We start from the raw sequence: 71,282 nt of genomic DNA, 5'->3' as shown, positions 1-71,282 counted from the left end.
GGTACCCCATGCTAGTAACGGGTTGGACCCCCTTTTGCCTTCAGAACTGCCTCAATTCTTCGTGGCATAGATTCAACAAGGTGCTGGAAGCATTCCTCAGGGAGTTTGGTCCATATTGACATGATGGCATCACACAGTTGCCGCAGATTTGTCGGCTGCACATCCATGATGCGAATCTCCCGTTCCACCACATCCCAAAGATGCTCTATTGGGTTGAGATCTGGTGACTGTGGAGGCCATTTTAGTACAGTGAACTCATTGTCATGTTCAAGAAACCAATTTGAAATGATTAGAGCTTTGTGACATGGTGGAAGTAGCCATCAGAGGATGGGTACATGGTGGCCATAAAGGGATGGACATGGTCAGAAACAATGCTCAGGTAGGCCGTGGCATTTAAACGATGCCCAATTGGCACTAAGGGGCCTAAAGTGTGCCAGGAAAACATCCCCCACACCATTACACCACCACCACCAGCCTGCACAGTGGTAACAAGGCATGATGGTTCCATGTTCTCATTCTGTTTACGCCAAATTCTGACTCTAACATCTGAATGTCTCAACAGAAATCGAGACTCATCAGACCAGGCAACATTTTTCCAGTCTTCAACTGTTCAATTTTGGTGAGCTCTTGCAAATTGTAGCCTCTTTTTCCTATTTGTAGTGGAGATGAGTGGTACCCGGTGGAGTCTTCTGCTGTTGTAGCCCATCCGCCTCAAGGTTGTGCGTGTTGTGGCTTCACAAATGCTTTGCTGCATACCTCGGTTGTAACGAGTGGTTATTTCAGTCACTGTTGCCCTTCTATCAGCTCGAACCAGTCTGGCCATTCTCCTCTGACCTCTGGCATCAACAAGGCATTTCCGCCCACAGAACTACCGCTCACTGGATGTTTTTTCTTTTTCGGACCATTCTCTGTAAACCCTAGAGATGGTTGTGCGTGAAAATCCCAGTAGATTAGCAGTTTCTGAAATACTCAGACCAGCCCTTCTGGCACCAACAATCATGCCACGTTCAAAGTCACTCAAATCACCTTTCTTCCCCATACTGATGCTTGGTTTGAACTGCAGGAGATTGTCTTGACCATGTCTACATGCCTAAATGCACTGAGTTGCCGCCATGTGATTGGCTGCTCAGAAATTAAGTGTTAACGAGCAGTTGGACAGGTGTACCTAATAAAGTGGCCGGTGAGTGTATATTTACTCAAAGTACCCCCTGAGAATTTCAATTCAAGTCAATAATAACACTAATCATATGTTCTCTGATGTCAGTTAATGGTCTCATGACATTCAGGTAAACAAATATTTTTTTACAGTAAAACATTTTTAGTAAGTGTGTAGTGAGTTTTTTTTTTTTTTTTTAGTTTTATGATTTAATTGCTTAATAGCTTTTCATCAAGCTCATGAATCCCCTGCAGTTCCATCACGAACCCCAGTTTGGGAAACCCTGACATAATGTAATATTTAATGCACATTGTGTTGTATAACATATGGAATATATTTTCTTTCTCTTTGTATTTATACATATGTATGGTATAGATTATTCTATTCAAATCAATGTGATAAACGAGTTAGGTCAAAAGTAATCTAAAAGTAATCAAAAAGTAGTCTGATTATATTACCTTAAATGTGTAATGTAATGGATTACGTAACTAGAATTTTTGTCATGTAATTTGGAATCATTAACCAACAATTACTTTTTGGCATGAATATCAGCCTTTTAGGGTTTTTTTTAAGTTTTTTTACAATTGCAAATATATCACCTAAACAGTTTTACTCTAAACCTCACATATTTGACGAATGTATATAGGCCTACTTAATATTAAAGCTGATGTTTGCCATTAAATGTAACCTACACAACTTAATAAAAAAATGTGTTCAAAATTTTTTTTTTTTATTTTATTTTTTTTTTATTGCAAGTACATAACCTATTCAATTCTTATTCTTAACCTCACTTTTTTTTATTAATGTTAATATAATTTCCCCTATTACTGTAACATCAAAAGAATGAACTTTTTGTTAGGTTGCTGGTTAAATTAAAAGTTAACCAAGATACTACTGTACTGAAAGCAAAGAAGAATTAGAAGAAAAAAACATTAGAAAAAATGGCACTATTGCATAAAAAAACTGGTCAGGACAGCAGATGAAAATACAATGAATAAAACTATTGTTCTATGTGAGATGTTTAAAATCTCTTTACAGGGGAGTCTTCAGTTGTCTTTTCAAGGCCACAACATCTGATGAAGACCATGCAGAATCTGGAAAACATGTCTCTTTCTTTCCACCATGATGCAATACACATTTAAACGATTTCATTTCCTGTTCTCCAAAACGTTCCCAAGTCAAGCGTCATCTCAGCTCAACTCTGAACATTCCAGTCAATTGTAATTACATAACTGTTTGTTTCTATATTGGCACTAGATTTATTATTAAGTGTGTGTGTGTGTGTGTGTGTGTGTGTGTGTGTGTGTGTGTGTGTGTGTGTGTGTGTGTGTGTGTGTGTGTGTGTGTGTGTGTGTGTGTGTGTGTGTGTGTGTGTGTGTGTGTGTGTGTGTGTGTGTGTGTGTGTGTGTGTGTGCATCCATGCGTGTGTTGCAATTAAGTTGTGTGTGTGTGTGTGTGTGTGTGTGTGTGTTGTAATTAAGTTGCCTACTTTATCATTATTTATAATTCATCTTGGCCTCAACAAAAATTTCCCAAGGCATAGGCTACTAGGCATAAAAAAATATTAAAAGCAAAATACGTTAAGAGCAACTTGGACATAATGAGTCTAAAGTTTTTCTCTTCTTGTGTACAGGGCCCAGCATAGTGTAAAATCATGACACATGCATCATGCATAAAGAATGTAAACTGATCCATGTTATCTTTTTCTTGGACAAATGTCGCCCCCTGGTGTAATAATGATGACTAGGCTGAACTATATGAACTGTCAAAGTGAAATGCAGCTGGAAAGACAGTTAAGCTTTTTTTATATTAAAAGTACACGTTGTATATGTCTATTGTTTTGTCATTATAGTGCTATTCATACATTTAATTACATTAAATATATCATAAATATTATTTCCGATGTAAAGGTAATTTTGATACAGTAGCCTACATGTGACAGGTAAAGCTCAAAACAGAAAGGGACCCTTTAGACCCCCATAACTGTGTCAAAACAGTGTTTTTCTCTTAAAATACATGTTCATCTTTTTTACGAAAATGCATGTGCTAATCATGTTCACACTAACATAACAATAGATTTTTTTTTTTTTTTTTTATGTCAACGTGAACGTGATAAACACATCCATTTAAGGTTAAAATACCCACAATAGTTATGGGTGTCTAAGGGGGCTCTTTCGGTTTGTGCTTTTCTTGCCAGATGCTGAAAACATATCAAAATGTCCTTTACATCGTTAATTAAAAACATGTTCATCATGTTTGCAGCCAGTAAGACTTTCACCAGCCGAGTGGAAACGCCTTTTTCTTGCAGGGGTCATAGTGTGGTCACATTCGATGGCAGGACACTCAAATTTGTCGTACGATTTGAACGGCACGTCTCACACCAAAATGTGGCGCAAAGGGAAATGCCTCTTCTAACAATCCAAATAACCCAGCAGCCGCGAAACATGTCAATACGGCTCTGCGACATGTGATTCGCTCGAGTGTTTGTAAACATGCGTCAAAAGCATGTGATTTCTGCTGACGACATACTGCGTTCTAGACAGACAGCCAATCAGAAAACGGGGGTGTGTGAGCTGGGCGGGGCCTCGCTGAAGCGCTGTGGAACATTCTATTCGCTCGGCAACACGACGCTTTGCAATTGAAAAATGCAGTTCAAGTAATTATCATCCGTCGTTTGACATCATTGAGAGATAGAATAACTCAACGACACGTGTGTTCAGGTTAGTGGGGTATTTTATATCGAGTAAAGTTGTGAAGTACTTTACATTAGGCGTTGCGTTGTTCTAAATAATCCACCTTGAGGGAAATATGGCTGTTTTGTCTGACAGGTTGATGAACTTTTGTATCACATGTGTTTTCGATCTAACGTTAATGCAAAATAATGTATTTGTTATTTGAAAACCGTCATATATGTTGGTAAGTCAGTCTGTCCTGATTTGGTGCATTATAAGGATGTTATGTATATTGGGATGCTTTAGGAATAACGTTACCTTGACTTGTTTCCATGGAAATATTATCCTGAGTTAAATATAACTTACGGGTGATTCTTAGAAAGAAACAAATCAAGGTGGGGTTTGCAGGGAAGAGGAGGGTTCTGCTGCGACAAAGGTGTGTGTGTGCGTGTGTGTGGCCTAGCCTACTTGGCGTGGCAAAGATAGAATGTTACGCAGTTCTTATTTACAACCCAGTGTGCTTTGCCCTGACCCGACCCATGTAATATGTTTTCATCACGAACAGTCAGGAATACCATAACAGGTGAGCTCTTTTTTCTACTAACGTTAATTAAAACATATAAAGTTTCCGGACAGACATCAGTCGATTAACCAAATAGTTTGATGCTGTCCTGAGCATACAAATAACCTCAGATTTGCATGAAAGGCTTATTGCCTGATCATTTTATTATATGACTGGGTTTATGTAACCTATTGATTCTGTGGTCCTTATTTTCATTTCTTCTTGTTTGCTGTTCCGTGAGGTAAATATATTAGGTTTACCCCCACCATCAGCCTCTTATTTCTCGGCTATTGATGTTTTTAGTCAAGTGCGCACCTTTTATTTCTGATGTAAACAAAGCAAGCATGTATTTTTCCACTGCCACTGGGTGGCGCTATTTTGCGACTGACTGCACAGATTAGCTCATTTCAAACAGTTATTGTCTCGAGTGGAATTTATTTATTTATTTATTTTTAAATCTATTTATTTAAAATAAAACAATTGTTTATTTTATTACTTATTATCTTTTAATTAATATTTTTAAATAACTACATTTATATATATTTAAAATATATTTATTACACACTAAAATAGTTTTTTATTTATTTACTTTTAATTAATTTTTATCATTTTATAATTATCTAATTTGATATTTACAGCTCACGGTGAAGCACTGACTGGAAAGCATTGACTATGGATCTGGACAGGTAACGTTAACTGAAAGGTTGTAGGCTCAAACCCCACAAGAGATGATTCATGAACTTCATTATTGTGCCACTGAATAAAAGCACTTAACCTCAGGTTGATTTATGGGGACTGTCTCTGTACCTAGAGCATCAGTTAAAATGACAAATATAATCATTATTAGAGTTACTATCCAAGAGAGTAGAATAAGTATTTTGAATGCTGATTCATCAGACAAACTCAAACATGTCACAGGAATGCTTGAACTCACCATCATTTAGAATGCGTTGTACAATGTGTGTGGGTGTTTGTGTGTGTAATGCAATTAATCAATTTGTACATATTTTTGTTTTCTAGTGAATCTGGGTTGAAGAGCGACTGCAACACTTTAAAGGTATGTGTCCACATATTAGCAAACATCTTGCTTGATTTTTGTATAGATTTGCGACAAAAAAAAACAGATCTTGTCTGTCCCTTGTATTCTCTTCTTAAGTGTGGCACCATTGCATGTTTACAGTGGGAATTTGCCGTTTCATCCATCCAAGCTTAGCCAAATAAGCAGAATAAGGTTGTCCATGTCATAGTTTCCCTCCACCAAATTTAAATAATGGGAATTCACCCTCACGGTGTATTTTAACCTCACATAAACCTCCTTGATGGCATGAGAATCAGCTGCCGTGGCATTTTTGCCAAAATCATAATTTCTCTATTTTGCCACGGTTTTATTTGAGCAGACACTTTGGAAGCTATATTAAAAAGTGCATCATTCAGGGTCAACGTGTAGTCAGTCGACCAGGCTCCCGTACTGATAGAGATTAAGTCGACAGGAAGTACTATGTTAAGATGTCGCTGCTAAAATGAACACACCTGCTGCTTCCTGCTAATGATGACTTCATTAATAGCAGACAGGAAGGACGCTAGTTAGCAAGCATGCACTGTTGCTGTATATCCTGTGTGACATGGTAAGGAGACAAACATGTGATGTCATGTTGTATTGATAAAGAGATAAAGCTCTGTCTTGTATCCAATGTTTCTTTATAAAAAAGTGCCTTCATTTGATGTGGGTGGCCAATTCTGTCTAATATTAAACTACATTGTAATCCTTCATTGGTTGGACCTAGGGGTAAAATAAAGTCAGAAGGGTTCAATCCAAACCTCAGAGGTGTATTCCTATTAGACTATTAGAAGTGAGCTATTACTAAAATTAAAAGTTTGTTCAACTCAAACAAATTCCATTTGTTGTTATGTTAGTTGTCCTACACAAAGTTTTCAGTGACAAGCAATTTGTTTGTTCAGACTGAATGCAACTTGATAGTCTATTCTCAGCATAAAGGTGCGGTCACATTAGTGAAATTTTGTGGGCAAAATTCAATTGTCTATAGCGTAGCAATGTAAAAAGTACAGCAAAACCCAGCAGGTTTCCGTTGGTCAGTGTGGTGAAGTCACGTGACCCAATTGAATATGAGAGAAATCGACATGGGGAACTTTTTCACCCTTGTGACACTCAATCGACTGAATTCCTATTGGAATGACTGGATTGAGTAATGGTAAATGTGACCACACCTTAACTGATGTTGAATATACAGTTATGGAGAGTTGAATATTAACAGATTCATTTAATCTTTATTAATCAATTTGACTTCCTGTTTCTTTTTTCTTTATTATATATCTTTTTATTTAATATATTATTTTATTTATTACTTTTTTTTGTAGGTCTCAAAAGGCAAGAACAGATTACGAAAGCTATAGTTTCTGTTATAAATTCTGATAAATCTCCCATTTTTTGGTATTATTTACTGCATTAAGTGCAATGCATCTTTGCATTTATTGCTTCAAGTTATTTACAATTAGGGTTGCAAAGGGGTGGAATATTTCCAGAAACTTTTCAGAAACTTTCCATGGGAAGTTAAGATGGGCAATTTTGGAAATATTCCAGGTTGGAAACTTAAGGAGAATTTGTGGGAATTAAAGAGAATGAATTGGAAATTTGAGATAATTTATAAAAAAAAATGGTATCATATACAAATAAAAATATAAACATTTTGTTTGGTCATAAGTAGACATGCATGCAAACTAATACAAATTTATCTTAATTAATGATTTATTTGTGAGCATAACTTTAATCAATTCTTTCATTGAACAACAAAAAAGCATGAATGTTGAATAAATAAATGAGCCCTATGATACCCCCAGAAAATCAGCTGGATTTGCATTAAATCTGGTTGTTTTAACCATGATTACAGGCTAACCTGGCTAACCAGTTTATTCCTGTTAATTCCTGTTTACTCCCATATATTCCCGTTAATTCCCATTGAAAGTTTCCAACTTTGAGATTTCCCTGAATTTTGTAATCCTATCTGCAATGGTGCACATCAAATAGATAGATGTTGTGGAAGTCATACCAGCCATCAGCTTAACAGATGCCCTCATAACTGTAATGTTACATAATAGCTGTCCCGATATACCCTGACACAAATAGATTGAAACACAGCTTGGGTAAGAATGCACTGTAAATTGTGACTAGGTTTAATTTGCGTTCAGAAAAGCAGGCCAACATATAGACGAATGAACGTTTATTAACGTCTCAAACAACCAGTTGGTTCTAGTTCATTGTAGAGTCTATTTTCCAATAGGTCTGTATCTTCTTGCATACTTAGGATACCTTAATCAATACACAGTTGACATTGTTCTGGTGCCATGTTGTAATGCAGAATAGCATCATGCTTTATAGTGTAGCATTTCATACAGTGTTCATCTCTCAATCTAACATATATTCTGGAGCACAGAGAAGGATCATCATTCGCTGGTGGTGTGTCATTTACTGCAGGCCGCCAGCTGACATGCCTCACTTCCACACTTAGATTGAGATGTCAAATGTAGGAGCATGCTGGGAACTGTGGTCTGTATTAAAGTGTGTCAGTCAGGTTACTCTGAGCATGGAACTATTTTAGCCATGTCCTGTTATGTTATCATTATAGTATGTGTGCAACTGTGTGCTATTTGATCAGAGAAGCAGTTCTTCTGTCAGGTTTTTTAATAACAGATTAATTTAATATTTTTTTATCAGGATTTAGAAATGTATTAATCATTTTTGACCTCCTGTTACTTAAAGGCTTTATTTTAATTTTGATAATTAATTATTTATAACTAATAATATTAATAATAAAATATGTATTATTATTATTGCATTATTTTTACAATTAATATTTTATGCAACATATTTTAATTGAATTAAAAGCATATTTTAATTTCAGATGCGATTATCAAAGTTTACCCTCCCCTTGTCCTCAGACGTGCATCACCTCTGTTTTGAATATGGTGACATAATCCATGTTGTTCTGCTGTCTCCATAGTTACAGATCTGTAGTCATAAAACAGGAAGAAGAAGTCTATGATCATGATGTCTACTCATGATTCTACAGTTTCTCTTGTTTTCTTTTCTTTCATGTAGTCGTTTATCACACCCTACATGTCTATTTCGCTAATCTGTCCGAGTGATGGAATGGTGTTACTTTATATAAGACGTCACTAGTGATGATGTTCATAGAATCGAGATTCTTTCCGTCCCTGCCCACAGTATCTGATTTATCCGTCCCCCGACAGCCTGGATATTTTAAACAGGCCGAGCAAATAGGCCGAGATTAAAAACACGAGAAACAAAACAGCCCAGTTGTTACATAACTGAAACAGAGCTCTGCGATGTGCCTTTAAAAGCTGCAGGCTGTCAGGTGATCACAGGGGCACCGTCATCTCAGTTCACCGAGACACCAGCACGTCTCTCAGATACACAGATGAGACGCTGACGATATGGGGGGGCTGATGGGTAGAGGAACAGTTATAGGAGGACAGAGGGGAGAGGAGGACACCTGATAGACAGGAAAAGAGAGAAGCCAACTGTAATCAAAGTGCCTCTCTTGCTCTCTGTCTTTCACTTTCCCACTCGTTATGTGGATTTTTCGAGATGCTGCATTTGTGTGGTCATAACAGAGAGAGAAAAACACCCAAGAATTAAGTGCTGCGTCACAATGAGCGAGAGAGACAAACTGAGGGAGAAGGAGACGGAAGGATTGTGCGAGCGTTCGAAGCAACTATCGGTCTCTGCGATTACAATGAGCGTCTCTGTATGCGTCTATTAGCTATCTATTTATGTAGACATGTGTCTGTCTGAAAAAAACAGCAGCGATTCTGCTGTTGCAACAAGATGAAAATAGAGCGAGCAGGAGAGGGTGGAGGTCTGGTGGAGAGAGAGGGAGGGAGGGAGGGAGGGAGAGAGAGAGAGATTTTGGATTAGTTGCTACGTCACTTTTTCACGTCGAGAGGAAAACAGCAGCTAGGAGAAGAGGATTCGGACATGTGTGCTTTTCTCCTACCTGTGAGTGTATTCCAGCCCTTTCGTCTGCTCGTCCGCCTTTCACCCTCGTCTTCTCCATCTCTTTTTCTCTCCCACTCTCTCTGATTTCACATTTTAGCTCCAACATGGATGCTGAGAACGTGGTAGAGTTTCTCGAATTGTGTGCGCAGAGGTTCGGTGTGCGACAACGTTTGCTGGGCGTGTGATGGCGTCGCGAGGTGTGTACAGGGCGAAAAAAAACGGTTAACAATACAAACGCAATAACAAAACAAACGCTGCTCTCTAACGTTCCTGAGAGATACAAGAATAGTTGTAGATGTTGACTTAAATGCAGTTGTTTACCTTGTATTCAAGCCAACGCATCGGATACCACAAGCGTCAGTACCGTAATTGCAATACGCATATTTACGGTTGATACTGATACAGATATACGTTACAACATCTTTTCTGGCTCCTCGTAACAGGTAAGTGATTTATAACGGGCTATTTACTGTTAGGCTGACCTGAGACCAGTCTTTGGCTCCGTAAGACATCATAATAGGCGACTTACTTTATGTATTTTATGCCCCATATATTGGGTAAGATGATAGAAGAGCAGGTGGAAGTGGTGCTTCGGCTAAATTTGTGATCTTTTGGCAGGGAGGACCTCAATCAACAACATTTGTTTCTAGCTACGAGAAACACAAGTTGTGACGCAGTCATATTTTCAGAGCATGACTGTTTTAACCTCTGGTTCTCTCTCTCTCTGCATCTTACCTTTGATTTGGGGGTTAAATTGTGTCCTGAGGAGGGTCACGTTGATGAAAAGGATCGAAATGTCATGGGAGGGATCCAGGGAAAGAACTAGAATGAGAGAGAGAGAGAGAGAGAGAGAGAGAGAGGGAAATTGTTTACCTTGCTCTCTTGGTGACTGTGCACTGGCAGTCGTCCAGTTCACATGCGCTAGACTTCCCAATGCAGCCGCATCAGAGAGATGAGTGATAGAGCTGTGCTCCTATCAGGCTCCGGTTGTTGCTTCCGACTTTTTGAAGCTCCAAATCCCATTGGATTAGCCCTGGAAAGCAGCTGGAGAGAATAATCTGATTGGCTGGAAGGTAATGTTATCATTTGTGAGTACTCAAACAACCAGTTGGTTCTAATTCATTGTTACGTCAGAGTGTTGTTATTTTAGAGAGCTGTTACTTGGTAGAACCGCACTATGGAAAATGTGCAAAAGTGTGTTTTTTAAAGGAATTATCCACCCAAAAATTAACAATCTGTGACCCTTTATGACTGGTTTTCTTTTTTGTGGAACACAAACGGAGATATTTTGAAGAATGTCTATGTTGTTTGTCCATATAATGAAAGTCAATGGGGTCCAATGTTATTTGGACCCCAACATTCTTCAAAATATCTTTGTAACAACGTGAGGGTGAGAAAATTATTTTAATGCTGGATAAAGGAATAGTCACCCTCATGTTTTTTCAAAAACCCGTAAAAAGAAGATATTTTGGTGAATGCTAGTAACCAAACAGTTTCAGTTCCCATTCACTTCCATTGTATTGTCAAAAGCTACCAAAACTGTTTGGTTCCCAACATTCTTCAAACTATCTTCTTTTGTGTTCCACAGAAGAAAGAAATTCATACAGGTTTGGAACAACATGTAGGTGAATAAATGAAGACAGAATCTTAATTTTAGGGTGGACTAAAACGTAAAATGGGTTGCTTTTGCTTTTTTATATAAGCAATAGTTAAGATTAATTATCAGCACATTATCATGTACACAGTATGGTCTAGTTAAGCACATGCTGTTTCATTATATCGAATGATTGTATGACTAGAATTGTAATTTTTAATTATTTGACTTTCTTTTTAATCCCTCCTGATTTGTCACAGTCGATCAGTTGCCTTCTTTCTTTGCTAGTTGACCACTGAGCTTCTTGTTTAGTCAGGCAGTATCAAAACAGTGTCTTGCCATTGAAGTTTGTTTACGTGTATGCGATTTGTTCTATTAGGGAGACGGTCCTGTCCTGAAACCTGTTGCGTGTCGAGCGGCGCTGTCCCCGGGTTACGTCCGAGTGTGTGTGTGTTTGTGTGTGAGGCAGAGGCCTGCACTGCAGCTGTTAATGCTGCATTAGACGCCACAGACCGGAGCGCTGGCAAACGTTGGTGGCACCAGAGGGCCAGAGGGGACTGCATCCTCGTCTACCTCATTCTCCTATCACGTGGGAGGGGCTTATTTATGGATGAATCTCACCACATGAATTAACCCATGGGCGTCTGGGTTTAGGATCGTGTTGTGACGCAGATTGTAACTTGTGCTGTTCTTTCCTGATTTTTAGCCTTGTATTGTTGCACCCTGTGATATCGGTGTCAGTGTAGGCTATTTCTTCCAAAAACTCATCTTTACTTTTGTATATGTTATTTTTTGGTGATATTGTGATGGAAAACAAATATGTTTGTGAAGTGAATGTGAAGTGAAGTCATGCGTAAGTGAATGCGTATTACAAAAAAAAAAAAAAACCTGGTCAGTTATTCGTAATTAAGCTTTAACTTTTTAAAAAGCTGTTCTTGTCTCGATCCAATAGTTTCACTTTTAAATTGCTTCTGTTATTTTTTGCAATGACATTCATTGGTTTTAAATGCACTTTGTGTCCAAATTTTTTTTTTTTTTTTTTATGTGATAGATAGATAGATAGATAGATAGATAGATAGATAGATAGATAGATAGATAGATAGATAGATAGATAGATAGATAGATAGATAGATAGATAGATATTATTTCTTATAATATTATTTCTGCCTTATTATTTGTTTTAAATGACATTTTTCATTAATCATATATTTACTAATTTATTTCTTTTTTCATTTACCAGAAAAACAAAGCTACCCCCTTTAAGTCTTTTGTAAATATTGCACAACAGGTCGAAGGCAAACAAACAGGCAGAAGAAAGTGAGAGGGGCAACCAGATACCTCTAAACAGCAACTGTCGCCATGCTCTCCTCTCGGTCGGGAAACTCCCACGAGTTCTGTCCTATCAGCCAGATAAGGGTTACCGAGCTCCTGGGGCATGTTTCAGCTCTGCCACACGGCTCAAAGCAAACACACACTGCAGGCTTTGAGCAAACTAAAGAAGGCAGAAAAAATTTATTTTGACATCCATGAATTGCTTTACTGAATCTATCTTAATCAGTCTGTGGGAAGGGACACTTGTTTACGTTTAGGACTTAAAACGAGATTTAGAAGGAATTTGTAATAAAGTTAAGGGATGTATGTCACATGAGTGGGATGTTTATCTGCCAAACGGTTTGTCTCTGAGGACGCAGATACGTAAAGAACAAAAAACCTTGGCAAAGCGTCAGTCTACAGGGCAGTACCTGCCGCCACACCCTCGCCGAGTGCTGGCGTCAGGAATCTCCCTTCCAGATTTCTCCATTTCCTGCCCTCAATTCATTTTGAAGAGACTGCGGTGGTGGAGGCAGCAAAACACAGAGTAACAGCCTAAATGAACATCTCCTTTATAGAGAAGCTCGATCCTATATGCCACAGGTCTAGTGAGTACTTGTCGTTTGAGGTTTAAAACAAGTTTTTTACATAATTCGATATGTTTTTCAATCGATTTTAAAAGCCAAGCAAATTACATTTTGACGTGGTTGAATGCATTGATCTTTGGCCATATACTGTATGCTGACCTGCTTTTGCTCTTAAATCCTTCCTGGTTTGCCTGCGTAGGCGCTGCCTCACATTCCCAGGCTGTGTGCGTGTGCCATTGAGTGACAGATGAAACTGCTGTAAGGGCGTTCGCTAGAGCTCAACTGGTTTTGCATCAGGACCTAAAGTTTACAACCTAATACAGTTCAATTGTTCAATGTAAAAGTAAACAACAAAAATTTTTTTGTATATTATTGGACCGTACAATGAAAATGTAGGTAACACCTCACAATAAGGTTTCATTTGTTAACATTAGTTTACTACATTAGTTAACATTAACTGATAGTGAACAGTGATGCACCAAAAATTCGGCTACCTAAAATGTTCAGCTGAAACAGCTATTTTTGGTTTCAAGCCAAAAATCAGTGAACAAAACAGTTTTTACTGTGTTCGGCGTCTATTTCGTGCACACAGCGTGGATAAGCAACAGTTAAACATGTTAGCTTGTCATCACTCGGTCTGGATTGAGAATTTTAATTTCTTTTTTTTAATCAGATATGGTTTCTTAAAGGTGAACTATGCAGGTTTTTTACCTCAACCGAACAGCTTCGGAGTCATTAGAATGGTTATATTACTCTTTTCGGGTTGAATGGTGGTCGTTTCGCATCCCCCTATCGCATGTGAGCGGAAAAAAACACACTTGCAACTTTGAGCCGGCGGCCGCAGCATCAGGAAGTGTCGCGTGATATCAGGTCTCGCGATGTAACGAATTGCTTTACGGCAAAAAAGATCTGATAAAATTCTGATAAAATAAGCATCAAATAGAAATAACCCGGCGCCGTATACATGTGGTGTTCGAGGCACACATACAATACAGAATGCCGACAGTTAAACAGGGCGCGCGCAGCTCTTAAAGGGGCCACACCTTATTCCAACTCGTTACAGCTTCCATCCTACTGACCAGGTACCGGTGTACAGGGAGGGGATCCGGCCGTGAGTGCGAGCCATCTCTGCGCGAGTGCTAATTATGACAGTACAAGTACTCCAGAGCGACTCTAGGGGTCGCTGTTTGACAAAAACGGAATTCCTGCATAGTGCACCTTTAAATCTAAACTCTTGTAGTCTAAAAGCTGTTTTCTAATGATACATGAACAAAACTTCACAAAAAAATTTGTGCTTTCTTACTTTTAATATGAAGCAAAGTCTCATCATTAAAATCATTTCGATTTTATTATGAAATTCAAATAATAAATGATGTTTTGGCGTTCTTTAATACGACGTGTCAGATCACTGTAGCCGCTTAAGTTCAAGCGGCAGTGCGTATCAAGCGTACGTGAGCCGATTATCTCATCTCTTTACTACTAGTTATAGCACAAAATAAAAATGGGTGAACACCAGAAGGTATGTTGAAAGAAACATTACAGCTTACCGGAATGAATCCTGTTTCACGTAATCGCTCGATCAGTGTTCCAACCGATGAAAAACGTCAGTAAAACAGCTTGTAGACTAACAATGTCACTTAAAGTTACATTTACTTTAAGAGCATTTTTCTAAATATATGCTTATATTTTGACTTAATCGGTTAGTGATGTATACACACATATTAAATATGTTTGAATAAATTTGTCATGAAAACAAGTTATTACAGTTTATTGTTGTTTAAATTTTTATATTTCTGAAACAATTCTGTTATTAAAAAGTTTATATATAAACTGCCTTATGTGCAATTAAAAACTCAGTTTTAGCTAGTAGAGTGTTTATTATTAAATTACTTAATTGATTATTAATTTATTATTGATGGACAGTTGCATTTTTTGACGAAGTGCATCCTGACTTTTCAGTTTCGGCCCAGAATTTACATTTCAGTCTATCCCTAAACAATACTTCAAAAGCATTTATTAATCTTAGTAAATGTTAAACATTTACTAATACATTATTAAGATCATAATTTGTATCTGTTAACATGATTAATGTATGAACATTAAATTACATTAACTACATTTTTATTAACTTACATTAACAAACGCTAATACATGCTGTAAGAATATATTTTTCATTGTTAGTTCGTTATTGCAATAACCAATGTAAATTATTGAGACCTTATTGTAAAGTTTTGCCCAAATATTATACTATTTTACTTGTATACAATAAAATAATTCATTTATCATGCCACAATTAATTATAATAAAATCTAAACAAATACAATTATATGTGTATATATATATATATATATATATATATATATATATAATTATTATTATTATATGTATAACATTTTATTATTTGCATTTAGCTCACTGCCCTCAAGCCACTGTAGAGCATTGAGAGGGAGCTGTTAGTAAAATGTCTGATATCAATATTCAAGTCAGTATTCTCATTTGCTGAGAGAAGTTACAAATTGCAGGAGAAATACAATAGGTTTCACTTTGTAAAGTGGCTGTAGCTATGGAGACGGAGGCAGGGATTGATCACTTATAGGTATCAAGCTATACTGTATATACTTTCTGTATGCTTGCAATTTTCCACTTAAAGCCCACAAACACCAGGCTGTTCACAGTTCTTCATCCATGCCAAATTTGCTCAGTCAGATTGTAAATCAGCATTGTCTTGTGTTTATTCATTATTCACTGGCATTATGCCACTGCATTTGCTTGTTATAGGTGCCTTATCTAGAGCTTATGAAACCACGTTATCTTTTATCCTCCGATCAATAATTCTTCTAATTATATTGCTTAAGGTCACGTAACATTTCCTTCTGTGCATTTAATGTTTAAAGCGAGTGACCAGGTGGAAGAAGATGTGCAGGATTAAAGTAGCCTCTCTGTGCTCTTTCTGATTGTCGTTAGTAGGTTCTGCAAACTAATAATCTTGGTTATCCTCAGTGAAAGGAGTCTAGCCGTGTTGGGTTTCCTGCCAGAACTGGAGGTGTCTTGTTTTGTGGTTTGAGGTGTGAATCTGTCAGAGAGGCTTAAGTTTTGAGTTTCTGCTCTTGAATAAAAGCTCAGAATAGAGAGTAAATGGTGATTATGTGATGAAGTTTGGCTGGTTAGCAATAGCAGTTTACTCCTACATGCCGTATACTTAACTACACCGTTCCTTTGATAGTATAACTGTGTTGATGTAGATGTTTTAACAATGCTTATTTCACTGGAATAAATAGTATTAGGTTTATTATAAATAGTAGCCTATTAAAAAAAATGTATTAAATGTGATTTATATTAAAACCGCAATGGACAAATTGCGGTTGGCACAAACTATGTTGATCTTTGTTGCAAGTGAACCCATAAGGCCCTATTTTAATGATCTAAGCGCATGGTCTAAGGCCCCATCCACACTACTGCGTTTTAGTTTAGAAACGGATAATTCAAACAAATACGATCTCCGTCCACACCAGCGTTTTAGCTGCGTATTAGAATTGATCTCCGTCCACATTAAAACGACTGAAAACGCGGATCACGTGACCATTCACCAACACTGGGCATGTGCGTCCCGGTGTAAACACAACTTCATTGATAAAATTATCCCACCATGCTCTGGGTTAACCCCAAACCGACGCTCCATGTACGGTCAACGCCGCCGCTGCACACGGTAATTGTCACAGATCGCTCGAATAATAGCTTGACTCCGGCGCATGTAGGCAGTTATAGCGTTGTAAAATGCAGAATTTACTTGTACAACAGCGGCTAGCAAAGATATACGTCATGACTGATGACAGCACCCAATCATAGAGCCGAGCGTGAGCCTCTACTACGTCATCGTTTCTAAAGTCCTCCGTTTTGACCCGTCCACACTAAAACGCCCTCCGGAGAATCAAAACGAAAAACGGATCGGCAGCGTTTCTAAGGCCTTGTCCACACGGACACGGGTATTTTTATAACCGGAGTTTTTCCTACAGCGTTTTAAAAAAAAAATCCCGTCCACACATGCTCGGTCTCCGTCTACATGAAAACGCAAAAACACGCTATCAAGCCCGGTCAAGAGCATGCCACGCCAGCAGGCGGCGATATAACCCTTAACCGTAAAGCCACGTTGGCCAATCAGAAGCGCAAATCTGACGTCAAACACAGCAGATAACGGCACACACTCTGACGTCGCAAGGCAAAAACCCCGGTTTCACTGTCTACACGACAACACTATAACCGGCGTTTCTGAAAATCCTCACCCTGTCAGGGGTTTTCAAAAATGTTCGGTTTCAGTGCGTTTTCGTGTGGACGAACGGCCGAACCGCGTAAAAAAAGTCACGGTTATAAAAATACCCGTGTCCGTGTGGACAGGGCCTAAACTTCTCCGTTTTGGGTCTCCGTTTTTGCTGTTTTAGTGTGGACGGGAGGTGCAAACGTAGCAAAAGGTCTCCGTTTTTAAACGAAAACGCAGTAGTGTGGATGGGGCCTAAAGCGCAGGGCGCAAATTCACTTAGGGCGTGTCCGAATACACTTTTGCTAGTTTAACAAAGGGAAAAATGGTCGTCCCAATTCTCTTAATAAGTAATGGGTGTGTTTTGGGCATAACGTGCAATAAACCAATCAGTGTCTCATCTCCCATTCCCTTTAAAAGCCAGTTGCGCTCGCACCATGGCGGATTGCTATTTAAATGGCGGAATTTGCAAGCGGAAAAACTGAACGCTTCTCCAGAGAGGAAACGGATCAGAAGCATGCGAGCAGACCATCTACGGGACGAGCTGGATTCCACCATATCTTTATGTACACAATAATCATGTTTTACATTGTAATCCTTTTATTTTGAATATTTGGCATGTTTGTGTGCTGCTGCGTGTAATAAGCAGAGTGTACAGATGTGCACCCGCCTATTGGCTTATATTACTAATGCGCTCTTTAAATAACAAAAACAAATACTGCGCCATTGACTTTAGACTAGGTTTTTGTTGGTCAATGGCGCAGTCTGTTTCAGTTGCCTCAAAATAACAATGCGCCTGAACACACCTCGTTTTCAGACCAGCACAACTATGGGCGCACAAATGGGCGCAAATGCATTTGCTATTTAAACAACGTGGCGCAGGACATGGAAATGATAACTGCGTCAGACTGAAACTAGCAAAAAACACTTGCGCCGCACCTAGCGCCGCATTGCGCCGGGTGTATGATAGGGCCCATGGTTTTGTTAATGGTTTTTCATCGACCTAAATATTATTACATTTTATATAAATCAACCAATAACATTTTATTGTATTAAATATTATTACAATTATTTATAATGTTAATATTTTTTTTTTTATCTTTTTATGAATAACACTGATTTAATTATTAAATATTCCTTTTTTTTTTTGCTAAATAGTATTAATTTTATTTTATTATTAATGAATACTATTTTTGAAGGCTTTTAAAACCACAAAATGTACTTATATTTTGCCTTGCTGCTGCCATTCATGTAACAGCAGGATGCCACCAGCCAATCGTAAGGGTGTTATTTTCCTGCAGCTTCAGAGGGATTCGTCACATAGCATTTACAGACCAGAAAACCTTTGCGTTTTGTTGTTTTGGTTTCCAGACACATGATCCAGTGACGGCTCTATCCAAACGCTGCAACTGCCGTTTGTGCGATATTGATGGAGAAGTGGAAGAAGTTTCGTTCATGATTGATTTTTGCACTTTGGAAAAATACTACCTGTTTATTTAGCAACAAGAGGTAGAAATTAGTACAAAATATATACTGAATGTGACTTAATATTCTGTTTTCTGTCTTTTTGTCTGAAGCCCTGCCATCTGTGATGCTGTTTCAGCACCGGACGTCGAAGGAAGGCCTATGAAGGAGTCTGACCGTGTCTCCTCTTGGAAGCTGGTTTCAAGTGGTGGCTTAGAGTACTGATGAAATTAATCTAGCACCATTTGAAATCAGTGTTCTTGGGGTGGGAAATGCATCACTTTTTATCTGGAAAACTGACAACATTCATGCTTTAAACTTTGTATACCTCTTATATTAAATTTAACTTCAAGACCTATGTCCTTTACCCAAGGCTGACCGATTTCTTTTGGTGTTCAGAGTCTTTTGGGGTTTCTAGCACCATTTGAAATCGGTTACAATGAAGGACAGATGACGACGCTGGAGAAAAAAAAAAAACATCTCTATTACCGTATATTTAACAGAATGTTTCATGGTCTTGCACTGAGTACAATCATTCCAAATGAATCATCAAGATAATAACAACAGCAAACATAGTGAAATTTATTTTATAGTCTTTTGCAATTATATGCAATACACATGATAAGTAATGCTATACAATATAAACTTTACAGTGAAACACAAAAAAGTTACTTTTTTCCAGTGGTTTCAAAGTCTCACAGTCAGACAGGGGATAACTTGTTACAATACCATAAAGTACCACTAGGTGGCAAGCTTGCTTATTATTTGTGGTTAGACACATTATCATATCGAGAATGAAATTAAACTAGCATAGGAGTAGGTGATGCTTCATTTAAATCTGATTTGCACTGAGCTGTACATTTTGTGTCATGCTTTTGATATTTTTAAAACAGTTCTATTAGGGAAGTGAACTTTCTTTCAGACCAAAAAATTAAGTATCTAAAATGTATAATACTAGTCTGTTTTCATTTACAACTCACATAAAACATATCAATTTCTAAGTGGACATCCGGACACGGATCTTCTACAAGACTTCTTCCCGTCACATTTATGCTAATGTTTTATGTTTTATTATGTTTAATTATAATGATTATTGGCTATAGCTGTGGTTGTTTTATGTCTCTTTCATCCTTCTACAGTCTCTTTTTTACTCACATAATTTCATCTCAAATCAATACTTTTATGTCTTATGTTTGTTTATTTATTAGCTGTTTAAAAATAATAACTTGCTAACATTCACTATCCCTTATGATTCTTTTTTCATATTGTCTCAGAAATGGCTAAACTTTGTAAATTGATGTGTGTGTGTGTGTGTGTGTGTGTGTGTGTGTGTGTGTGTGTGTGTGTGTGTGTGTGTGTGTGTGTGTGTGTGTGTGTGTGTGTGTGTGTGTGTGTGTGTGTGTGTGTGTGTGTGTGTGTGTGTGTGTGTGTGATCTAAAGTTTTCAGTGACTAGATGAAGTGTATCTGCTGCTGGTCTGAGGAGAGTAGTCTGGCATAGCTCATTAATCAGGGCATCAATCCAAATCTCACCATTGCCTTTATAGACAAACACATTAGTGGGTTATTTTGACGAATTCACTTTATAATGGCTTTTTAGCAAACAGACAGTTTTGGTCAGAACTATTTGGGGGGGAAAAACATTCAAAGTCACAAGTGAATCAGTTTAACAACAATGTAGGCTACAGAACCAATGTGGATAAAGAAGGCGCAAAGACTACATTTATTGCTGGGTTACTACAATATCAACATGGAAATGAACTTGGAAAAAGAAAATATTAATTTACCACAGTCAATGGGACTTTGGCTACCTTCACAAGTTACACTTCTTCCATTATGATGGAGAAGCCATCTTGGGCATTTCCGGTGAACTGCTCTCACGCTGTACATCGACACCAAACCATCAATGCAATGGCGCCACCAGGGGGTGGCCAGAATAAAATTTAGTAGCATCAGTTATGCATTTCATAAATAAGTCAAAAATATTCTTTAGTAAAAGAAGACGGGGCATTATGTGTCGTGACGTGCTTTTTAAGTGCCAAATGGTTACAGTATTCTGTGACAGTAGCTTTTTGATGTGTCTTTGCCACGTTTTGACAAGCAGGGATACAAACAGCGCGCCTCCCGCTTTTTTTACGTCAGTTTGGGTGACAAAGTCATCTGAAGTCATTCCATAGCTTAATGTGAGGGACAGAAGTCTATTTACATCATTAAAGTATATGGAAACTCCTTTTCCCTTCTCTGCGGCTGTCAATCACGTTTCCATTCATACTCAAACAGCGCGCGCGCCTCTTGGATGCACGGTAAAACTCTCTCCAATATGATATATTCACATTATAATGCATGATCTGTAGATAAAAGGCTGTAGATTTGCATAAAATTACTTTATTTTGTTGGAGTTTGTTGTTGTTTTTAATCGGCTCACTACCGTGTGCTTGCTAGATCATCACACACACATCACAGGGACTATGAATCGACATCAAACGCACAATAACTGGAATATAAAACTGAAACAAAGGAACAAATCGCACTAGGATTTGTGCGCTCGACATTTCTTCGCTTTGTGACGTGAACTTTTAAATGCGCACTTTTGCAGCGCTGCACACATAGTCACCATGTTGCTTTGAGCACATCATTCTGCACCCGCGATACACGCTGTGTGCGCTCTGTTTTTCATGTTATCATCGGTTTGCGCACTGAAATATTATTAAAAGCCAATATATTTTGTTATACCTAGCCTGCTCAATATATTTAAAATAAGCATAATTTAATTGTATATTATTTCTTTGTAGTGTAGGTTATATATGCACTTCTGAATTCTTGACATTAATATATAATTATAAAATTGTGAAATGTATGATTGCCTGATTGAATTTTATAAGAGAACTAATAGTAATTTGTTTTTATTAACATATTTAGATTTTATAAAATTACTGTGCAGATTTTTTCAAGAATTACTTTTTGCTGCTGATTTATACACTCATTAAGTTTATTAAAAATTCATAGTACATTTATGTAATATTTAAAGGTGTTAACTGTAATCTTACACTGCAAAATAATACCTTAAAAAGGATTAAATTCATCACAATTATGTAAGTATCTGGAAATTTGCCGTGGGGCGAGGGCCCTTATATATATATATATATCTCATTATATATAATATATATAGTAGGGCCCTACTAATATCATTAGTAAGCTAACATTAAATATAACACAATAAACCAAAGTATATCAGTAGGAGTTTCCTTAAGTCTTTCTGATAGTTTTCTACAGGCCGGTTTACTACAACAGTAGAATAAAATTCCGAAATTATTTATAGTTTTGGTGTGCCACCCCAAAATTTTAAGTGGCCCCATTTGGCCACCCCTATGAAAAATTTCTGGAGGCGCCACTGCATCAATGGTTGACTTTTTAATGTATTTATATTTTAATGCAGTTATCACAATTAACTAAATTTGCCAATAAACTAATTTTATGGATTGCAATAAAGACGAAGCTAATTGGAACGTTGGAATAAACACTGTCTGTAAATGGACACGTGCATGCAACATTTTTCCAGCACTTCAAATGTTATTTGTGATGACCTAACATTATTTGTTCATCCTTCCGAGATTTTCACCATTTGTAAAACCGAACATTTCGAGATGTAGGAAATGCCTACACATACAATCATCTTCAATGATAGAAAACACTTTTATTTAAAAATAAAAAAGACATTTACCACTATTTACCGTAGTTTAAGACAATTGATTCAGTGCTAAACCTCTCTCCAGGGGCCTCATGTACAAAGACTTGCGTTGAATTCATACTAAAACATTGCGTACAGACAAAGCTGTAAATGTGCGTACGCACAAAAAAAAGCAGATGTATGAATCTCTGCGTACGAAGGATCCCACGCATATTCTCTTTGTACATCCCAATTAACGTAAAATTGAGCGCACATGCACTAGCACAACGCCCCACCCAGTCTCCTCCCCCAATTAAATTAATTTAAATGTGGTAATTAGTCCAATTTGGCAAAAGAAACCTGCAAGAACATGGCTAAAGCAAGCAAGAAACGAAATTTCACTGAAAATGTCTTCTATGTGAATATATAGTAGGCTACAGTGTAATTTATTCCTGTGATCAAAGCTGAATTTTCAGCATCATTTCTCCATTCTTCAGTGTCACATGATCCTTCAGAAATCATTCTATGATGATTTGATGATCAAGAAACATTTTTGAGTATTATCAGTGTTGAAAACAGGTGTGCTTCTGCTTCATATTTTCGTGGAAACCGTGATATAGTATTTTCAGGATTCTTTAATGAATAAAAATTTAATTCAAACAGATATAGAAATCTTATAATCTTTTGTAACATTATAAATGCATTTACTCTCACTTTTAAACACATTCAATCAATGTGTCCTTGCTGAATAAAAATATTACTTTCTTTTTTTATCTTTACTGACCGAATTAATGAAGTTTATTTTTTATTCCTAGTTAAGCCGTCAATTGCTAGACGGGTTGTATCATTTTGGACATGCTTTATATAGCCGTTCTTACTTAATTGCATAATATAATATTTTAATAAAACTCGTGTGACAATAGGCCTATGTCAAATAATTTATCAATTACAAATTATAAGCAATGACAGCTGGTGGTGCGATAGAACAATTCGTAGTGTAATGTTTGCCACTTCACTTCATTGCCTCTATGAGTCGCCAAAGGACAAAAATCACGACAAATATACGTGCGCCAGACGTGAAGTTTACTTGGAGGAACGCACATTCTTACATTAATTTCACTGTTAGTACATCTGGCCGTGAACGTGAAAGCTGACGTACGCCGTGTTTTTGTGCGTACGCAGTGTTGATACATGAGGCCCCTGCTCCTTACTCTTGTTCCATCTCGGGAAACCTGTGAGAACTTTAAAAAAAAATGATGATAAAGTTTTGGCAATCAAGGCTTCCATTAAGCAAGCAATATATGGGTATTTCCCAGAATTCGGGCCTATTTCTGTCCACAGGGCGTAATTCTATTAAAATCGAATTAAATCTAATACATTTGAGCACCACTATTTAGTATAAACAAAAACAAGCCTAGACTTTTTTTATGGCTGCTCTTACTAATGATTTTAACACATTTTATTGGTGTTTTGTGGTACAATATCTGTGTTTTGGTGTTGTCCGCCACCAGAGTTTTCACATGTCGTGCCATATCTCAAACATTAATCACAAATTAATAAATAAAAAAATGCATATGAATTAAATGTTACCTGAACTAATAAACTACATGCACAGATTAAGCATATATTTGCATTTTGTACTTTATTTTGCTTAATTTCTACCTGTCACATGGTTTAGCTGTCATTACCAACACACTCTGCATAAAGGCACTTTTTAACTGTTTTTTCATCAAAAGTTTATTTGGTAGCCATGGTAACCTAATAGCATAGTGGAGCACATGGATTTCAAGCTGCAAGACTGATGCCTTGATGTCCAGAAAATTAAGTAAATCTACTCTTTATTTTTTGTGTTGGGCATGTACACTTATTATTCGTCATTACCATATGTGTTGTATTTCTGTTTTTTTCAACATTTTTGGATTATTTTTATCACTTTAATAGTTAAAATGGTGTACATTACATGCAGAAAGCTAGCTACACTTGCTTAGTCATCATCTTTGCTAGCAAGGCTAGTTTTTTGACAAAAATGTCATTACCAGCACAGTCATTACCAGCACATTACAGCTTGTGCTGGTAATGACAGGTTGTGGTGGTGATGACGGCAAACTATGATGTTTAAACCAATTTATAGCTGGTGTTTTTTTTTTTTTTTGGTCTGAAGTCACTTAGGCTCTTAAATTACAATAGGTTATGATCAGTGATTTGTCATCACCGCAACAAACTGTCATTACCAGAACGGCAATGTCATCACCATCACCATCACCATACATATTTTTGCCAATAAATTATGTATACATCACAAAAACATCCTACAATTATATATATCTGACAATGTTGGACAGTCTAAATTATCACTGTATTAAAACAGTTTTGATATATGGCATTCACTTAAAATAAGCTTATATTCCAAGCCAGGGTAGATTGATGAGTCAGAAATGTAGATACTTAAATGACTATAATTCATCTTACAAGTAAAAATCAACAATCTCATTAAGTTCAAGATAAAAAAGATTCCATGTGAAACCACAAATTGTCTTCAACACTTGGAGGCCGGTTTCCCACTCCTCCCACCGTATATTCAAGCCTTCAGGCAGTGGATCATCCCATCCAATTCCTTTGTGGCACAGCTCCTGCAGAATACGCTTTCCATTCAAAGTAAAGGGAGCCATGAACCCAAGTGGGTCATATAAGGAGGCCACAACTGACAGAAGACCTCGTCGTGTTGGAGGGTGGTCTTTTACATTGAGATTGAAGCTGAAGGTATCTGTATCCATGGACCATTGAATACCGAGTACATGTCCTTCTGATGTTAATACCGGATTAAGGTCAAGTGGGACGATGTTTACTGCTCTTTCTGAGGGAGCCACACAGGTAAGAACTTCTTTGTGATTTGAATTGAACTTGTGCAGCCTTAGACCTGCACGTCGACAAAGTTCCTGTGCCTCAACAATCAGCTCCTTTGCCTCTTCAACTGCTGAAACACTGATCAATCCATCGTCCACATAGAAATTGTTTTCCACAAAATCCGATGCTACGGGAAAATCCACTTGGTATTGCCGTGCCAGATACTTTAACCCAAAATTAGCGCATCCAGGAGAGGAAGCAGCACCAAAGAGATGGACTGTCATTCTGTATTCTTATACAAACCAAGCAAGGTGGCTTTGGCCATAAACATTCCTTAGTCACCGAGCTGGAAGTTTTCATTTGGGTGCTTGTGTTCAATGCTTTAGCTCTCCTTGGAAACCTCTCCTCCGAAGGTTTCAAATTCATCAAAAGGGGGGAGGCAATAGGATTACAAGCTATTCTAGCTTCCTTTTGCATAAACCCTGTAAAATGCGTAAAGCTTGGATAATCACCAGTTCTATCGAGTTCTTCCACCACAATACGACTCCATCTACGTACCATCCATTCAGGCAGTTTTTTAAGAAGCTTATGATTTTCCTCACAATCGTTGAGAATTGACAAGACCTTAACATGAGGAATGGCTTCCAAACAGCTTTGTAGAAAATCTGCAAACTCTCTAACGGCTTTGGGATCATTCGCTGCTATCTTAGGCCATTTCATGAGTCGCTCTCTAAAAGCCCTTTGGACAATGAATGGACTGCCATATCTGTCTTGTAAGACTGTCCATACACCCTGGTAAGCATCCTCTGAGTTACGGTAGAAAAAACCTTCCACGGCCTTACGCGCCTCACCTGCTAGGTAGCTTTTCAAGTATAACATTTTCTCACTATCTGGGAGTGGTTTCTGGCCAATGAGGGCCATAAAGGATACCTTCCAATCCACAAACTTTAAAGGGTCCCCAGTGAATATTATTGGCTCTGGGACAGGTAGACGGCTTAAAGTAAATGAGCTTGCAATTGCCTGTGTCAAAGTGATTTCCTCTTGCGTCTTTTGCCTTTCAGGTGGGTTATAAAAAGACTCAAAGGGTGCGGCTTGTGGATTCAGACGAGGTTTGTGCTCCGTGTATGGGCTGTCAAAAAGAATTTTAGGTTCAGTTTCTTCAACACGACTTTCTGAACCATCAAAATTATTATACGCTCTTACACGAGCTGCAGCCAGGGCTGCATTAGGAGCTCACTGGGCCCCGGGGCTATGAGTTACTGCAGGGCCCCCCACCACTACAGGTCACCAACTACATGAGCTAAATGTTCTATCATTATACAAGTCATTTTATCAATCTATGATATACTTCACAGTTAAGTTATATTACTTTTAAAACGACTTTTTATCATATCAAAATTTAATGGCACTAACATTTCATAATACTTGTGACCAATTTCAATATCACAAAAAATAATAGTAACTTAAGAAAAGAATCTCAAGCTTACCGATGACAAGAGTAACAACAATTAACAATAGAACAAAGGCATATAAGAAATCGACCTTGAAAAACTTAAAGCACTGAATAATATTATATTGTATAAAGTAATCAAATATACAATATATACAATAAATGTATTTTCACTATAAATTCAACATTCATTCTTATTAATTTTACAAAAGTGATTCATTCAAGGGCAGTAAATTACTTTCTTTTTTGATGTTTGATTAACATTATGGACACAAATGGCGACAGCAGCTTTATTAGCAGCTACTGTCACTTTAAGACCTCAGGGTCGGAACTCAAGTGCGCTGTGCAAAACCGCCTCAAGTTCACCATCATTTAAAATAATTTGTATCCAAACCACAATGATTAAAAACGCGTTTAATTTATAAACTTACATCATGATGTCTTAGCAAAATTTACATATTTCTACCGGATATATTATCGCCAGCCCTTTAGGCGAATATAGAGTTTGATCAAACACAAAAAGCAAGATCAAACATCCATCAAGTTAATAATCAAACTTACCGAAAATTTGTGGGGTCGACGATGACGCTGTGTTTTAAAAAATAGTCTAGACTCTAGAATGAAGTGAAGGGTGGAGGCGATTTATTGGTTGATGCGTAGCTATATTCTAATAAGGCGCAGGCACTCCAGGCAGCCATCTATTCGGTTGTTAAGTCTGACGTCACGCGTGACGTTTAGCCTCTTCCGGGCCCAAGCGCTCCGCTCGTCCACTCCAGATCCTAGCCTAAATAAAATCTTTTCTTAAGGGCTTTTTTCGCTTCAGTGCCAGTGGGTGTTACTAGGGATTAAGGGATAGCACCCACTGGCGCCAAAGTTTCTTCATTCGTTTAAGATTTGTAACTTACCTTATCAACTGCAGCCATTTTCTCTTATCTTTCTCGTCACAGGGAAAGCGGTAGAATGACAGTTGAATGTCTTGTTTTTTAACTCCGATCTATTTAAACAACACGGGAACACGTTAAAACTCGGGCGAAAGCGGTAGGTAGGTAGAGAGGACCCGGCCTTTGGACCCGGAAACAGTATTATCGGAGAGTGGTTACGTCACGACTTAACAACCGGATAGGCCTATGTGCAGCAGCAGGTCGATCGTTCACAAGTTAAATATAGAATAAATGTATTATGTTAAATTAAAACGTGACGTTTCATTTCACCATGCCCTGTCCTGCTGCCCACGGGGGTTTGATTGACAGGCGACCTGGCCAATCATAACGCCGAATATGCAATTTTGTCCGACAACAAAGCTGTCAGTAGATGAACGTCGGTGGACTTGAACTTGAAAACGGTATTGTTTAAATTATTTAAATTACAATATTTGAAAGTTGAGACTTTGTTTCATATCAACAGTAAGCTGCTCTGAACTCTCTCTCGTAGTCAATTGTGTAACGTTAGTCTTTGCCCCGCGATGTATTTTTCAGTGCGTGAGTGAGAACATGATGTGCGTGACTCGTGAGAGCCGCCTGGCTTGTCACACAGTAACTAAAAAAGGCAGGTCTTTGCGAACGGTCACTATAATATTAATGATAATGATTCCATGATAATGCATGGAATATTCGGCAAAGCGCTACTAAATAACAGGGCTAATTTGTGGGGGGCGTTGCGTGGTAAGGCTTTGGCAATCAGATGGCTAGTAGTACAGCCAATCAAGGGCCCCCTCCTTGCTCGGGCCCCGGGGCTTTAGCCCCGCCTAGCCCTATTGTTAATGCGGCCGTGGCTGCAGCCACCTTTACCTCATTGTCTACTTGAAGCTGGTCTAGCTTTGATTTTTCCCTCTCTAATTTTAACTTCATTTCAGCCTCCCTTTGCTTGATGTCTGCTAGCATTTGCCTTTCCTTAAGTCTCCATTCGTTCTCCAATCTGTCAAGCCTTGCTTGTTGAGCGTGTATACCTTGAATAGCTTTGGCCTGTTCCATCTTTGCTGCAAGTTCTGCCTCCGCATCTGCGCGTTTGCTGGAGGACCTGGAGATAGCGCTTGACTGATCATCATGTCCTTGTAACGATCGTAAGGTTACTGTTTCTGTATTTCTAAAGACAGATCCATAATCATTCTTATTTAGCACCATCCTCACTCTTTCCTTCTCAAGTTGGTCATTGAAAGGCTGCTCCATATCCTTTATCCTCTTACGAACAAGATCACCAACCTCGGTGGTTAACGTGTTGCAGGCATCCATCTTCTTAATCTCTGGATTGGTAGTTTGATTGCGGCGAATAGGCTCATAGTCGGACTCACAGTGGCACAGTGCTCATTCAGTAAATCCACAGCTAAACATGTTTTGAGTCTGGATTTGAATGTGAATACTGTAGGAGCACATCGGATCTCTACTGGAAGCTGGTTCCAGCTCCGGCTGCAAAGCAGACTCGCCATGCTTCGAGTGAAACCTTGGTATTTCAAGCTGATGTGATCCTAATGATCTGAGTGGTTTATATTCAGTGAGCATATCTGCAATGTATTGAGGTCCTTGCCCATTGAGTAATTTATGTACCAGTAATAATGCTTTAAAATCAATCCTAAATGTAACTAGGAGCCAGTGTAAAGACCTGAAAAGTTCTGCTCAGCGTTCTGTATGAGCTGCAACTGTCTTATGGTCTTTTTGGGAAGGCCAGAGAGGAGTCCTGGTGATGAAAGCATGCACAAGTTTCTCTAAGTCTTGACTGGAAACAAAGCATCTAATTCTAGCCTTATTTTTCAGATGATAGTATGCTGATTTAGTTATTGCTTTGACATAACTACTGACAACTCTTTGGGCTCTTCTGAGGCAATGTTGTCATGTTTGCTTGGAGAAAATAAGATTTTTTTTATAGAATAAATCCTGGCCTGGAGCAGAGTGAAGTCTCAATATTTAGCCATCTTTCTCCAGGTCACATGACCACCCCATTTCTTGAGTTTCTAGACAGATGGTGTAACCAGATTTCCTACAAACAAAATTGTAGGAAACTGTGCAGCCCATTCAAATCTGTGCAACAAGCAAGTGGTGTATTTAAAGTCCCTGTAAAGGCAATTAAAAAAAAAAAAATCTAAACCCATTATAAATGTTAGAAATGTATTGCTAAAACATATTACAAAGACTGTGAACTGTGAAGTACTGAATTGTGGAGTTAGACCGTTAAACAGTTTTTCACCATTGATATTTTACGGATTTTTTGGGCGGGGTTAAAACGGGGCTCGATGACGCACTGGAGCCCCTGAGCTCCTGGACACGCCCCTACTTGATGACGCACTGGAGCCACTGAGGCTGTCCACTCCCCTAACAATATAGAGCACATTCACATCAGTTTTGCCGCTCAATCGTGAGTTACGGTCAGTACTATTAGTTACTACAGCAGCCTACAGATTGCTAGCTAGCTATGCCTTCGTCACAGAAAAGCGTAGGCCTACTACCTGGATGCGATCACCGGATCACATACAAAACAGATCGGTGTCCTTATTTAAATTTCAGAAAAACGGTTACATCAAGAAGAAGTGGATTAATTTTGTGAAGAGCCAACCTTGATGGAGAGCTGAGGATCACTGCCAAAACCCGCCTCTGTAAGTGATCATTTTACACGGGATAGTTTTATAAACTTTCGTCGGAGACAACTGAGACATTCACTGATAAGCCGTTGTTACTGGTGAATGGGGCCAAACCGACTATCTTCTGCCTCGGCATTCATCCTCCCGTCGTGCCGACAACTGGTGCCATCATCGGCAGTGCGTGCCCACCGTGCGAGCATCTATTCCGGCTGTGGAGTTGAGTGTGGCGACGGCAGCTTTCCCGCGAGTGGGCGTGGTTTCAGCGCAGCCAGCGGACACGCCCCCAGCGTTTGAGAGCAGAGACTACTGCTCATTTTTTCAAGATTTTGATAGCTTATTTTATGTACTTGCTGGCTTTTTTTAATCATTCAAATTTGGCAGGGTGGCTAATAACACATTTTTCTGTGGTGTGACAAACTCAGAACACATACAAAATTTTGACTTTACAGGGACTTTAATGTTTATCAGCGAAAGAAGAGTCTAGCACACTTTGGAGTGGTGGGGCAGTGATGGGAATCCTGTTGAATGTGCCCTAGTTATTGGCGATTCTATTACACAGAACGTGAAAATAGAGACACCACCCACCATAGTCACATGTTTGCCGGGAGCCAGAGCGTCTGCATAAAAGCAAATTTAAAAGTGCTGGCTAATGCTAATCGTAGATTCTCTAAGATTATTATTCACTTCGGCACTAATGACGTTCGACTTCGCCTGTCGGAGATAACTAAAATTAATGTTAAAGAGGTGTGTGAACTCACAAGTACGATGTCAGGCACTGTAATTTGCTCTGGCCCCTTTCGTGTTCGAAGGAGTGATGAGATAGTTAGTAGACTGTCCTCACTCAGTGGGTGGTTGTCTACGTGGTGCCCGCAAAATAACATAGAATTCATAGACAATTGGAAAAGTTTTTTGGGCAGACCTGACCTGTTGAAAAGAGATGGTATTCATCCCTCCTAAGATGGTGCTGCTCTTCTCTCTAGTAATATGGCACATAGTCTTAGAGCTCAAACATGACAATCAGGGGCTCAGGTCAGGAAGCAGACAGACTGGCTAAACCGACCGTCTGCTAACTGTCTCACGTCACTGAGGTCAGAAATCCCGTCACATAGAGACTCTTTCACCTAGATATCATCATATAGAGACTCTGTCTGTTCCCCGAATTAGGAAATACAAAAAAACTTCCAAACCCATCTAAGGTTAAAAATGTAATTGATGTTCAACAAATAAAAAAATGACTTAATACAAATGAATAAATGATAAAGCTTGGGTTGCTGAATATTCGGTCCCTTATTTCAAAAACACTTGTTAATGATATTACAGACTATAACCTAGATGTGCTGTTTGACAGAAGCCTGGCTTACAAGATTGATAATATCAGGGAGAAAATTATTACTATGCAACCGTCTACTAGCATCGCATCAGGGTGTGCATTGTATCCCCAAAGAAAAATTCTATTCATTCATTGCTATAGAAAAGGAAGAATTTCCTAAACTCGTTAAATCATCTAATCGACAACATGTTAGACCCTATACCAACTAAGCTATTGAAAGAGATGCTTCCAGAGGTCATAGATCCTCTTCTCAATATTATTAATTTATCTTTGTCATTAGGAAACGTACCAAAAACTTTTGAGCTGGCTAGGATTAAACCACTTGTTAAATCGCAACTTGATCCTACAGAATTAGTCAATTACAGGCCGATCTGGAATCTACCTTTTGTCAAAGATACTAGCATGTGCACACCATCAGCGTTCTCGTGGGTTCGTGTTTTTAAAGTTTGTGTAGAGAGAACTAAGAGTTTTCTGTTAAAACGATGTCGTGCTAGCGGCCGCTAAGTTAATAACTAGTGATCGTTGCGACGGTAGCGAATCAATTAAAAACTAACTTTATTCTAGAGCTGTCATAAAGCAAAAACAATCTCTGTTACTCTGATTTCCTATTATCACTGTAAAGCAGCTTTGGAACAATCTACATTGTTAAAAGCGCTATATAAATGATGACTTGACTGAGGCTTCTTGAAGGGACAGGGTTACTTAGGCACTTTAAATCAGAAAGGATTGTATAGTGTATTTAACAAATGTTAAGAAGATGCTTTAGATTGTGTAGAGTGCTTTTTGTAATACAAATTCCTACAAAAGAAAAGCTTTACAGAAACGAAAATAATTCTTGTGTTTTATGGAGTCTTTAATTTGAGGGGTTCCTAAGTTGACTAAAAAATTATTTTGCAAGGCAAAAATGGTTATAGAATGTCATCACTGTGGAAACCCAATTTGGAAATCTTTATTTTTACAGTTTATCAAAAATATATGCACAAATAGAAAATGAAGCTTTTAGAAACCGATTGTTTTTTCATAAATTTCAGTGCAAAACTATTTGTAAAGCATCTGATTCTACTTTTAAAATCTTTATTTGTGTTCCATTGTCATTTGTTGACATGATCATGATAGACATAAGGTGGATTTGTGGCAGGATGGTCAAACTTTTTTACAGCAATAGGTCACTTCCAGATACTTAGAAAAACCCACACATGAATCAGAGAAGACAGAATTTGAAGCACTTAGTTGACAAGACTTCTTCCCATCACACCTTAAGAAAGAAAAATTGGCATTAAAAAAGGCTGTCTATTAGCTCTTGAATCATTCTACAGTATAAAACAATTTAAACTAAAGTCAATTTATATGATATGTCCATATATTAAGTAGCTATTAATACACAATGATTCTCAATGTACATTGTCCCTTTGATATACAGTAGTCAATAGTTATAGTGGATCAAAAAAGAAGTTCAAAGTTGTCCTGAGACAAGAACAGGTATTGTTCAAAATTCATGTATAACTTTGAAAGGTTTTGATCCGCTTCAAATGTTGACTACTGTATTTTGTACTAGTTAAAAAAAAAAAAACACCTGAAGACAGTGTGTGACCTAAAGTGACTCTAGATGAAGTGTATCTGGTGCTGTACCTGGAACGCAGGCTGCTGGTCTGAGGAGAGTAACAGTCTGATGTTGTCAGTTTATTACGAGGGCAGGTTACAAGATCTCGCCTTCCATAATTGGCATGATGAACATGAATAACACCTTTATCTTTTAATACGAAGACGAGATTTTATGAGTGATTGTTTACAAACATGAGTAAGTCAATTAATCGCTTTAGAAAGGAAAAAAAAGCCATGTACTGCAGCAGGACTGATCCATTCAAAGTATTGTGGACATGAGGCTATACACTCTGATCTCAGTATAGTAAAGAACAAATAGAAAGAAAAGAGCTTACCACACTTAATGATGCTTTCACCATTTTCACAGGTTACACTTCTTTCTACAGTTTTTTTAGTGGGGGGGAAGAGAGAGGTCTAAAATATACAGTAACTACCAGTACAAGATATGCAAATATTTTCACTCCTTTAAGATAAAAAAAAAAAACTTCAAAGTGAACGATGGAAATTACTTACTTGCTGGGATACATTCATAAGATACATCCAGGTATTTATAAGTCCCAACACAAGGATCAGAGAAAACAGAGTTCACTGCAGGAACAGTACAGCTCTTTCTTCCGTCACAACTGATTCATGGACAGACAAACAACAAGTACTTATTAGCGCTAATATACTATAGACAATGCATCTTGTGCTAATGCATCAACTGAAATTGTAAACTTATTTTTCTATGTTGGTTAAAACCTACCGAGCGGACATTATAGAGAGGGACGCTTCTGCTCTGCATTGTTTATTTGAGATCCGATTAGCTGGTTTCCCACTAGCACATGTTTTGCAATCAGTTCGCCCATAGTTGGCTTTGTTGACCGTTATGAAACCCAAATCTGATGTTTAAAGAAAAAGAGAATTGTGGTATTAAGCACATTCCATGTGGTTGGAGACAAAGGCTCAAGATACACTCGATCCTGTTCCCCACACTCATACGGTCCTATTTGGGAACAAAAACCAAACATATTTAAATGACTAATTACTCACCACAGTTGAGACGCGCAGACTCTCCTTCACAGACCACCATTTTTTTTGCTTCTGCACCAGAGAGGAAACTAGTCAAATTACTAAAACTTTCTGTGTCATGTTTTAGTCAGTTGCATTACCATGATACAGAAACAGCAGCACTGAAAGTCCAAAAAATAGAAACTGACCACAATTGCGACACGCTGATTCTCCTTCACGGACTCTCTTTTTTTTCGCTTCTGTACCTGCAGAGAGGAAATTAGTAAGATTACTTAAACATTCTGCACTTGAACATCCATTTAATGAGACTGCACACATTTTAGTCGATATTGCCTTACCATGTTGATACAGAAACAGCAGCACTGAAAGTCCAATAAAAACAAGTTGAAATACTTGAAATCATGCAAATTAAATTGACACTAAATCAGTACTTACAAGTGATCCAGCTTAGCTTTTGCACCAGCATGTTGAATGTGTGAACAGAAGGAAAGGCCTGGAATTATTTTAAGGGGACATGTGAACACCGTATTTATGACAAAAACAGACACAAAAGCAAAAATTGGAGTTCAGATGTTCTGAAGTTTTGAAGAATAAGAATCCAAATTTTAGCAATTCCATTACAGCACCATTATATCGTTACATTTATCCAATTGATAGGAGCACAGTAGAATCCAAGTACAACTTACTTTAAAAAAAAAAGTTTACTATGATTAAAGAAACATGAACATGAGACTCACCAAACAGCAGTTGTAGAGTTCAAAGCTTGATAAAAGACTACTGGAACATGATGTCTATGTATACACAAGGACTAATGACATAACAAAACACACCTGAAAGTAATCAACACACTGAACCAATGGGAGGACACAACTGAAAACCACATGACAAGACCATTAACCAATGAGAACATGACATGACAAAGGAGCCAAATGCACAGGGTGCGTCTCAGGCCCTGTCTACATGAACACGGGTATTTTCAAAACCGCAGATTTGTATATGCGGTTTGGCTGTTCGTCCACATGCAAATGCAGTATCCGGTCACTGAAACCGAACTTTTTTGAAAATTCCTGCAAGGGTGTAGATTTTTTGAAACTCTGGTTGCAGTGTTGTCGTGTAGACGGTGAAACCGGAGATTTTGGCTTGTGACGTAGGAGTGCGCCCTGTTATGTCCTTTGTTTGACGTCAGATTGTGCTCCTCTATCTCCTTTGTTTACATGAGACGAGTCTGTGCAATGGTGGACGTAGCCAAATATTGCTGCTAATAATTATGCTAACAGGGCTCATAGAACATGTAGGCCTAAACAGATACGTGTACAGTACTCCCATTATATTGCGGAACAGAGGCGTCAGAATGTAATACTGCGCAGGTCACTGCTTATGACAACATGTTGTTAGCCTACCAGAACCGGTAATAACCTTTTTTTCAGGCTCCAGAGTTTGAATCAGTGGCTGCATCCGAAATCGCATACTTCCCTATAGAAGACGAAAAACATAATGTGACAAAATAAGTATTGTCTGTATATGTCTGAATTCACAGTACTCAAAAAAGAATAGGCAAAAAAGTACCCAGATGACCTATTACCTCTGGCGAGATTCTGAAGTGTGCATACGATGGGCACTTTACTATCCCATGATGCCATGGGAGAGGATTTGTGAAAGGAAGTGAAGCAACACTTACTGACGCTGGTAGGCCACATAATAATGACAGTATGGCGAATATAGTAAACCCAAATTACATTCATATTACATAGAACATACTTTTTTGGAGGTCGTGAATTAATTACTTATTCAAAATAGGCTAAGTACCTACTCAAGAGATTATCTGATTTGGGGTGTGGCCAGAATATTGTGTACACGAATCCCGGCACTGGCGAGGACCCTGGTTCACTACACATTGGGACAGTCATTACTCAATTTCCAGCGTGGGAGGAGGGCGCACTAACAAGGACACTAGTGCATCTTGAAACCAGGGGCCAGTTGTTCAGAAGTAATCTGATCGGATTTCGGCTATCGGATTGGATCAAATCTTCAAAATTCGTTGTTCAAAATTAAAAAAGGATTCTGAAATCAGATTAGATCACAAAATCCAATCTTGGTTTTGATCTGGATCAAATCATCAGTTTAAATCAAATCAGTTATTTGCAAAAGGAGTTTTTGGAATCCTACTGGCACACTAAAGAAAATGATAGGCCTACAAAAAACCATCTAAAGATATTTTTTTGTGAAACATCTATGACTTTTGCATATTATATACTATAATAGAAGTAGATAAAACACTCATAGAAGATTATAGCTACTTTCTTCTGAGTTATAATCAGATGAGTTTATTGATCATATCAGATGCTGCAGGCAACAGCAAATGCAAATTTCTGAATTCTGGATAAGAAAGTGCATTCTGCTTTGATTTTCATCATCAAGCTAAAGCAGTAAATCTCTAAATTGGTATATTGTCACGGGTCTATGAAGGAGGACTCAAATGCAGAACGAGTGTTAACAGGTTTATTGACAAACAGTAGACAAGATGTGGTGGGAGAGGTGAACAGTCCAGACAAAAGGCAGGGATGAGACACAAAGACAGCCGTTGCAGCAAAACTTGCAGAGCAGCAGCTGTAGCTAGCACAAGAAGACTGTAGGCTGGAGAGTAGTGTTTGCAGAGCAGAAAGAGACCTGAGAGTAGTGATGGCAGTGTGACGCTGAAGCTTCGATACATGCTTCGAAACCCTGAACTACAAACCTAGAGAACCACTGCTTCAAAGCTTGCTTTGGTGCGAAAAAAATCATGTGACATATGACGTCCGAAGCAGCAAGTGCTTCATTGCCTGAATGAATCATCTGACTGGTTTGCGGTCCAATCAGGTGATTCACTGGAACGGCGCATCTCGATTCTGACAGGTGATAGGTTGAAACAGTTTTGAGCGCCTTTTAGTCTTTATAACCACTCTAAACAATGTACAATTGTACAATGTACAAAACCATCAAAATGTGTACCCTCATCTGTTTAATCTTGCAAAAAAAAAATTGTTCGCCAGCATCATCTGTTCCTTGTGAGCGAGTGTTTTCTAAGTCTGGAGAGGTTGTGAGCAAAAAAAGAAACCGACTCAGTCCAAAAACTGTTGAAAAAATAATGTACCTCAATAAAAATCTTTGAGTGTTCCCCATCCCAAAAATCCCCCCCTGCCATAGTTACACAAGCACACCCAACCTATGCCATATTTTCCCAGCACTCTCTCCTAAATAACACAAAACATACATTTATCAATTTTTATTTGTAAATAGAACATTATGCTCAGCATTAGCGTGTGCATCAAAGAGTTTTCAAAGGAAATATAGTTAAAAATCCAAGGGTGATCTTAGCAAAGATGCTTCAGAACTAAAGTAGTTTCTCCAATACTGCTCACTGATTAATTTGACTGCAGCCTTGCTTTTCGCCAGGAGAGGTCGCTGCAACTGAAGCTTCGAGTAATGAACCCATTTTCGAACCAATTGGCTCAAGTGGTTCAGTGCTTCACAAAAGCTTCATTTGGCCATCACTACCTGAGAGTACTAGCAATAGCCAGACAGGAACCTCCAAGGACAACAGCAAGGCACTCAGGGATCTCAGGCTAAGCACCAGGCTTGCACCAAAGCACAGAGTGCAAGCAGCCAGGGACGCTCTGCTAGCAGGACTGGAACTAGAGACTCAGGAGACAAGACAGACAGGACCAATGGCAGAACTAAAGCACTAACAAACTTCTACAAATAAAACACAATAGACTTAGGTAACAAGAAACTAGCTAAGTAGCACAGATTTAAACAGTAGCACAACATTCAACGAACTGGCAACACATGAGGGAAAGAGCACACACATAAAGGGAGTTAACAAGAGTAACAGGTGAGAACACTTAGACAAGGAACAGGTGAACACTCACGTAAACGAGGACTGAAACAAGGGAGCAGAGAACATGAGGAACAGGTGACAACACTCAGACAAACGAGGACTCAACTAGACAAGAGGGCGTGGTACAGAGAAACAAGGAGGCAGGAACAGAGGAGCACATGGCCAACACAAACACAACCAAATGTTCAAGCACAACACAAACATAGAGACATGAAACAAAGACAACACAGACAAAGCTGCCAGAGCAAGACCCTGACAGTATATGATCAAAACATACATATAAAGAATCCTCAAGAATACTGTAAAAAACATAACACTTCAGGTTTATGGGTCATAATACAGTTCAAATGAACTACTGTAACGGGTAGGCCAGTAAGAGCTGTGCGTGTAAACCAATCACACCAGGGGTTCATCTCTCAAAAAGTTTAATCTGGATCAGAATGATCTGGATTTGGAAATTCTGTTTTGCTGTCCAGAATCAGGTCTATTTTACTTTTGGACTGGTTTTTCAAAGCAAAATTGGATTGAATCACCCTGATCCAGATCGAAGGTGTGTTCCATTCGACAGGGTCCCTCCCTACGCAGTGTTCACTGCTCCCCATACTCCCTGAACACGGTACATCTGTTGAAGTGGACTTCGCTGACAATAATCGCTTATTTGGAATGCCCTGCAACGTCATCAAAGAAAGGCAACGAAGGGGTCGTGCAGATTATGATATAACACAAATAAATATTGTAATTTACTTTACTTTCAAATGTAAAATCATATAATAGGCCTATATATATAGAAAACCGTATGTATCTAATAAATAATAATCAAAACATTGTATTAGTTTATTACATAGACTACTTTACTTGATTATAAACATATTTGAAGCTGTATTGTAAGTGTCATTGAATATGAAAATACATTTTGATTTGGTTATCTATATACAAATGTGCTCTTATTGTAGTAATTGTAGGTCTCAGCTTGTGCGCTTTCTTTCCCATGCGCAGCTGCATAGCAAACATTCCTGAGTAAGTAAAATAAGCGCCTCAGCTGCTTCTCAAAACTTTTCATTTATTTAGATATTCACACAATAGACTATGGAAATGTAACATTCATCACCCTAACCATTCAGAAATACTTTAATTTGTATAATAATAACAACAATATTTATGAATTCTCAAATGCCTACGTAAACTCAGAGCCGTTCGAATTTTTCATTTAAAATTTAAAATCTCTTCCAACTGCTCTATGGTTAGTTCAGACTGGTGACGCGGTGCCCAATGACAGTTGGGTGATTTTCGCTCTCCACTTCCTGTGAAGTGATGTATCGATGTTCCCTTATTCCCTATGCCATTTGCAGTGCCCTTTGAACGGAACATATTCGCTCTAAGGATTGGAATCTCACTTAAGATGACGAAATACCGTAGCCTGGCAAGTCAGACCTACATCAAGATGTTAGGTCTGGGAACTCACAATTGGCATACCTCAATCCGAGGGGCGGGATAAACGGTTGTCTTTCAATATCACTCGGCACGCAATAGGATAGCGCTACAACCAACCAGAGCAACGAACGGCTGTGGCTGAGTGAGTCCCATGTGTTTTTCCACCAGTGAACCAGTTAGTTGGTATATTAAACTTTTGCTGTATCCGGTCGTCAAAGCTCTGAACACATCTGTCTTTTTTAGGAATGACTTAAAGCTGCAGTAGGGAGTTTTGAGAAAACGTTGACTTAGCCTGAAATTTTGAACAAGCACAACTTACAGGTCCCACCCCCTTGCTCTCTGCTGCGCTACAGCCCTCCCTCCACAGCTCGTCCTCCACAGCGGAGCCTGTCGTGAACGCGCAGGCTAGTAAACAGGGCCACCCATAACAGCGGATAAAAAGTTATATGGCATATTCACTAATAGGGACTAAATGTCAATAATATGCTTTACATTGACTATGGCCTGCCCATATTTTGACTACAAACTTGGTCCTCAAATAAATCATTATGTATTTTCCAATAGCCTACATGTAACTTTATAACGTTGCACTCTTTCTATAAGTTATAAATAGCTAGTAAGATAACGTTAATATAACGGTAACTAACGTTATAGTATGTAAGTAATTATTCTAGCGATATATAATGCTAGATAATTTGTGCTAGTACATTATTTCAGCAACATGACAAGCCAGTGAATTAGCAGGTTTCAATTGTTGCTTAGCAGAGTGCGTGACATTTTATCTACATGTTATGCGGCTAGAGTTTTGACACCGAGTCAATGGGCTCTGTGTAATTCTTTCTTTTTCGCTTGTTTATCGTCATCGGTCTTTTTCCTTTTACCTCTTTGTTTTATGAGCAGGTGTCACTCGAGAATTGGCGGTTTAGGTTGTTTCTCCGTCATAAGCACAGCTGCAGCACGCCGGCAATCTTGAGTTTGAACGACGGCTCGCGCTGTGGAAGAGAGGGGTGTGATCAGCGCGTACACGAGCGTGATTGACACTGCTAAGACATTCCTCCTGGCTCTGATTGGTTGTTTCTGACTGGGAGCGTGTATTTCTTGCAAATGGCAATAGGACCACTGGGAGGAGCCAGAGGAGCTTGATTTTTACACAGATTATCTGTCTCATATTCTACTGTCAGGACATAATGACAGTTTTAGCAAATACATGTTTTCAAAAGTTACCTACAGGAGCTTTAAGTGACGTTCTCTTAACTCCAAGTCATCCAGAGTCGCGGGCAAAGCCGATTCGAAAGACCGCTGTTCGCCAGCAGCATCTTCTTTGTTTTCAAGCAGAGGGAAATCACCTATGGAAATCACGCGGAACCGTCATATGCCTCTGCCTTCATATGTTAAGCCCGCCCACCAACTCTACACGATCTGATTGGCCAGACCAGTTTTTGGTTTTTCCAGCTCAAAAGTCTATGGAGAGTTGCTAGACCACACTTTGCTGCAAAATAATTTTTGCTGCCGCTAGGGTGCATCTAGATTTCTAGGCTAGAAATACCGTCCACTTACGGTCGAATAGAACGCACTATACACTTTTTCAGATGACTAAATATGGGTTACTAGTGCTCTACGGAGCCCTTGAAGGGACATGGTGATGGAAAAAAAATTTGATAGGGGCGATTGGGGTCCTTTTGCATTCTCTCAGAAAAGGTTTGCGTAGCGTTCACCCGAGAAACTTTGCGTTCGCTCGCCTTTTGACTGGTTCATCTCTTATGATTTTGCCAATATAGTTTACAAACCCCACTAAAATTAAATATAATATTTAGGGCCCAAGCCCTGAAAGTTTTCCTTAGGATAATTTTTTTTTTTTTTATTCTAACGACTATTCGGGCACTTTTGGGGCCCTTAACATGCTCAAAAACTCTTGAAACTTTGCACACGGGTCAGAACCCACGGCCATCAGGGCCGGGCTGAAGCTGGTACCCGTGCGTGGCAGGGGGGCTCGACAGCGCCCCCTGGAACGGGGTCCGAAAACTTGGTCCATAAATCAAACACGTTTGCATGTAATAATATGAAACTCAGTACACATATAGATCTCATTGGTTCATATATCCTTCATACTCTTACTTTTTACCCCAGCCCAACAGAAAGTCGGCTATTTAGGGTTGTTTGGAAAACGCATGCAATGGAATTTGAAATACTTCTCCTAGAGAATTCAAACACACGGCACGAAACTCGGTCAACATGAACTCAAGACATTGAGGATGAAAAATTGCCAGGGGATTTTTGATATCTCGAACGGTTTGGCCATGGCAAGGAAATGAAATTATGGCGCGAAAAGAGAAACAGGAAGTGTGTTATAACTTCTTTATACATTAACTGATCTTGGTGAAACTTCAGTAGTGTGTTCGTTGTAAGAGGCCGGTCACATGGATGTGACTATTGTGAGTCAAAGTTATAGCGCCACCAACTGGCAGCAAAAAGTGTGTCACTTTCAAAATGCTTTGAAATAACCCTCTTATTTTTACATGATTTGCTTCAAACTTTATGTGTATAATGTTAACACACGGCAGATGTAGACCTGTGAAAATATTATTGATATCTTAGATACTGTTGCCGTGGCAACGCATCAAACTTTAATATTCTTGTTTGATGCTTTTGAGACTCTTAGCATGCTTGAAATTGCATAAAACTCGACAGACACATTACATTTATTAGCCAGTAGACATGTGCAAAGTTTCAGAAACGGGCGTGGTGAGGGCTCAGTAGCGCCACCTTTTGTCAAAAGTGGGGGGATTAGTTTTATCTACAGTTACAAAAATCGGTATGTATATTGTTCTCCTCGAGCCGGACAACTTTCTAATTTACAGTCATTAGCTCAGACCAACAGGAAGTCAGATATTTTGGTTTGAATATGGTGAGCCTCTCTCTGAGCCTACGTCTTTGTATGGCAAGCTCTTTTAACATTTAAAAGCTAAGTTTGACTATCCGGAATTAACATTGTAGATATCAACAACGTCTTTCTGACAAGTCGTAATTATATTTTGGATAGTTTGTATTATCATTTAAGACATCTGTAATGTAATTGACCTATGGCTAACCCACGCCCCCAAACGCAATGAGCCAATCACAGTGCGCATAGCTAACCCAATAAAATGAAAGTTACAGATATCAAATTTTAGATATCTCTAATCAAAATGAATTTCAAGATATCTTTAACTTGATAATAGATATCTACAATTAAATGGTTGTAAGACCGTAAAACTTGTTGAAGAGAAAATATCTGACCACATGGTCTATTGAGACAAAGGACCTTGGCAAATTAACATTTGGCTTCCCCCCTCTTCCCCGGAGACAAAGGTCTCACCTCTGAATCATCCTAATCTACATTTCTTCCCCTCATCCCCCACTCCTTCCCCTTCATACAGATCACCTAAAACACACATAAGAATATATGTATGGTTTGATGTGAATGATTATCATTGAGTATTATGTTTGGTATCATTTGAAATGTCTCAGGAATGAGTGGTACAAATGTCTCATTCCAAATAAGTAAAACAAAAGGTAATAAGGTTTTTTAGAAGTTTAGAGAAACACACAAATAAGGTGGACAAATGGCTTTTCTCCCCTACCCCCCAAATAAGGTGTAACCTGAATGCAAATTACCATTGAAAAGAAGTTCTGGCTATTTAATGGAAGGCAGCAAGGGATCGTGGCTCTTTCTGTATCTCAGATAGCCCGTGAATGCTGAGTCGCCGAGACTCAGCATTCATGTATTTCATGTCGGGTAAAAGATTTTCCTCTTTGTTCTAGAACATTTGATGATTTGCATTGATTATCTTTCAATTGATTATGGAATTATTATAATACATTTACCTGACATAATAAATTGTTATATTTGATTATTCTAACAGACTTTGACTTTATTTTCATTGGAGTTAAAACGAATAGTCAAACATTAACGTATACTTAATGATGCACAGATATCATTGAAAAACACTTTCATTTATGGAGTCAGATGAAACGAGTTAATACATAAGATAAAAAGTATTGCATTTAATTATAAATCCCTCTGCCATTGGAAGAGACGGAACGCGCGTTGAGACCTTCACCGCTAATTTGAATGCCGGCATTGGATCAAATTAGTCAGCCTTACAAATTGGTGACCCCGAGACGTGATCGCAACAGGATTTCGCGAGCAACGTCCTTTCCAGCAAAGTATGGGGATTTTAAAATCAAAATGAGGTTTGAACATCTTATCTTTCTTCTGCCGCTGTGGTAAGTCATTTTCTTCTTCCTCTTGTGAAGTGTTGAGTTGCATTGTTATGGGTAGCTATAGGAAATCCCTTTGTTTAGTCCAGTTCTTCTTCCTCTTGTGAAGTGTTGAGTTGCATTGTTATGGGTAGCTATAGGAAATCCCTTTGTTTAGTCCAGAACTGAAATACGTGAGGACGTGATAAGCGACAGCGCAGATGAAGAATGAAAACCCTTGTTAATAGATTAAAGATATCCTTGTTTGACTAAGCAACAAAAAACGAAACCTAAAATCGGAATAACATCTTCTAAATGTTTTTCGTGTAACGTTACTTGATGAGGAGCTGTAAAACAGCCTAAAAGTTTTCAAATCAGCCGCATGTTTGTCGCCATTGTGGTATTGGCTTTGTTGAAACGAACTAGCAACAATAAGAGAATCGGAAAACAACAGAAAGAAAAATCTAAGTTTGTAAATGGAGAAAATCGGAGAACACGTGATTTTATAAATAAAAAGGCAGATCGATGCATTGTTTATAAAAAGCTAAATTTGGTAAAACAGGATGATATTATTTACAGGCTAAAATCGGATCTCAAGGCTAAGCTAAATGTTATTGTCCATGCTGCTTCCAAAACGAAGCTAAGCTAAATGCTAGTATTGCCCATGCTACTTAAAAAACGAAGCTAATGCTAAATGCTAAAGCCATGCTGCCTCCAAAACGAGGCTAGGCTAAATGCTAGTATTGCCCATGCTACTTAAAAACTAAGCTAATGCTAAATGCTAAAGCCATGCTGCATTAAAAAAACGCTTAACTCTTTGTGTGACCAGCCCACCGGTGGGCACAAAAGCCACATTGAATAATATTCTAAACCTAAACAAATCTTGACAAACTCTATATTGCATTTGAAAGCTTCCACTTTAACACAGATGGGATTAAAAGGCAATAATGCAATAATTTGTATTTTCAAATTTGGAGTTGTGCTTTAAACATTGTAATGCACTCCTAGAACACACTTCATAGTTGTTTGTGCCACCATATGTGCACATAGGCTAATTGTAAGTTTATTCTTTAAACACAGGATTGCTTTACTGTTTGTGTATTTGGAAAACTTAGGTAAAGGCTGTTGATGTTGTATTCTAGGCCGCGTATCCTGTGTGAACTGAATTAAACGCGTGTGTCTCTATGCTGAGTGTGGTTATAATGTGATTCACAATGAATTTGAGAGTCAGAAACCACGAACGCGCATCTCATTAATCCTGAAACAAAAAACCTTTTCATATTCAAAGCTTTAGAGAACGTAGACTTTACCTCTCCACTCTATGGGAGCTGTTTCGCATACCAAATTTGTAAATGGTTACGTTTGAATTAATTCTGAATGACTCTGAAAGACTGTTTTTTCCATAGATTATTGGATTCGTATATTTCCACATCTTTCGCGTCAGATTAGCGACGGCTAATATCCGATACCATTTTAAGTGTACTTGAATGAGGAGACGGGTAGTTTCCGTCTAGAATCAGCTAATGCTGTTTGATCTAGATTTGGGTACGTCTAAATACCTCTGTTCTAATTTAATGTTACTTTAGATAAGTGCACGCTACTAAAGTAAATTATTGAATTAAGTTCCTGAGGTGGCATTCAAGGGGGCTATGTAGATGTCTTCGATTGTGTACGTGTGAATTACGGCAGATCCCAGATATTTAGCCAAATTACCTCTGAATTGGTTATTGGAACTGACGGGAGTGTGCCGTGCGGCCTTGGGAGAAGGAACGCTGAGCGATATAGATTCCCTGATCTAATCGGATAAAACTAAAATTAAGAGTTCAAAAGAATAATCAAACGTTAAAATGGCCATTTAAAAAGACTAAATGAGAAGAAAAGGTATTTGAAACCTAGCAAACAGAAAGGAGAAACAGCGAATGTACAGCTTATGAGCCTTGAGCCAGAAAGCCTTTTCATATTCAAATGTAAACACATGCGAACGAGCAGAGACTCTTCAGAAGACCAGAAATAATATAATTTAATTTATATTCTTAAATAATGTAATTGTATTATAACTCAAATTATAATATACATTATGTTGTAATCGCCAAGCAGGCATTAATTGGAGAAGTGTGACATTAATCCTTACAGTTCGATTTTCGTTGACCTGCTATCCAGTGCCAAAAGGGTGGAGGTGTGTTTTAATTTTTTGCCTTTAAAAAACACTCCCAGAAGTGTGGCACAGGTAATAGCCAACTGATCAAGGAAGCAAATTTAGAAGGAGGGTGTGAACTAAACATCAGACAGACCACATAAGGTAACTAGAGACCTGCACTAACCAAATGTGTGAACGACACCATGACCACAGATCTGACTGTAATGAAAGCAACTTGAGGTAAAGCCAGAGAATGTCCCCAGCAGAACTGGGACCTTAATGCTGTGACACAGCAGACTGTGAAGGCTCGACTACAAGAGCAGCTTTAAGGTGTCGCACACTGCACTGAAACAACAGCAATAATTCAGACCTGGTCAATGAAACTCGGTTTCATGTGACAGCTGGAATTAAAATTGCAATGGACATGATAATGGAGCAAGCAAAAGAATCCCACATGTCTGAATTTGAAACTGTTGAAAACATCAGAATTAACTGTGGTTCTCTCTGCACTTGTTTCTGTCAGGTTACTTCTGCAATTCCTCAGGGGACGGATGCCAGGACGGCCGGACCTCACGATTGTTAGAACATAACCTGAGACTCGGGAGATGGGTGAAAAGACACTTCAAAGGCCATTTACATCTCACAATAGCACATCACTACATTAGCATGGCCTCCCAGTTTAGAACTGGAACTAAAATTTGCAACACAATTGCTATCCAGTCGATTCCACCCATCTCCTAGACATGAACACTGAACACACTCCTCCATCACTACACCCTCACAGCATCATGACCTGGAATAGATCCAAGTCTATTCAGACTGAACACTACACATCATGAGAAGATAAAGATGACATAGAGTCCAAAAGTGTCACTTCACTAAAGATCTATTGTCCATCTTCACACTAACAGATCCAGATAGCTTCACACACATAGGATGGGAAAGCTGATCCCATGATGACCGAGGCACACATAGCATACGCTATTCACAACACTCTGCCAACTCATGGGAAAACACTGTAATATACATATGAATGGCTACAGTCACAAATCAATGATGCAAAAACAAAATTAAAGCAGAGGCAGACCTGCTATTAAATTTAAGAATGTTTAAACTTTCTGATTGTTATTAGGGTGGTTGGAAGGTCAGAGGGCCCCTGATTTCTCAACAACCACTAATAACAGAAACATCATAACAAATAGATCTGAAGTGTGAGCGCTTCAAACAATTACAGAATTTACAATTCAACCCTGTCATTGACTGTGACTTAGCCAACAACACACACACACACACACACTCTCTCTCTCTCTTTCTCTCACACAAACTATCACACTCACACACAGATGCACACACACACACACACCCTCACACAAACACACAATCTCACACCTGTTACAAGAAATGAACAATCTCCATTCATGTTCCAAGTCACTTCTTAGATTGCATAAGTGGCTTACATTGGAAGATTCCTGAACAAACACTGATTCTTCATATTTTTTTTATTTTTGAATATTATTATTGTTATTACAAGACGTATTGATGCATACCATTTATTTGATTGCTTTGATTACACTGACCTCTTGCTGCATTTCCTTTGTATAATTCAGACCCAAAAAATATATATATATTTAAGAATTGGATATTTAATATGAGACAAATGTACCATTCACACCTGCTGACAAGAACATGGTATTTTACATTGAACATGACATGATTCTGTTTTGTTGCATTATGCGTTTCTAAGGATTTCTTCGCGAGTTCAGGTTCATATGTGTTCAATCGTGAAGCGGACATTTAAGATGCTTTTCAGGTGTCTCACACAAGGCAGTGTGAAGCCAAGGAGAACACCTTCATCCACTGAGGTCTGTCCAGACAGCCGCACCGTTGGGAGGTGACAGGATTGGTCAAGAAGGGACAGATTATCGTTATGGGGAAGGTGCCAGGGAAGCGGAAGTTTCTCCATGAAGGAATGACACATCAACTGAACAAGTCAAAAGGTCCAGATTGACTATATGAACTTTGCTCACATCACAGGATCACTGGCAGAAAGCCTGAACGCCTCATCCACCTGCTGGACTCATGCTACATACACCTGGTGAGAACAGGTGTTCTGCAGGTGAACACAGCCCTCTGAGCTTCTACAGATGCTGACATTGCAAAGACAATTTTTGAGTTTCAAGGATTACGACAAACGTCTTACTATGACCCCTTAAGTGTCTGAATGTGACCCACGGGATCAAGGAGGGAACTGTAAGACCGTAAAACTTGTTGAAGAGAAAATATCTGACCACATGGTCTATTGAGACAAAGGACCTTGGCAAATTAACATTTGGCTTCCCCCCTCTTCCCCGGAGACAAAGGTCTCACCTCTGAATCATCCTAATCTACATTTCTTCCCCTCATCCCCCACTCCTTCCCCTTCATACAGATCACCTAAAACACACATAAGAATATATGTATGGTTTGATGTGAATGATTATCATTGAGTATTATGTTTGGTATCATTTGAAATGTCTCAGGAATGAGTGGTACAAATGTCTCATTCCAAATAAGTAAAACAAAAGGTAATAAGGTTTTTTAGAAGTTTAGAGAAACAGGCACACAAATAAGGTGGACAAATGGCTTTTCTCCCCTACCCCCCAAATAAGGTGTAACCTGAATGCAAATTACCATTGAAAAGAAGTTCTGGCTATTTAATGGAAGGCAGCAAGGGATCGTGGCTCTTTCTGTATCTCAGATAGCCCGTGAATGCTGAGTCGCCGAGACTCAGCATTCATGTATTTCATGTCGGGTAAAAGATTTTCCTCTTTGTTCTAGAACATTTGATGATTTGCATTGATTATCTTTCAATTGATTATGGAATTATTATAATACATTTACCTGACATAATAAATTGTTATATTTGATTATTCTAACAGACTTTGACTTTATTTTCATTGGAGTTAAAACGAATAGTCAAACATTAACGTATACTTAATGATGCACAGATATCATTGAAAAACACTTTCATTTATGGAGTCAGATGAAACGAGTTAATACATAAGATAAAAAGTATTGCATTTAATTATAAATCCCTCTGCCATTGGAAGAGACGGAACGCGCGTTGAGACCTTCACCGCTAATTTGAATGCCGGCATTGGATCAAATTAGTCAGCCTTACAAATTGGTGACCCCGAGACGTGATCGCAACAGGATTTCGCGAGCAACGTCCTTTCCAGCAAAGTATGGGGATTTTAAAATCAAAATGAGGTTTGAACATCTTATCTTTCTTCTGCCGCTGTGGTAAGTCATTTTCTTCTTCCTCTTGTGAAGTGTTGAGTTGCATTGTTATGGGTAGCTATAGGAAATCCCTTTGTTTAGTCCAGTTCTTCTTCCTCTTGTGAAGTGTTGAGTTGCATTGTTATGGGTAGCTATAGGAAATCCCTTTGTTTAGTCCAGAACTGAAATACGTGAGGACGTGATAAGCGACAGCGCAGATGAAGAATGAAAACCCTTGTTAATAGATTAAAGATATCCTTGTTTGACTAAGCAACAAAAAACGAAACCTAAAATCGGAATAACATCTTCTAAATGTTTTTCGTGTAACGTTACTTGATGAGGAGCTGTAAAACAGCCTAAAAGTTTTCAAATCAGCCGCATGTTTGTCGCCATTGTGGTATTGGCTTTGTTGAAACGAACTAGCAACAATAAGAGAATCGGAAAACAACAGAAAGAAAAATCTAAGTTTGTAAATGGAGAAAATCGGAGAACACGTGATTTTATAAATAAAAAGGCAGATCGATGCATTGTTTATAAAAAGCTAAATTTGGTAAAACAGGATGATATTATTTACAGGCTAAAATCGGATCTCAAGGCTAAGCTAAATGTTATTGTCCATGCTGCTTCCAAAACGAAGCTAAGCTAAATGCTAGTATTGCCCATGCTACTTAAAAAACGAAGCTAATGCTAAATGCTAAAGCCATGCTGCCTCCAAAACGAGGCTAGGCTAAATGCTAGTATTGCCCATGCTACTTAAAAACTAAGCTAATGCTAAATGCTAAAGCCATGCTGCATTAAAAAAACGCTTAACTCTTTGTGTGACCAGCCCACCGGTGGGCACAAAAGCCACATTGAATAATATTCTAAACCTAAACAAATCTTGACAAACTCTATATTGCATTTGAAAGCTTCCACTTTAACACAGATGGGATTAAAAGGCAATAATGCAATAATTTGTATTTTCAAATTTGGAGTTGTGCTTTAAACATTGTAATGCACTCCTAGAACACACTTCATAGTTGTTTGTGCCACCATATGTGCACATAGGCTAATTGTAAGTTTATTCTTTAAACACAGGATTGCTTTACTGTTTGTGTATTTGGAACACTTAGGTAAAGGCTGTTGATGTTGTATTCTAGGCCGCGTATCCTGTGTGAACTGAATTAAACGCGTGTGTCTCTATGCTGAGTGTGGTTATAATGTGATTCACAATGAATTTGAGAGTCAGAAACCACGAACGCGCATCTCATTAATCCTGAAACAAAAAACCTTTTCATATTCAAAGCTTTAGAGAACGTAGACTTTACCTCTCCACTCTATGGGAGCTGTTTCGCATACCAAATTTGTAAATGGTTACGTTTGAATTAATTCTGAATGACTCTGAAAGACTGTTTTTTCCATAGATTATTGGATTCGTATATTTCCACATCTTTCGCGTCAGATTAGCGACGGCTAATATCCGATACCATTTTAAGTGTACTTGAATGAGGAGACGGGTAGTTTCCGTCTAGAATCAGCTAATGCTGTTTGATCTAGATTTGGGTACGTCTAAATACCTCTGTTCTAATTTAATGTTACTTTAGATAAGTGCACGCTACTAAAGTAAATTATTGAATTAAGTTCCTGAGGTGGCATTCAAGGGGGCTATGTAGATGTCTTCGATTGTGTACGTGTGAATTACGGCAGATCCCAGATATTTAGCCAAATTACCTCTGAATTGGTTATTGGAACTGACGGGAGTGTGCCGTGCGGCCTTGGGAGAAGGAACGCTGAGCGATATAGATTCCCTGATCTAATCGGATAAAACTAAAATTAAGAGTTCAAAAGAATAATCAAACGTTAAAATGGCCATTTAAAAAGACTAAATGAGAAGAAAAGGTATTTGAAACCTAGCAAACAGAAAGGAGAAACAGCGAATGTACAGCTTATGAGCCTTGAGCCAGAAAGCCTTTTCATATTCAAATGTAAACACATGCGAACGAGCAGAGACTCTTCAGAAGACCAGAAATAATATAATTTAATTTATATTCTTAAATAATGTAATTGTATTATAACTCAAATTATAATATACATTATGTTGTAATCGCCAAGCAGGCATTAATTGGAGAAGTGTGACATTAATCCTTACAGTTCGATTTTCGTTGACCTGCTATCCAGTGCCAAAAGGGTGGAGGTGTGTTTTAATTTTTTGCCTTTAAAAAACACTCCCAGAAGTGTGGCACAGGTAATAGCCAACTGATCAAGGAAGCAAATTTAGAAGGAGGGTGTGAACTAAACATCAGACAGACCACATAAGGTAACTAGAGACCTGCACTAACCAAATGTGTGAACGACACCATGACCACAGATCTGACTGTAATGAAAGCAACTTGAGGTAAAGCCAGAGAATGTCCCCAGCAGAACTGGGACCTTAATGCTGTGACACAGCAGACTGTGAAGGCTCGACTACAAGAGCAGCTTTAAGGTGTCGCACACTGCACTGAAACAACAGCAATAATTCAGACCTGGTCAATGAAACTCGGTTTCATGTGACAGCTGGAATTAAAATTGCAATGGACATGATAATGGAGCAAGCAAAAGAATCCCACATGTCTGAATTTGAAACTGTTGAAAACATCAGAATTAACTGTGGTTCTCTCTGCACTTGTTTCTGTCAGGTTACTTCTGCAATTCCTCAGGGGACGGATGCCAGGACGGCCGGACCTCACGATTGTTAGAACATAACCTGAGACTCGGGAGATGGGTGAAAAGACACTTCAAAGGCCATTTACATCTCACAATAGCACATCACTACATTAGCATGGCCTCCCAGTTTAGAACTGGAACTAAAATTTGCAACACAATTGCTATCCAGTCGATTCCACCCATCTCCTAGACATGAACACTGAACACACTCCTCCATCACTACACCCTCACAGCATCATGACCTGGAATAGATCCAAGTCTATTCAGACTGAACACTACACATCATGAGAAGATAAAGATGACATAGAGTCCAAAAGTGTCACTTCACTAAAGATCTATTGTCCATCTTCACACTAACAGATCCAGATAGCTTCACACACATAGGATGGGAAAGCTGATCCCATGATGACCGAGGCACACATAGCATACGCTATTCACAACACTCTGCCAACTCATGGGAAAACACTGTAATATACATATGAATGGCTACAGTCACAAATCAATGATGCAAAAACAAAATTAAAGCAGAGGCAGACCTGCTATTAAATTTAAGAATGTTTAAACTTTCTGATTGTTATTAGGGTGGTTGGAAGGTCAGAGGGCCCCTGATTTCTCAACAACCACTAATAACAGAAACATCATAACAAATAGATCTGAAGTGTGAGCGCTTCAAACAATTACAGAATTTACAATTCAACCCTGTCATTGACTGTGACTTAGCCAACAACACACACACACACACACACTCTCTCTCTCTCTTTCTCTCACACAAACTATCACACTCACACACAGATGCACACACACACACACACCCTCACACAAACACACAATCTCACACCTGTTACAAGAAATGAACAATCTCCATTCATGTTCCAAGTCACTTCTTAGATTGCATAAGTGGCTTACATTGGAAGATTCCTGAACAAACACTGATTCTTCATATTTTTTTTATTTTTGAATATTATTATTGTTATTACAAGACGTATTGATGCATACCATTTATTTGATTGCTTTGATTACACTGACCTCTTGCTGCATTTCCTTTGTATAATTCAGACCCAAAAAATATATATATATTTAAGAATTGGATATTTAATATGAGACAAATGTACCATTCACACCTGCTGACAAGAACATGGTATTTTACATTGAACATGACATGATTCTGTTTTGTTGCATTATGCGTTTCTAAGGATTTCTTCGCGAGTTCAGGTTCATATGTGTTCAATCGTGAAGCGGACATTTAAGATGCTTTTCAGGTGTCTCACACAAGGCAGTGTGAAGCCAAGGAGAACACCTTCATCCACTGAGGTCTGTCCAGACAGCCGCACCGTTGGGAGGTGACAGGATTGGTCAAGAAGGGACAGATTATCGTTATGGGGAAGGTGCCAGGGAAGCGGAAGTTTCTCCATGAAGGAATGACACATCAACTGAACAAGTCAAAAGGTCCAGATTGACTATATGAACTTTGCTCACATCACAGGATCACTGGCAGAAAGCCTGAACGCCTCATCCACCTGCTGGACTCATGCTACATACACCTGGTGAGAACAGGTGTTCTGCAGGTGAACACAGCCCTCTGAGCTTCTACAGATGCTGACATTGCAAAGACAATTTTTGAGTTTCAAGGATTACGACAAACGTCTTACTATGACCCCTTAAGTGTCTGAATGTGACCCACGGGATCAAGGAGGGAACTGTAAGACCGTAAAACTTGTTGAAGAGAAAATATCTGACCACATGGTCTATTGAGACAAAGGACCTTGGCAAATTAACATTTGGCTTCCCCCCTCTTCCCCGGAGACAAAGGTCTCACCTCTGAATCATCCTAATCTACATTTCTTCCCCTCATCCCCCACTCCTTCCCCTTCATACAGATCACCTAAAACACACATAAGAATATATGTATGGTTTGATGTGAATGATTATCATTGAGTATTATGTTTGGTATCATTTGAAATGTCTCAGGAATGAGTGGTACAAATGTCTCATTCCAAATAAGTAAAACAAAAGGTAATAAGGTTTTTTAGAAGTTTAGAGAAACAGGCACACAAATAAGGTGGACAAATGGCTTTTCTCCCCTACCCCCCAAATAAGGTGTAACCTGAATGCAAATTACCATTGAAAAGAAGTTCTGGCTATTTAATGGAAGGCAGCAAGGGATCGTGGCTCTTTCTGTATCTCAGATAGCCCGTGAATGCTGAGTCGCCGAGACTCAGCATTCATGTATTTCATGTCGGGTAAAAGATTTTCCTCTTTGTTCTAGAACATTTGATGATTTGCATTGATTATCTTTCAATTGATTATGGAATTATTATAATACATTTACCTGACATAATAAATTGTTATATTTGATTATTCTAACAGACTTTGACTTTATTTTCATTGGAGTTAAAACGAATAGTCAAACATTAACGTATACTTAATGATGCACAGATATCATTGAAAAACACTTTCATTTATGGAGTCAGATGAAACGAGTTAATACATAAGATAAAAAGTATTGCATTTAATTATAAATCCCTCTGCCATTGGAAGAGACGGAACGCGCGTTGAGACCTTCACCGCTAATTTGAATGCCGGCATTGGATCAAATTAGACAGGCTTACATGGTAAATGGACTGCATTTATATAGCGCTTTCACAGACCCAGTGGCCACCAAAGCGCTTTGCATATTGCCTCACATTCACCCATTCACTCACTCATTCATACCGACGGCGGTGTCAGCCATGCAAGGCGCCATCCAGCTCGTCGGGAGCAGCTGGGATTAGGTGTCTTGCTCATGGACACCTCGACACTTGGTCAGGTGGAACCGGGGATTGAACCACCAACCTTCGTTGGTGGTTTATAGACAACCTATATGAACCACTGAGCCACTGTCGCCCCTGTTTATGACTATCCCTAACTCCAGTTTGAGATATCTACAATGCCATTCTGACTAGTTATAATTTAAATGTATTTAAATGTATTGTTCATATGAATTTTCGGTCTTGTGTACTTATTTCATGTGTCCGTTAAATCCATGAGACCGTAGGGCGACAGTGAAAGCGGTGTTACGTTTTTGCACGTTGTGCACAGTAACCCTAAAGGCACCGGGGTGTTTATATATATATATATATATATATATAGCTGCGAGCAGCGACGAAGGGCCAAAGCCGGCGGCACCGCCACTCCGGTGCCTTTAGGTAACTAAAGGCTCCGGGGTTGCGGTGCCACCGGCTTGGGCCCGCAATCGCTGCTCGCAGCTATATTTTTGTTTGATATTTACAGCTGTTTGGGGATTATTTTATGGCGCCAAAATCTCTTTTCTACTATACGGTAGGCTATTGAAAGGCATAATACGAACCTAATGTCTAGGCCCTACTTCTAATTTATTACTTTAACAATTAAACTAATCAAAAGCAAAATCAAAAAAATTGTGTGTGTGTAAATTACATGATACAAATGTTGTATTTTTTTTAAGGTTTATTAAATTTTTGTTCCTGAAATCCACCCTTCTGGTGGGGTCAGTATAAATGGACTGCATTTATATAGCAGTATAAGCCAAATATCCCAATCTTACTAAAAAGTTTTGAACAACACAAACTGATTATTTGATCCAGATCAAAACCAAGATTGTGATCTAATCTGATTTAAGAATCCTTTTTTTCTTTTGAACAACAAATCTTCAAGATCTGATCCAATCCGATAGCCGAAATCCGATCAGATTTCTTTTGAACAACTGGCCCTGGCTTCAAGATGCACTGGTGTCCTTGTTAGTGCGCCCTCCTCCCACGCCGAAAACACCGGTGCGAATCCCGCTCAGAGTTGGTTGAGTAGGACCGGTTACATGACCAATCAAATATTGGAAAACTGTTCCTTATGTAAATGTGAAAAGTTCCAGCATGGAATTAATTAACATCCTACTACAAAACTAGGTCAGCAACCACTAACATTTTTTCAGAAAATGTCAAATGAAATCACACAAAAACACAACTGTTTTTTTTTTATTATTATTATATGCCAGCTTAAACACACATCGCTAGACAGATAGTGTACATGTCTAGTTAACATTTATAATTAATATTCAAAAGGTTGTAAGGATAGTGTTTAAACAGCATCAAAATAATATAAAAAATATATAGGTTCTTGTTGTTGATTTATACCAGCGGTTACGTTCTACTACGTTGACGTTGTATGTAGTGATATCGCTGGAAATTGAGTAATCATTGTCCCACTCCCAATGTGTAGTGAACCAAGATCCTTGCCAGTGCCTGGATTCGTGTACACAATATTCTGGCCACATCCGAAATCGCGTAATCTCTTGAGTAGGTACTTATTTTGAATAAGTAATCTTGAAGTAAGTTATTCAAGACTGCCAAAAAAAGTATGTCCTATGTAATATGAATGTAGGATGTACAATATTCATCATACTGTCATGATCATGTGAACTACCAGCGTTAGTTGTGTTGCTTTACTGCCATTCATCATGGGATATTAAAGAATCTCGCCAGAAGTAGTAGGTCATCTGGGTACTTTTTTGCTTAATCTTTTTTGAGTACTGTGATTTCGGACATACTTATTTTTCCACATAATGTTATTCGTTCCCTTTTGTTCCCTTCTATAGGGATTTCGTACACTCAAGTACACTGATTTTAACTCTGGAGTTAGGGCCTTAGATTGAGAATTCAAAAAAGTGAATTCTCAATCTAAGTTGTTTGTGAAGGAGAATTCAAAAAAGTTTGCCATAAAGGAATTAAGCTTAGGGCACCAAAATGGTTAGCAGCGACACTGCCTGTGTATTTGGATCCTTTGCCATGTCATGTTCTCATTGGTTTATGGTCATGTCATGTGTTTTTCAGTTGTGTGTTGCCATTGGTTCATTGTGTTGATTACTTTCAGGTGTGTCTTGTTGTGTCATTAGTCCTTGTGTATACATAGACATCATGTTTCTGTAGTCTTTTGTCAAGCTTTGTTCTCTGTAATTGTTTTTGGTGAGTCTCAAGTGTATGTTTTTGATTCTTTAGTCAAAGTCATGTTTTGTTTATTTTCAATAAATTGCTCTTGGATTCAACTGTGCTCCTATGAGTTGGCTAAATATAACAATGTAATGGAATTCAGTCATTTACTGCAATAATTTGAGAGAGAAAAAGGTTTTTTGGAATCTTGTTCAATTTCCGAGCATCTGAACTTTATTTTTTTGTTATAAATATTGTGTGCTCATGTGTCGCCTTAAAATAATTCCAGGCCTTTTCCTTCTGTTCACACATTCAACATGCTGGTGCAAAAGCTAAGCTGGGTCACTTGTAAGTACTTTTGAAAAATCATGCAAATTGAATTGGTTCCAATCTTCTAACTTGTTGTTATTGGACTTTCAGTGCTGCTGTTTCTGTATCAACATGGTAAGGCAACTGACTAAAACATGTGCAGTCTCATTAAAGACTTTTAGGTGCAGAACGTTTAAATAATTTTACTAATTTCCTATGCAGGGGCAGAAGCCAAAGAAAAGGTTGTTTGTGAAGGAGAGTCCATGTGTCTCAAATGTGGTGAGTAATTAGTCATTTGAGTTATGTTCGGCTTTTGTTCACACAGTATGAGTATCTTGAGCCTTTGTGTCTCCTCTGTTTCTCTCTCCTCCCCCCTCCCCCCTTTAAACATCAGATTCGGGTTTCATAAAGGTCATTAAAGCCAACTATGGGCGAACTGATTGCAAAACGTGTGCTAGTGGGAAACCAGCTAATCAGCTCTCAAATAAACAATGCAGAGCAGAAGCGTCCCTCTCTATAATGTCTGCTCGGTAGGTTTGACCGATAACATAGGAAAATAAATGTACAATTTCAGTGTATGCATTAGCACAAGATGCATATGTGTATAGTATATTAGTGCTAATAAGTACTTGTTGTTTGTCTGTCCATGAATCAGGTGTGATGGAAGAAAGAGCTGTACTGTTCCTGCAGTGAACTCTGTTTTCTCTGATCCTTGTGTTGGGACTTATAAATACCTGGATGTATCTTATGAATGTATCCCAGCAAGTAAGTAATTTCCATCGTTCACTTTGAAGTTTAATATTTTATAAAGGAATAAAACCAAGGAATAAAATATTTGCATATCTTGTACTGGAGTAACTGTATTGTCTGACCTCTGTTCCCCTTCTCCCCCCCCCCCCCCAAAAAACTAGAAATAAGTGTAACCTGTGAAAATGGTCATAGCGTCATTAAGTGTTGTAAGTACTTTTTTTTTTTTTTCGTTTTTTTTCTGCATGTTATTTACTATACTGAGATCAGAGTGTATAGCCTCATGTCCACAATGCTTTGTATGGATCAGTCCTGCTGCAGTACATGTTGGCACATAGTTTTTTTATTTATTAAAGTGATTAATTGATATCGGTGTCTGTGTATCACAAGGTAAAGGTGTTATTCATGTTCATCATGCCAATTATGGACGACGGGATCTCGTAACATGCCCTCATGCATTGGCAACCACACCAGACTGTTACTCTCCTCAGACCAGCAGCCTGCGTTCGAAGTACAGCACCAGATACACTTCATCTAGAGTCACTTTAGGTCACACTGTCTTCAGCTATTCTTTAAATGTATCCAAGGGACAATGTATATTGAGAATCATTATCCTGTGTATTAACTTTTACACAAGGACAACAAAGAAAAATGTGACGTAGTTTGAGACCGTAGAATGATACAAGAGCTGATAGACAGTCTTTTTCTAATTCTTCCAATTTCTTTCTTAAGGTGCGACGGGAAGAAGTCGTGTCGACTATGTGCTTCAAATTCTGTCTTCACTGATCCATGTGTGGGTGTCTATAAGTATCTGGAAGTGACGTACTGCTGTAAATAATATTGACCATCCTGCCACAAATGCACTTTATGTCCATGTGTCATGATTGTCAACAAATGACAATAGAGACCAAAATAAAAAGTTGAATCCAAATGTTTTCCAAATGGTCTCATGAATTTCAGTGAAAAAACTATTGGTTTCTAAATGTGCAATTTTCTATATATATAAAAAAAAATGTAGGTGATGTTTGTGGGAACTGATAATCTGTTACACTACACTGTAAAAGATATCAGGGTGTTTACATTAAAGGTGTTCTGAGTGTCACTTGTTGACGTTTAAAGTATTGTCAAACAAAAGAGGTTAGCTAGACCCTCCCTCATTCAAGCATTAACCCCCAAATCCTTGTCGGTTATTGGCTGGAACAGTTTTTTGTTGCCGTTTGTGGAGCCTGGGGTGTTTGCAGAGATAGTGTCTTTTTACTGTGTGTTCAGGGGACAGGCAGCTAGTGGATAGTGAGGAGATATTTATTGTATGTGACAAATGTTTTGGCCTAAAAACGCTTGACATTGCTTTAATCATAAGCTAAACAACTAAGTTATACAATTTTAAATTGTATAAGTTGAAAATACTTCTACAGCAGAGTTGATTTTACTTAAAGGCAGCCATTTATTTTTTAATGGTGTAAATATGCTTTAAAAATGGGGTTTTCACAGTGAAGCCATAACCATTTTTGGCTCCCAAAAGAACATTTTTAGTGAACTTAAAAGAACCACCAAATTGTTGAACCTTTAAAACACGAGTTCTTTCATTTCTATTTCTTGTAAAGCTCTTTTGTAAGAATTTGTATTGCAAAAAGCACTCCATGTATAAAGCATCCTAACATTTGCAAATACACTAAAATCTGATTTAAAGTGCTTGAGTAACCCTGTCCTATATCAAGAAGCCTCCATCATTGCCCCACCACTTCAGAGTGTGTGCTAGACTCTTTTGCTGAGAAACATTAAATACACTTGCATCTTGCACAAATTTGCATGGGCTGCACTGTTTCCAACAAATTGTTTGTAGGAAATCTGGTTACACCATCTGTCTAGAGACTTAAGTTATGTTCATGTGACCTGGAGAAAGATGGCTGAAGATTGAGACTCTGCGCTGCTCCAGGCCAGGGTTTATTCTATTTTCTTTTTAAAAATCTCTTTCCAAGCAAACATGGCAATATTGCCTTTCTTTTCTAATCGACTGGCCTGTCCAATGGGAAAAAGAAAGCAACTCAGCAATAGCTCACATACTCTATAGCCGGCCCGAGCCTTTTGGGGGCCCTAAGCGAATTCGATTTGGGGGCCCCCTCCCACTATGCGGAGTCACCTGTGCTTGACGATTATTGACACATATGTCACGCAAAAATTATACATTATTAATTAATACAGTGAGGTTATGTATTAATAAAAAATAAATACTTAATAAAAAATAGATACTTAAATAAAAAAGTTTTAACTTTTACTTTACTCTTTTACTAACTCTTTGAAACTTCTTAAAACAAACGGTCTCAAAACATATCAAATAAATTATTTGCTAAAATAATGACAAAACTGAGAAATCAGAAACATAATTTGCTAAAATAATGACAAAACTGAGAAATCAGAAACATAATAAGACTAAGAGCAAGGGTTCAACAATGACAATTATTATTGAAAACTGTAAAAAATATTATTATTTCTCAACTGTCTCAATACAGTGGAAGTTGTGGAACTGTCCTCAAAATCTTTTTTTTTATTATTATTGTAACAGACTTCGTTGGATGTACTGGCGCTCGTTGTATATGTGTGTATGCAATGTATTTTTCCCCTCTGGCTTGCCGTAGATAGGAATGGGTCATGCGCACTTGATACTGGAGTGTCGCGGGTTCCCTTTCGAGAGGTTCCTCCTATTGCGTAAGTCTTTATGTAAAACGCATTGCAGCTGCACAGCATACAGCAATGAGCGAGGCAGCTCGGTCATTGGCTGTGCTGCGGCAACTGCACGAACCTATGACGGGGCGACTCTGAACCCGCTTCCAATGAGCGTGCTTCGCGCCCACGCGCGTCAGAGCCCGCCAAGATGGGCGTGGCCAAGGGCTATATATTGGGCGCCCCGTCGTCTGAGTTCTTTAGATTTAATCTCCTTCAGCAAAGAACCTTCTCTTCGCTGGATCCTCCGGATTTGTTGGAGTCTTTTCGCCGCCGCCGTCGACAAGCCTACAGCAGGACTGCTTCGAGGATGCCGGCGCCTTCAGCCGCCTTCGATCACCTTTTCTGCTAAGCCATCCGGCGCGCATCATCCTATATCCTTTTCAAAGCTATCAGTGTTAGAGGAGATAGCTCTCTAAAAAGAGCTATCAGTGTGAGAGGAGATTGCTCTCGAAAAGTGTCGCCCCCGCGACACTTTTCTAAAAGAGCAAATTATCAAGGCGTTGTTTCAAATGCGTTCCTGCGCCTCGTGTCGAGGCCCTCTTCAGGACGGGGATCGTCACATCATTTGTGCCCGCTGCCTGGGACCGGACCACGCAGAGGCTGCCCTTACTCGAGGCGGATGTCCCGAGTGTGACGCCCTGGGCCTCACCGAGCTGCGCGCTCGCTTCGCCGTTTTCACCGCGAAAGAGCCCACCTCTTCCGTGCTGCCATCTCCTCTGGTCGAGCCGCTCACAGAAAAAGAAAAAGAAAAAGAAAAAGCGCCGCTCACAGAGGCCGCCGGAGCACGCGGTTTGCAGTGATGTCACGCCGGGCCAATCCCCGCGTGCTTCACCACCACCCGAAGACTCCCCGCCGCCAGTCCAGTTTACACAGGCGGACCAGCACCCCTCCAGCGGAGCGATGGGGCTCGTCTCGTTTGGCGCGTCAGGGGATGACGATGACAAGGATGACAGTTTTTCCTGTGATGCTGCATCCGACGACTGGCCGGGTTCGTCGTTCGACCCCGCGCCATCGACATTAGCGGGCACGAGCGCGGGCTCCAGCATGGACTCGGAGATCGTCCGCATCCTATCTAAGGCCGTGGAAGAAGGCCGGAAGAACCCGCCCGCAGCCGACTGGATGAGTGGTTCCTGCAGGGGCGCCGACAGGCCCCTCGACAAAGACCCTCCCCCTTCTTCCCGGAAGTTCACGACGAACTCACGAAGTCGTGGAAAGCCCCGCACTCCGCTCGCCTGAAGCCTTCTTTTTCTTTGTCGCTCTCCTCTGTGGACGGCGCGAAAGAAAGAGGCTATGAGGGGACTCCGCCCCTCGAGGAGGCTGTGGCCAATCATCTGTGTCCACCCTCCAACGCTGGATGGAAAGCTAAAGCTTCTCATCCCTCGAAGCCTTGCCGGTCTACTTCAGCTCTCTCCGGTCGCGCATACGCCGCCGCCGGCCAAGCTGCATCAGCGCTTCACTCTATGGCTGTCCTCCAGGTGTTTCAAGCTAAACTTCTCCGCAGTATGGACGAGTCTGGACCCGATCCTGAGGCATTCAAGGACCTGCGCAGCGCCACTGACATAGCGCTGCGAGCTACAAAAGCCACCGCCCAATCCATCGGCCATGCTATGGCTAACCTGACTGTCCTTGAGCGCCATCTGTGGCTGACGCTGACAGAGATGAAGGATGCAGATAAGGCGTCATTTCTCGACGCGCCTATCTCCCAAAGCGGCCTGTTTGGACCAGCGGTGAAGGAGTTCGCCGAGCGCTTCACCGAAGCCCGTAAGGACTCGCAGGCTATGCGTCACTTCCTGCCCAAGCGATCTAGCTCATCGCAGAGCCGCCAAAGGCCGCCTCAGCAGCAGCGAGCTAAAACGGCGCCTCCCGTCTCTCAGCCCAGACCTGAAACGGATTTTCGACGCCGCTCGCGCTCTGCCAACAGGAAACAACCGCCCGAGCGACGGGGACCTCGGCCCAAGATTGCGCTGAACCCAGAGCCTCGAAAGTCCTCCTAGCTACAGGGAGAAAAAGGGAGAGCGCGTGTCTCGCAAGAGCCGGACCGTTCTCTCCAAAACGTTTAAAGCATTACCCAGTCCCCTTACAGGCGGCTGGAAATGTCTATACAGCAGCCAATGTGCCAGCCACACAGCTCGCCCACCTGCAAACAAACGCCGTTTTTACGGCGACACACAGAAATCACATAAAGAGCCATTTTCTGCCTGTGTCATTAAAGGGTCACATGTCCACACCAAAGTGCGCATTCCCACATATCAAAACTGTCAACGCAGTGCCAAATGTTTTCCCAGCTCAAGCTGGACGCCCCATAAATGTAGATTGTGTGCCAACTGTCACGTATGCACCACTACACATAAGCACTGTTCCCACAGTTATAAACACTTCCCCAGTAAAAGCGGGAAGTTGTATAAGAGTAGCGCGTGTGCCCGCTGTTATGCACGCACCCCAACTCACAAACACTGTTTATATGACCAAAAACCTCCCGCCATGAGCGGGAAGTTTTATGAAAGTGGCTACCTGTGGTAGGCAGTTTTATGAAACTGCCTACCACAGTCTATGCACCCCCACCCATAAGCACTGCCCATACAGTGTTAAACATTTCCCCATCTCACTCTGTGAGCATTACGGCGAGCGTGCCTGTAATCTCACACGCACCCCTGCACTCGGCATTCAACAAAGCTGCTCAGCGCGTGCCCGCGCCGCTGAGAGCTGTAAGCTCGGTATTAGCACAGAGCGATTCGCCGGCGGGAGCCATACGTCACTGCGCCACGCCCCCAGCCAGCATTCAGCCCATATCTGTGCGAGCGAAAGCTTGGGAAAATATCCCCGACATGCCGAAATGGGTTTTGAACATAATAAAACACGGTTACTCGCTTCAATTCGCTCGCAGACCGCCCCGCTTCACAGCAGTGGTCGAGACGAAAGTGAGAAAAGATGTTTCACATGTTCTACGCACCAAGATGCTCAAACTGTTAGAGAAAGGCGCTATAGAGACAGTCCCTCCCTCTATGAGCGAGGCAGGTTTTTACTGCCGCTATTTTCTCGTCCCGAAAAAGGATGGCGGTCTCCGCCCCATTCTAGATCTCAGACATCTGAACAAAGCTTTAATGATTCGCTCGTTCAGAATGTTAACAACCAAACATATCCTCGCGCAAGTTCGCCCAGGGGATTGGTTTCTATCAGTGGATCTGAAAGACGCTTACTTTCACATTCCGATAGCGCCTCATCACTGGCCCTTTCTGAGATTCGCTTTCGAGGGACAGTCATACCAGTACACAGTACTACCATTCAGCCTGTCACTGGCACCCCGTACATTTACGAAATGTATGGATGCAGCACTTTCCCCCCGAGGCAGCGGGGAGTGCGAATACTGAATTATCTCGACGATTGGCTAATCCTAGCACAATCAGAGAGCCAGTTAGTGACACACAGGTCTTGGATTATCAGTCATCTAGATTGCCTGGGTCTAAGAATCAATTTTGCAAAGAGCATGCTATCCCCCAGCCAGAATATTTCTTTTCTGGGAATAGTGCTAGACTCAGTGCAGATGATGGCGCGCCTCTCGTCAGAGCGCGCGCTCACTATCCGGCGCCTTGCAACATCGTTCAGAGCGGGTGCGCGCGCCCCCGTCAAGCGATTTCAAAGGATGCTCGGTCTCATGGCCTCAGCATCAGCTGTACTCCAGCTAGGATTGTTGCACATGCGTCCTCTCCAACGCTGGCTCAAAAGCCGTGTCCCCACTCACGTGTGGCGCTCGGGCCACTTTTTAATCAGAGCGAATTACGGCTGCATAAAAGCCCTGACGCCCTGGAAAGCTGTCGACTGGTATCAGTCCGGCGTGAGTTTGGGCGTGAACACAAGGAGAAAAATGATCACAACAGATGCCTCCAAAATAGGCTGGGGGGCCCTTTACGAGGGCAGGCCTGTCTCCGGCTTGTGGTCAAACCCGGAGAAGCGCCTACATATAAACTGTCTGGAATTGAAAGCGGTCGCTTTGGCTCTCAGAGCCCTGCTCCCGTACCTGAAGGACAAGCACGTCCTAGTCCGAACGGACAACATGATGGTAGTTTTGCATATAAATCGTCAGGGTGGACTCAGATCGAGCTCCCTGCACTCGATGGCCAGGGAGCTCCTCCTATGGTCCCAGCGCAACCTGCGCTCGCTGTGAGCAGCGCATGTGCCGGGTGTTCTGAACCAGGGAGCGGACATGCTGTCCAGAGACAAAGTTCTCCCAGGAGAATGGTCTCTCCACCCCCTGACGATTCAGTGGTTATGGCAAACCTTTGGCAGAGCAGAGGTCGACCTCTTTGCCTCCAAGGAAAATGCGCACTGCCCTCTCTTCTTTTCAAAGAGCACAGACGCGCTCGCCCAAGTCTGGCCGAGCCGCCCGCTGTATGCCTTCCCTCCGGTCGCGATGCTACCTCAGGTCATCAGTCGGATCAGGGAAGAGAAATGTGCAGTGCTCCTGGTAGCCCCACTCTGGAAGAACCAGACGTGGTTTCCAGAACTGATGCAGATGATGCAATCTGCCCCATGGCCGATTCCACTGAGGCTAGACCTCCTCAGGCAGGCCAACGGGATGATCCTCCATCCCCGCCCCGATCTGTGGGCCCTCCATGCGTGGCCCCTCAACGGGTTCCCGGGAACTTCCCCAGTGGAGTGTTGAGAACCATCACTGAGGCGCGAGCGCCGTCTACGAGGTGCTTATATGCCCAGAAATGGAAGGTGTTCAGTGACTGGTGTAAATCCAGGAACCTGAACCCCGAGACATGCGAGGTACCGAGTGTGCTCGTTTTCTTACAAGAGCTGTTGGAGGCAGGCCGCACCCCCTCCACGCTCAAAGTATATGTGGCTGCCATAGCGGCATCACACGACCCTGTAGAAGGACGCACGCTAGGGAAAAACTACCTAGTTGTTCATTTCCTGAGGGGCGCCAGGAGGATAAATCCCCCACGCCCCCCCTCGGTGCCGATCTGGGACCTGGCCACGGTCCTGGACGCACTCAAGCGTGCCCCGTTCGAACCCCTCCGAACTGTGCACCTTAAACAGCTCTCGCTCAAGACTGCTCTCTTGCTGGCTCTCGCCTCGGTCAAGAGAGTGGGCGACCTGCACGCGCTGTCATCAAGCGCTGCCTGCCTGGAGTTTGGACCTAACGACAGCAGGGTTGTCCTCAGGCCAAAACACGGGTATATTCCTAAGGTGCTCTCTACACCTTTCAGAGCACAGGTGATATCTCTAGCCGCGCTATCGTCTCCAGCAGACGAAAGCGACGCTAATTTACTCTGCCCGGTCAGGGCGCTCAAAGTATATTTGGAACGTTCTGCCCTGTTCAGACAGACAGAGCAATTGTTCGTATGCTTTGGCGGCCGCACCAAAGGTCTCGCTGTTTCAAAGCAAAGAATATCGCGCTGGATAGTTGATGCTATAGCGCTGGCTTATGAAGCCAAGGGCCTTCAGTGCCCCTTGGGCATCAGAGCTCACTCTACGAGAGGCATGGCCTCCTCGTGGGCGTGGTCGAGTGGGATACCCATTCAAGATATTTGTGCGGCAGCAGGCTGGGCCTCGCCGTCAACATTTATCAGGTTTTATAACCTACAGGTCCCCTCATTGCACTCTAACATACTGTCGGTCTAACTATGCATAGGCTGGGGTGTGTACATGCTGAGCATTGTCTCCTCCCTCATAGAATCCGTCTCTGACTGATGTAGAGGATTTTTCATGCATGACAGTACATAAAAAATGAGCTTGTGTGTTTCTCTGGACGCCCATTGGGCCGTTCCACGTTGTCCTTTATAAAGCCCGCCTTCGGCTGGCTCGTTGGATAATTACTTTGCTTAGAGGCTCAGGCATCTGCCTCCGGCTTAATAGAGCGAAGTCAGCACGCACAGCGTTTTACATGGCGTTCCCATAGCGTAAGCTACTTACGCAATAGGAGGAACCTCTCGAAAGGGAACGACTCGGTTACTAACGTAACCTCGGTTCCCTGAGAGGAGGGAACGAGTATTGCGTAAGCTGCCGTGCTTGTGCTTGGTCAGTTTGCTTCAGTCGATTGAACCTAAAGAACTCAGACGACGGGGCGCCCAATATATAGCCCTTGGCCACGCCCATCTTGGCGGGCTTTGACGCGCGTGGGCGCGAAGCACGCTCATTGGAAGCGGGTTCAGAGTCGCCCCGTCATAGGTTCGTGCAGTTGCCGCAGCACAGCCAATGACCGAGCTGCCTCGCTCATTGCTGTATGCTGTGCAGCTGCAATGCGTTTTACATAAAGACTTCAATATTTCTCGAGAAAAGGAGTTTTCCCATAGCGTAAGCTACTTACGCAATACTCGTTCCCTCCTCTCAGGGAACCGAGGTTACGTTAGTAACCGAGTCGTTTTGGAGTTAGTGATCTGATGTGTGGTATAATAAAGTGGAGAAGAGTTCAAACAAACTGCTATGTTTATTATTTATTCAAACTGCTACCCTTACACCTAGAAGGTTAAGTTCCCCTGCGGCTGTTTTCTCCAACTTAAACCGATATCTATCGATACGTGCTGCTACCTCAAGTGACAAAAACGTTACATACCGTAAATAATTATGCAAACATACTTTTATCTTGCTCTTTTTTCTCCTCCTCTGTCCATTTCTTCTTTCTATTTTCGGCACCAGAGGGATACGTCGGTCCATAAGGCACTATTGACACAGGCCGACATGCGTCTGATGCATAAGTGCCATACCTGTTAACTAGGCAAAGGCAAAATCTGTGGCCTCTTGTGTTAACCGCATGGATGAATCAGTCAAAGCTCGCTTACATACAAATAACAGAGCTTTGGGTGATTTAAAACATCAGTCGCTTTGGTCGAGTGCTCTTTCTAATCTGTCTAACTGGGCACTGACGCTGACCAAGAAAGACGTATGAAGGAAGCAGATGTAAAAGTACTAGCAGTTGTAAGGATGGATCTCCTACAGTTGTTCAAATTGTAGGACTGAAAATAATCCGAGATATTTGAACATTTGCTTTACTGTGTTTTCCACTCCTTCTTTCTTACCCCAAGGACCATTTGGAATTCTTAAAGACGGAGGTGCCGATATGATGTGCAGTCTCACATTTGGGATTTAGTCACATGGTCAGGGAAAGGATAAAAGAAGATTGTAACTGTTGCTCTGGGTCTTTTTGATTCTCTGGCTCCCATTATTGGGGCATTCTCTCTTTGCCTCATTTCTTTCTTTCCCTCTCTTTCTATCTCTCAGGTAACATTTTACATATATGCTGTACAATTAATGGTATAAGTTTGTGTATCATCTCATACATCTATTTTGTAACTATTTTACGTGTAACTATAATGCACAGTTTTCTACCATCTTGCTAATAATGTTTCTTTAGTCATTCGGCAGTCCTGCAGCCCGAACAACTGTATGAAATCCACTCTTACAACTTCACTCAACTTGCATTCAATGGACACTTTACTAACCCATGATGCCAAAGGAGAGGATTTACGAATGGCAGTGAAGTAATCACAACTGACTCTGAATAGCTTAATGAATTCCAATAAGTATTAAATAAAAAAAATAACATTTATTAACACTATCTTACCGCAAAGGTCTAATTATTTTCTTTTCAATTCGGACATGTTTATTTTGCCACATAATGTTTTTCGTTCCCTTTTGTTCCCTTCTATAGCAGGGATGTATGCGATTTCGGATGCAGTCACTGATTTTAACTCTGGAGTTAGGGAGCTGATTGAGGCCTAGTCCACACGTATGTGGGTATTTTTATTAACGGAGAAGAAGAAAAAAATCGCATCCACACAAGCACGGTTTAAAAAAAATCTCCATCCACATTGCATGAAAACGCAAAAACAAGATATGAACCACTATTGCACAGACTCATCTCATGTAAACTAAGGAGATAGAGGAGCATAATCTGATGTCAAACAGGGAATAATAGCGCACACTCTGACGTCACAACCCAAAATCCCCTGGCAGGAGAATTCAAAAAAGTTTGCCATAAAGGAATTAAGCTTAGGGCACCAAAATGGTTAGCAGCGGCACTGCCTGTGTATTTGGATCCTTTGCCATGTCATGTTCTCATTGGTTTATGGTCATGTCATGTGTTTTTCAGTTGTGTGTTGCCATTGGTTCATTGTGTTGATTACTTTCAGGTGTGTCTTGTTGTGTCATTAGTCCTTGTGTATACATAGACATCATGTTTCTGTAGTCTTTTGTCAAGCTTTGTTCTCTGTAATTGTTTTTGGTGAGTCTCAAGTGTATGTTTTTGATTCTTTAGTCAAAGTCATGTTTTGTTTATTTTCAATAAATTGCTCTTGGATTCAACTGTGCTCCTATGAGTTGGCTAAATATAACAATGTAATGGAATTCAGTCATTTACTGCAATAATTTGAGAGAGAAAAAGATTTTTTGGAATCTTGTTCAATTTCCGAGCATCTGAACTTTATTTTTTTGTTATAAATATTGTGTGCTCATGTGTCCCCTTAAAATAATTCCAGGCCTTTTCCTTCTGTTCACACATTCAACATGCTGGTGCAAAAGCTAAGCTGGGTCACTTGTAAGTACTTTTGAAAAATCATGCAAATTGAATTGGTTCCAATCTTCTAACTTGTTGTTATTGGACTTTCAGTGCTGCTGTTTCTGTATCAACATGGTAAGGCAACTGACTAAAACATGTGCAGTCTCATTAAAGACTTTTAGGTGCAGAATGTTTAAATAATTTTACTAATTTCCTATGCAGGGGCAGAAGCCAAAGAAAAGGTTGTTTGTGAAGGAGAGTCCATGTGTCTCAAATGTGGTGAGTAATTAGTCATTTGAGTTATGTTCGGCTTTTGTTCACACAGTATGAGTATCTTGAGCCTTTGTGTCTCCAACCACATGGAATGTATTTAAACTGCCACAATTCTGTTCTACATCAGATTCGGGTTTCATAAAGGTCATTAAAGCCAACTATGGGCGAACTGATTGCAAAACGTGTGCTAGTGGGAAACCAGCTAATCAGCTCTCAAATAAACAATGCAGAGCAGAAGCGTCCCTCTCTATAATGTCTGCTCGGTAGGTTTGACCGATAACATAGGAAAATAAATGTACAATTTCAGTGTATGCATTAGCACAAGATGCATATGTGTATAGTATATTAGTGCTAATAAGTACTTGTTGTTTGTCTGTCCATGAATCAGGTGTGATGGAAGAAAGAGCTGTACTGTTCCTGCAGTGAACTCTGTTTTCTCTGATCCTTGTGTTGGGACTTATAAATACCTGGATGTATCTTATGAATGTATCCCAGCAAGTAAGTAATTTCCATCGTTCACTTTGAAGTTTAATATTTTATAAAGGAATAAAACCAAGGAATAAAATATTTGCATATCTTGTACTGGAGTAACTGTATTGTCTGACCTCTGTTCCCCTTCTCCCCCCCCCCAAAAAACTAGAAATAAGTGTAACCTGTGAAAATGGTCATAGCGTCATTAAGTGTTGTAAGTACTTTTTTTTTTCTTTTTTCTTTTTTCTGCATGTTATTTACTATACTGAGATCAGAGTGTATAGCCTCATGTCCACAATGCTTTGAATGGATCAGTCCTGCTGCAGTACATGTTGGCACATAGTTTTTTTATTTATTAAAGTGATTAATTGATATCGGTGTCTGTGTATCACAAGGTAAAGGTGTTATTCATGTTCATCATGCCAATTATGGACGACGGGATCTCGTAACATGCCCTCATGCATTGGCAACCACACCAGACTGTTACTCTCCTCAGACCAGCAGCCTGCGTTCCAAGTACAGCACCAGATACACTTCATCTAGAGTCACTTTAGGTCACACTGTCTTCAGCTATTCTTTAAATGTATCCAAGGGACAATGTATATTGAGAATCATTATCCTGTGTATTAACTTTTACACAAGGACAACAAAGAAAAATGTGATGTAGTTTGAGACCGTAGAATGATACAAGAGCTGATAGACAGTCTTTTTCTAATTCTTCCAATTTCTTTCTTAAGGTGCGACGGGAAGAAGTCGTGTCGACTATGTGCTTCAAATTCTGTCTTCACTGATCCATGTGTGGGTGTCTATAAGTATCTGGAAGTGACGTACTGCTGTAAATAATATTGACCATCCTGCCACAAATGCACTTTATGTCCATGTGTCATGATTGTCAACAAATGACAATAGAGACCAAAATAAAAAGTTGAATCCAAATGTTTTCCAAATGGTCTCATGAATTTCAGTGAAAAAACTATTGGTTTCTAAATGTGCAATTTTCTATATATATAAAAAAAAATGTAGGTGATGTTTGTGGGAACTGATAATCTGTTACACTACACTGTAAAAGATATCAGGGTGTTTACATTAAAGGTGTTCTGAGTGTCACTTGTTGACGTTTAAAGTATTGTCAAACAAAAGAGGTTAGCTAGACCCTCCCTCATTCAAGCATTAACCCCCAAATCCTTGTCGGTTATTGGCTGGAACAGTTTTTTGTTGCCGTTTGTGGAGCCTGGGGTGTTTGCAGAGATAGTGTCTTTTTACTGTGTGTTCAGGGGACAGGCAGCTAGTGGATAGTGAGGAGATATTTATTGTATGTGACAAATGTTTTGGCCTAAAAACGCTTGACATTGCTTTAATCATAAGCTAAACAACTAAGTTATACAATTTTAAATTGTATAAGTTGAAAATACTTCTACAGCAGAGTTGATTTTACTTAAAGGCAGCCATTTATTTTTTAATGGTGTAAATATGCTTTAAAAATGGGGTTTTCACAGTGAAGCCATAACCATTTTTGGCTCCCAAAAGAACATTTTTAGTGAACTTAAAAGAACCACCAAATTGTTGAACCTTTAAAACACGAGTTCTTTCA

The 71,282-nt window shown here is 39.8% G+C and overlaps 3 protein-coding genes and 1 long non-coding RNA gene across 4 annotated transcripts; 2 read left to right on the top strand and 2 right to left on the bottom strand.

Annotated features, from left to right (window-relative positions):
• Positions 1–32,633: 32,633 nt before the first annotated feature.
• LOC130075758 (L-rhamnose-binding lectin CSL2-like) lies at positions 32,634–34,569 on the bottom strand. Its single transcript, XM_056240526.1, has 8 exons — positions 34,539–34,569; positions 34,442–34,465; positions 34,125–34,175; positions 33,838–33,973; positions 33,606–33,715; positions 33,428–33,472; positions 33,120–33,240; positions 32,634–32,745 (listed from the first exon to the last, which is right to left on the bottom strand). Exons 1-8 carry the CDS (start codon positions 34,567–34,569, stop codon positions 32,634–32,636), a joined length of 630 nt encoding a protein of 209 aa, XP_056096501.1.
• A 2,019-nt stretch (positions 34,570–36,588) lies between these two features.
• On the bottom strand, positions 36,589–38,001 carry LOC130075694 (uncharacterized). Its single transcript, XR_008805564.1, has 2 exons — positions 37,638–38,001; positions 36,589–36,770 (listed from the first exon to the last, which is right to left on the bottom strand). It is a non-coding gene; the product is annotated as an uncharacterized LOC130075694 (long non-coding RNA).
• An 18,983-nt stretch (positions 38,002–56,984) lies between these two features.
• Positions 56,985–58,561, top strand: LOC130075675 (L-rhamnose-binding lectin CSL3-like). The gene is made up of 8 exons (XM_056240420.1): positions 56,985–57,015; positions 57,088–57,111; positions 57,199–57,255; positions 57,371–57,506; positions 57,632–57,741; positions 57,888–57,932; positions 58,114–58,234; positions 58,456–58,561. The coding sequence occupies exons 1-8, from the start codon at positions 56,985–56,987 to the stop codon at positions 58,559–58,561; spliced, it is 630 nt and encodes a 209-aa protein (XP_056096395.1).
• A 10,394-nt stretch (positions 58,562–68,955) lies between these two features.
• On the top strand, positions 68,956–70,534 carry LOC130075685 (L-rhamnose-binding lectin CSL3-like). The gene is made up of 8 exons (XM_056240431.1): positions 68,956–68,986; positions 69,059–69,082; positions 69,170–69,226; positions 69,348–69,483; positions 69,609–69,718; positions 69,861–69,905; positions 70,087–70,207; positions 70,429–70,534. Exons 1-8 carry the CDS (start codon positions 68,956–68,958, stop codon positions 70,532–70,534), a joined length of 630 nt encoding a protein of 209 aa, XP_056096406.1.
• Positions 70,535–71,282: the final 748 nt, after the last annotated feature.

Source organism: Rhinichthys klamathensis, unplaced genomic scaffold (assembly GCF_029890125.1).
Source record: "Rhinichthys klamathensis goyatoka isolate OS25496 unplaced genomic scaffold, OSU_Roscu_1.1 h1tg000020l_1, whole genome shotgun sequence".
NCBI classification, from domain to species: domain Eukaryota; kingdom Metazoa; phylum Chordata; class Actinopteri; order Cypriniformes; family Leuciscidae; genus Rhinichthys; species Rhinichthys klamathensis.
Note: the sequence above shows the minus strand (reverse complement) of the source record. Positions and strands in the feature narration are given on the sequence as shown.

Coding starts and splice junctions, on each gene's coding strand:
- LOC130075685 (XM_056240431.1), top strand. CDS start 68,956: ATGCTGGTGCAAAAGCTAAGCTGGGTCACTT. Junction 68,987..69,058: donor AAAGCTAAGCTGGGTCACTT/GTAAGTACTTTT, acceptor TTGGACTTTCAG/TGCTGCTGTTTCTGTATCAA. Junction 69,719..69,860: donor TTATGAATGTATCCCAGCAA/GTAAGTAATTTC, acceptor CCAAAAAACTAG/AAATAAGTGTAACCTGTGAA.
- LOC130075675 (XM_056240420.1), top strand. CDS start 56,985: ATGCTGGTGCAAAAGCTAAGCTGGGTCACTT. Junction 57,112..57,198: donor GCTGTTTCTGTATCAACATG/GTAAGGCAACTG, acceptor TTTCCTATGCAG/GGGCAGAAGCCAAAGAAAAG. Junction 58,235..58,455: donor ACCAGCAGCCTGCGTTCGAA/GTACAGCACCAG, acceptor TTCTTTCTTAAG/GTGCGACGGGAAGAAGTCGT.
- LOC130075758 (XM_056240526.1), bottom strand. CDS start 34,569: ATGCTGGTGCAAAAGCTAAGCTGGATCACTT. Junction 34,466..34,538: donor AAAGCTAAGCTGGATCACTT/GTAAGTACTGAT, acceptor TTGGACTTTCAG/TGCTGCTGTTTCTGTATCAA. Junction 34,176..34,441: donor GCTGTTTCTGTATCAACATG/GTAAGGCAATAT, acceptor TCTCTGGTGCAG/AAGCAAAAAAAATGGTGGTC.